We start from the raw sequence: 72,089 nt of genomic DNA, 5'->3' as shown, positions 1-72,089 counted from the left end.
GGATGATGGATGATGAATGGATGATGGATGATGAATGGATGATGGATGACGAATGGATGATGGATGAATGGATGATGGATGGATGATGGATGAATGGATGATGAATGGATGATGGATGATGGATGATAGATGATGAATGGATGATGGATGGATGATGGATGATGAATGGATAATGGATGAATGGATGATGAATGGATGATGGATGCATGATGAATGGATGATGGATGATGGATGATGAATGGATGATGGATGAATGGATGATGAATGGATGATGGATGGATGATGGATGATGAATGGATAATGGATGAATGGATAATGGATGAATGGATGATGAATGGATGATGTATGCATGATGAATGGATGATGGATGATGGATGATGAATGGATGATGGATGAATGGATGATGAATGGATGATGGATGAATGGATGATGGATGGATGATGGATGATGAATGGATGATGGATGCATGATGAATGGAAGATGGATGATGAATGGATAATGGATGAATGGATGATGAATGGATGATGGATGCATGATTAATGGATGATGGATGATGAATGGATGATGGATGAATGGATGATGAATGCATGACAGATGGATGATGGATGAATGGATGATGGATGGATGATGGAATATGAATGGATGATGGATGCATGATGAATGGATGATGGATGATGAATGGATGATGAATGGATGATGGATGATTAATGGATGATGGATGCATGATGAATGGATGATGGATGGATGATGGATGATGTATGATGAATGGATGATGGATGATGAATGGATGATGGATGACGAATGGATGATGGATGAATGGATGATGGATGGATGATGGATGAATGGATGATGGATGGTGGATGAATGGATGATGAATGGATGTTGGATGATGGATGATGAATGGATGATGGATGATGAATGGATGATGGATGACGAATGGATGATGGATGAATGGATGATGGATGGATGATGGATGAATGGATGATGAATGGATGATGGATGATGGATGATAGATGATGAATGGATGATGGATGGATGATGGATGATGAATGGATAATGGATGAATGGATGATGAATGGATGATGGATGGATGATGGATGATGAATGGATAATGGATGAATGGATAATGGATGAATGGATGATGAATGGATGATGTATGCATGATGAATGGATGATGGATGATGGATGATGAATGGATGATGGATGAATGGATGATGAATGGATGATGGATGAATGGATGATGGATGGATGATGGATGATGAATGGATGATGGATGCATGATGAATGGAAGATGGATGATGAATGGATGATGAATGGATGATGGATGATGAATGGATGATGGATGCATGATGAATGGATGATGGATGATGAATGGATGATGGATGATGAATGGATGAAGGACGGTGGATGATGAATGGATGATGGATGATGTATGGATGATGAATGGATGATGGATGATGGATGATGAATGGATGATAGATGATGAATGGATGATGGATGGATGATGGATGATGGATGATGAATGGATGATGGATGATGAATGGATGATGAATGGATGATGGATGATGGATGATGAATGGATGATGGATGACGACTGGATGGTGGATGAATGGATGATGAATGGATGATGGATGATGGATGATGAATGGATGATGGATGATGGATGATGAATGGATGATGAATGCATGATGGATGGATCGATGATGAATTGATGATGAATGGATGATGGATGAATGGATGATGAATGGATGGATGCATGATGAATGGATGATGGATGCATGATGAAAGAATGATGGATGATGAAGGGATGATGAATGGATGATTAATGATGTATGGATGGATGATGGTTGATGGATGGATGGATGGATGGATGGATGGAAGGATGATGAATGGATGGATGGATGTTGGATGGATGATGTATGCATGATGAATGGATTATGGATGATGTATAGATGACGGATGGAATGGTGGATGATGGATGAATGGATGATGGATGATTAATGGATGATGGATGGATGGTGGATGATGGATGAATGGATGATGGATGGATGATGGATGATGGATACATGATGAATGGATGATGGATGATGAATGGATGATGGATGGATGATGGATGGATGAAGGATGATGGATGATGGATGGATGAAGGATGAATGGATGATGGATGAATGATAAATGGATGATGGATGAAGGATGATGAATGGATGATGGATGATGGATGAATGGATGATGGATGAATGGATGATGAATGTATGATGGACGATGGATGGATGAATGGATGATGGATGCATGATGAATGGATGATGGCTGATGAATGGGTGATGAATGGATGATGAATGGATGATGGATGAATGGATGATGAATGCATGACGGATGGATGATGGATGAATGGATGATGGATGGATGATGGATGATGAATGGATGATGGATGCATGATGAATGGATGATGGATGATGAATGGATGATGAATGGATGATGAATGGATGATGGATGATTAATGGATGATGGATGCATAATGAATGGATGATGGATGATTAATGGATGATGGATGATGAATGGATGATGGATGATGAATGGATGATGAATGGATGATGGATGATGAATGGATGGTGGATGAATGGATGATGAATGGATGTTGGATGATGAATGGATGATGGATGATGAATGGATGATGGATGAATGGATGATGGATGGATGATGGATGAATGGATGATGAATGGATGATGGATGATGGATGATAGATGATGAATGGATGATGGATGGATGATGGATGATGAATGGATAATGGATGAATGGATGATGAATGGATGATGGATGCATGATGAATGGATGATGGATGATGGATGATGAATGGATGATGGATGAATGGATGATGAATGGATGATGGATGGATGATGGATGATGAATGGATAATGGATGAATGGATAATGGATGAATGGATAATGAATGGATGATGTATGCATGATGAATGGATGATGGATGATGGATGATGAATGGATGATGGATGAATGGATGATGAATGGATGATGGATGAATGGATGATGGATGGATGATGGATGATGAATGGATGATGGATGCATGATGAATGGAAGGTGGATGATGAATGGATGATGAATGGATATGGATGCATGATGAATGGATGATGGATGATGAATGGATGATGGATGATGAATGGATGAAGGATGGTGGATGATGAATGGATGATGGATGATGAATGGATGATGGATGATGGATGATGAATGGATGATAGATGATGAATGGATGATGGATGGATGATGGATGATGGATGATGGATGATGAATGGATGATGGATGATGAATGGATGATGAATGGATGATGGATGATGGATGATGAATGGATGATGGATGACGACTGGATGGTGGATGAATGGATGATGAATGGATGATGGATGATGGATGATGAATGGATGATGGATGATGGATGATGAATGGATGATGAATGCATGATGCATGGATCGATGATGAATTGATGATGAATGGATGATGGATGATGAATGGATGATGGATGAATGGATGATGAATGGATGATGGAGGCATGATGAATGGATGATGGATGATGAATGGATGATGGATGAATGGATGATGAATGGATGATGGATGCATGATGAAAGAATGATGGATGATGAATGCATGATGAATGGATGATTAATGATGTATGGATGGATGATGGTTGATGGATGGATGGATGGATGGATGGATGGATGGAAGGATGATGAATGGATGGTGGATGTTGGATGGATGATGTATGCATGATGAATGGATTATGGATGATGGATGATGTATAGATGACAGATCCATGGTGGATGATGGATGAATGGATGATGGATGATTAATGGATGATGGATGGATGGTGGATGATGGATGATGAATGAATGAATGATGGATGATGAATGAATGGATGATGGATGGATGATGGATGATGGATACATGATGAATGGATGATGGATGATGAATGGATGATGGATGGATGAAGGATGGATGAAGGATGATGGATGATGGATGGATGAAGGATGAATGGATGATGGATGAATGATAAATGGATGATGGATGAAGGATGATGAATGGATGATGGATGATGGATGATGGATGAATGGATGATGAATGTATGATGGATGATGGATGGATGAATGGATGATGGATGCATGATGAATGGATGATGGCTGATGAATGGGTGATGGATGCATGAAAAATGGATGATGGATGATGAATGGATGATGGATGGATGATGAATGATGGATGAATGGATGATGAATGGATGTTGGATGATGGATGATGAATGCATGATGAATGGATGATGGATGATGAATGGATGATGGATGGATGATGGATGATGGATGAATGGATGATGAATGGATGTTGGATGATGGATGATGGATGGATGAAGGATGATGAATGGATGATGAATGGATGATGGATGATGGATGATGGATGAATGGATGATTAATGGATGATGGATGAATGGATGATGAATGGATGATGGATGCATGTTGAATGGATGATGAATGGATGATGGATGATGAATGGATGATTGATGATGTATGGATGGATGATGGATGATGGATGGATGGATGGATGGATGGATGGAAGGATTATGAATGGATGGACGGATGTTGGATGGATGATGTATGCATGATGAATGGATGATGGATGATGGATGATGAATAGATGATGGATGGATGATTGATGATGGATGAATGGATGATGAATGGATGATGGGTGGATGGTGGATGATGGATGATGAATGAATGAATGAATGATGGATGATGAATGAATGGATGATGGATGGATGATGGATACATGATGAATGGATGATGGATGGATGGATGGATGGATGGATGGATGGATGGAAGGATGATGAATGGATGGATGGATGTTGGGTGGATGATGTATGCGTTATGAATGGATGATGGATGATGGATGATGAATAGAGAACGGATGGATGATGGATGAATGGATGATGGATGATGAATGGATGATGGATGGATGGAGGATGATGGATGAATGGATGATGGAAGATGGATGATGGATGATGGATGATGAATGGATGATGGATGGATGATGGATGATGAATGGATAATGAATGAATGAATGATGAATAGATGATGGATGCATGATCAGTGGATGATTGATGGATGATGAATGGATGATGGATGGATGATGGATGAATGGATGATGAATGGATGATGGATGATGAATGGATGATGGATGGATGAAGGGATGATGGATGATGGATGGATGAAGGATGATGGATGATGAATGGATGATGGATGGATGAAGGGATGATGGATGATGGATGGATGAAGGATGATGGATGATGAATGGATGATGGATGCATGATGAATGGATGATGGATGATGAATGGATGATGAATGGATGAAGGATGATGAATGGATGATTGATGATGTATGGATGGATGATGGATGACGGATGGATGGATGGATGGATGGAAGGATTATGAATGGATGGATGGATGTTGGATGGATGATTTATGCATGATGAATGGATGATGGATGATGAATAGATGACGGATGGATGATGGATGAATGGATGATGGATGATGAATGGATGATGGATGGATGGTGGATGATGGATGATGAATGAATGAATGATGGATGATTAATGAATGGATGATGGATGGATGATGGATACATGATGAATGGATGATGGATGGATGAAGGATGATGGATGATGGATGGATGAAGGATGATGGATGGATGATGGATGAATGGATGATGGATGCATGATGAATGGATGATGGATGATGAATGGATGATGGATGATGCATTAATGGATGATGAATGTATGATGGATGATGGATCGATGAATGGATGATGGATGCATGATGAATGGATGATGGATGATGAATGGATGATGGATGGATGATGGATGAATGGATGATGAATGGATGATGGGTGATGGATGATGGATGATGAATGGATGATGGATGGATGATGGATGATGAATGGATAATGGATGAATGGATGATGAATGGATGATGGATGCATGATGAGTGGATGATGGATGATGGATTATGAATGGATGATGGATGCATGATGAATGGATGATGGATGGCTGATGGATGATGGATACATGATGAATGGGTGATGGATGGATGAAGGATGATGGATGGATGATGAATGCATGACGGATGGATGATGGATGAATGGATGATGAATGGATGATGGATGCATGATGAATGGATGATGGATGATGAATGGATGATGAATTGCTGATGAATGGATGATGGATGCATGATGAATGGATGATGGATGATTAATGGATGATGGATCATGAATGGATGATGGATGGTGGATGATGAATGGATGATGGATGATGAATGGATGATGAATGGATGATGGATGATGGATGATGAATGGATGATGGATGATGAAAGGATGATGGATGGATGATGGATGATGAATGGATGATGGATGATGACTGGATGATGAATGGATGATGGACGATGGATGATGAATGGATGATGGATGGTGGATGAATGGATCATGAATGGATGTTGGATGATGGATGATGAATGGATGATGGATGACGAATGGATGATGGATGAATGGATGATGGATGGATGATAGATGAATGGATGATGAATGGATGATGGATGATGGATGATGAATGGATGATGGATGGATGATGGATGATGAATGGATAATGGATGAATGGATGATGAATGGATGATGGACGCATGATGAATGGATGATGGATGATGGATGATGAATGGATGATGGATGAATGGATGATGAATGGATGATGGATGGATGATGGATGATGAATGGATAATGGATGAATGGATAATGGATAAATGGATGATGGATGCATGATGAATGGATGATGGATGATGGATGATGAATGGATGATGGATGAATGGATGATGAATGGATGATGGATGAATGGATGATGGATGGATGATGGATGATGGATGAATGGATGATGAATGGATGTTGGATGATGGATGTTGGATGATGGATGATGGATGAAGGATGGATGATGAAAGGATGATGGATGGATGATGGATGATGAATGGATGATGGATGATGACTGGATGATGAATGGATGATGGACGATGGATGATGAATGGATGATGGATGGTGGATGAATGGATAATGAATGGATGTTGGATGATGGATGATGAATGGATGATGGATGACGAATGGATGATGGATGAATGGATGATGGATGGATGATAGATGAATGGATGATGAATGGATGATGGATGATGGATGATGAATGGATGATGGATGGATGATGGATGATGAATGGATAATGGATGAATGGATGATGAATGGATGATGGACGCATGATGAATGGATGATGGATGATGGATGATGAATGGATGATGGATGAATGGATGATGAATGGATGATGGATGGATGATGGATGATGAATGGATAATGGATGAATGGATAATGGATAAATGGATGATGGATGCATGATGAATGGATGATGGATGATGGATGATGAATGGATGATGGATGAATGGATGATGAATGGATGATGGATGAATGGATGATGGATGGATGATGGATGATGGATGAATGGATGATGAATGGATGTTGGATGATGGATGTTGGATGATGGATGATGGATGAAGGATGAAGGATGATGAATGGATGATGAATGGATGATGGATGATGGATGAATGGATGATGGATGATGAATGGATGATGGATGAATGGATGATGAATGGATGATGGATGCATGTTGAATGGATGATGAATGGATAATGGATGATGAATGGATGATTGATGATGTATGGATGGATGATGGATGATGGATGGATGGATGGATGGATGGAAGGATTATGAATGGATGGACGGATGTTGGATGGATGATGTATGCATGATGAATGGATGATGGATGATGGATGATGAATAGATGATGGATGGATGATGGATGATGGATGAATGGATGATGAATGGATGATGGGTGGATGGTGGATGATGGATGATGAATGAATGAATGAATGATGGATGATGAATGAATGGATGATGGATGGATGATGGATACATGATGAATGGATGATGGATGATGGATGGATGGATGGATGGATGGATGGATGGAAGGATGATGAATGGATGGATGGATGTTGGGTGGATGATGTATGCGTTATGAATGGATGATGGATGATGGATGATGAATAGAGAACGGATGGATGATGGATGAATGGATGATGAATGGATGATGGATGATGAATGGATGATGGATGGATGAAGGGATGATGGATGATGGATGGATGAAGGATGATTGATGATGAATGGATGATGGATGGATGAAGGGATGATGGATGATGGATGGATGAAGGATGATGGATGATGAATGGATGATGGATGCATGATGAATGGATGATGGATGATGAATGGATGATGAATGGATGAAGGATGATGAATGGATGATTGATGATGTATGGATGGATGATGGATGACGGATGGATGGATGGATGGATGGAAGGATTATGAATGGATGGATGGATGTTGGATGGATGATGTATGCATGATGAATGGATGATGGATGATGAATAGATGACGGATGGATGATGGATGAATGGATGATGGATGATGAATGGATGATGGATGGATGGTGGATGATGGATGATGAATGAATGAATGATGGATGATTAATGAATGGATGATGGATGGATGATGGATACATGATGAATGGATGATGGATGATGAATGGATGATGGATGGATGAAGGATGATGGATGATGGATGGATGAAGGATGATGGATGGATGATGGATGAATGGATGATGGATGCATGATGAATGGATGATGGATGATAAATGGATGATGGATGATGCATTAATGGATGATGAATGTATGATGGATGATGGATCGATGAATGGATGATGGATGCATGATGAATGGATGATGGATGATGAATGGATGATGGATGGATGATTGATGAATGGATGATGAATGGATGATGGATGATGGATGATGGATGATGAATGGATGATGGATGGATGATGGATGATGAATGGATAATGGATGAATGGATGATGAATGGATGATGGATGCATGATGAGTGGATGATGGATGATGGATGATGAATGGATGATGGATGCATGATGAATGGATGATGGATGGCTGATGGATGATGGATACATGATGAATGGGTGATGGATGGATGAAGGATGATGGATGGATGATGAATGCATGACGGATGGATGATGGATGAATGGATGATGAATGGATGATGGATGCATGATGAATGGATGATGGATGATGAATGGATGATGAATTGCTGATGAATGGTTGATGGATGCATGATGAATGGATGATGGATGATTAATGGATGATGGATCATGAATGGATGATGGATGGTGGATGATGAATGGATGATGGATGATGAATGGATGATGAATGGATGATGGATGATGGATGATGAATGGATGATGGATGATGAATGGATGATGGATGGATGATGGATGATGAATGGATGATGGATGATGACTGGATGATGAATGGATGATGGACGATGGATGATGAATGGATGATGGATGGTGGATGAATGGATGATGAATGGATGTTGGATGATGGATGATGAATGGATGATGGATGACGAATGGATGATGGATGAATGGATGATGGATGGATGATAGATGAATGGATGATGAATGGATGATGGATGATGGATGATGAATGGATGATGGATGGATGATGGATGATGAATGGATAATGGATGAATGGATGATGAATGGATGATGGACGCATGATGAATGGATGATGGATGATGGATGATGGATGAATGGATGATGAATGGATGATGGATGGATGATGGATGATGAATGGATAATGGATGAATGGATAATGGATAAATGGATGATGGATGCATGATGAATGGATGATGGATGATGGATGATGAATGGATGATGGATAAATGGATGATGAATGGATGATGGATGAATGGATGATGGATGGATGATGGATGATGAATGGATGATGGATGCATGATGAATAGATGATGGATGATGAATGGATGATGAATGGATGATGGATGATGAATGGATGATGGATGCATGATGAATGGATGATAGATGATGAATGGATGATGGATGATGAATGGATGATGGATGGTGGATGATGAATGGATGATGGATGATGAATGGATGATGGATGGATGATGGATGATGAATGGATGATGAATGGATGATGGATGATGGATGATGAATGGATGATGGATGGTGGATGAATGGATGATGAATGGATGTTGGATGATGGATGATGAATGGATGATGGATGACGAATGGATGATGGATGAATGGATGATGAATGGATGATGGATGCATGATGAATGGATGATGGATGATGAATGGATGATGGATGAATGGATGATGAATGGATGATGGATGCATGATGAATGGATGATGGATGATGAATGGATGATGGATGAATGGATGATGAATGGATGATGGATGCATGATGAATGGATGATGGATGATGAATGGATGATGAATGGATGATGGATGAATCGATGATGAATTGATGAATGGATGATGGATGATGAATGGATGATGGATGAATGGATGATGGATGCATGATGAATGGATGATGGATGATGAATGGATGATGGATGAATGGATGATGAATGGATGATGGATGCATGATGAATGGATGATGGATGATGAATGGATGATGAATGGATGATTGATGTATGGATGGATGATGGTTGATGGATGGATGGATGGATGGATGGAAGGATGATGAATGGATGGATGGATGTTGGAAGGATGATGTATGCATAATGAATGGATGATGGATGATGGATGATGAATAGATGACGGATGGATGGTGGATGATGGATGAATGGATGATGGATGATGAATGGATGATGGATGAATGGATGATGAATGTATGATGGATGATGGATGGATGAATGGATGAGGGATGCATGATGAATGGATGATGGCTGATGAATGGGTGATGGATTCATGATGAATGGATGATGGATGATGAATGGATGATGATGGATGATGATGATGGATGAATGGATGATGAATGGATGATGGATGAATGGATGATGAATGGATGTTGGATGATGGATGATGGATGATGGATGATGAATGGATGATGGATGGGTGATGGATGATGGATGAATTGATGATGAATGGATGTTGGATGATGAATGGCTGGATGGATCATGGATGGATGATGTATGCATGATGTATGCATGATGAATAGATGATGGATGGATGATGGATGAATGGATGATGAATGGATGATGGATGGATGGTGGATGATGGATGATGAATGAATGAATGAATGAATGAATGATGGATGATGAATGAATGGATGATGGATACATGATGAATGGATGATGGATGGATGGAAGGATGATGAATGGATGGATGGATGTTGGATGGATGATGTATGCATGATGAATGGATGATGGATGATGAATAGAGAATGGATGGATGATGGATGAATGGATGATGGATGATAAATGGATGATGGATGGATGATGGATGATGAATGTATGATGGATGGATGATGGATGATCGATGATGAATGGATGATGGATGATGAATGGATGATGGATGGATGATGGATGATGAATGGATGATGAATGGATGATGGATGTGGATGATGAATGGATGATGGATGATGAATGGATGATGAATGGATGATGGATGATGGATGATGAATGGATGATGGCTGATGAATGGATGATGGATGGTGGATGATGAATGGATGATGGATGATGGATGATGAATGGATGATGGATGATGGATAATGAATGGATGATGATGGATTGTGGATGATGAATGGATAATGGATAAATGGATGATGAATGGATGATGGATGCATGATGAATGGATGATGGATGGATGATGGATGATGAATGGATGATTGATGATGGATGATGAATGGATGATGGATGGATGATGGATAAATGGATGATGAATGGATGATGGATGGATGATGGATGATGAATGGATAATGGATGAATGGATGATGGATGCATGATGAATGGATGATGGATGAATGGATGATGAATGGATGATGGATGGATGATGGATGAATGGATGATGAATGGATGATGGATGGATGATGGATGATGAATGGATGATGGATGCATTATGAATGGATGATGAATGGATGATGGATGAATGGATGATGAATGGATGATGGATGGATGATGGATAATGGATGGATGATGGATGAATGGATGATGAATGGATTATGAATGGATGATGAACGGATGATGAATGGATGATGGATGATGAATGGATGATGGATGCATGATGAATGGATGATCGATGATGAATGGATGATGGATGATGAATGGATGATGGATGGTGGATGATTAATGGATGATGAATGGATGATGGATGATGGATGGATGATGGATGATGAATGGATGATGAATGGATGATGGATGGTGGATGATGAATGGATGATGGATGATGAATGGATGATGAATGGATGATGGATGATGAATGGATGATGGCTGATGAATGGATGATGGATGGTGGATGATGAATGGATGATGGATGATGAATGGATGATGAATGGATGATGGATGATGAATGGATGATGGATGCATGATGAATGGATGATCGATGATGAATGGATGATGGATGATGAATGGATTATGGATGGTGGATGATGAATGGATGATGGATGATGAATGGATGATGGATGATGGATGATGAATGGATGATGGATGATGAATGGATGATGGATGGATGATGGATGATGAATGGATGATGAATGGATGATGGATGGTGGATGATGAATGGATAATGGATGATGAATGGATGATGAATGGATGATGGATGATGGATGATGAATGGATGATGGATGGTGGATGATGAATGGATGATGGATGATGGATGATGAATGGATGATGGAGGATGAATGGATGATGGATGGTTGATGAATGGATGATGAATGGATGTTGGATGATGGATGATGAATGGATGATGGATGACGTATGGATGATGGATGAATGGATGATGAATGGATGATGGATGATGAATGGATGATGAATGGATGATGGATGAATCAATGATGAATGGATGCTGAATGGATGATGGATGATGAATGGATAATGGATGAATGGATGATGGATGGATGATGGATGAATGGATGATGAATGGTTGATGGATGATGGATGATGAATGGATGATGGATAGATGATGGTTGATGAATGGATAATGGCTGAATGGATGATGAATGGATGATGGATGCATGATGAATGGATGATGGATGATGAATGGATGATGGATGGATCGTGGATGATGAATGGATAATGGATGAATGGATGATGAATGGATGATGGATGCATGATGAATGGATGATGGATGCTGGATGATGAATGGATGATGGATGAATCAATGATGAATGGATGATGAATGGATGATGGATGAATGGATGATGAATGCATGATGAATGCATGATGAATGGATGATGGATGATGAATGGATGATGAATGGATAATGGATGATGAATGGATGATTGATGATGTATGGATGGATGATGGATGACGAATGGATGATGGATGATGAATAGATGACGGATGGATGATGGATGAATGGATGATCGATGATTAATAGATGATGGATGGATGGTGGATGATGGATGATGAATGAATGAATGATGGATGATGAATGAATGGATGATGGATGGATGATGGATACATGATGAATCGATGATGGATGATGAATGGATGATGGATGGATGATGGATGAAGGATGGATGAAGGATGATGGATGGATGATGGATGAAGGATGAATGGATGATGGATACATGATGAATGGATGATGGATGATTGGTGATGGATGATGGATGATGAATGGATGATGGATGATGGATGAATTGATGATGAATGTATGATGGATGATGGATGGATGAATGGATGATGGATGCATGATGAATGGATGATGGATGATGAATGGATGATGGATGGATGATGGATGATAATGGATGAATGGATGATGAATGGATGATGGATGCAAGATGAATGGATTATGGATGATGAATGGATGATGGATGGATAATGGATGATGAATGGATAATGGATGAATGGATGATGAATAGATGATGGACGGATGATGAATGGATGATTGATGATGAATGGATGAATGGATGATGGATGAATGGATGATTAATGGATGATGGATGGATGATGGATGAATGGATGATGAATGGATGATGGATGGATGATGGATGATGAATGGATGATGGATGCATGATGAATGGATGATGGATGATGAATTGATGATGGATGAATGGATGATGAATGGATGATTAATGGATGATGAATGGATGATGGAATGGATGATGAATGGATGATTGCTGATGAATGGATGATGGATGGTGGATGATGAATGGATGATGGATGATGAATGGATGATGAATGGATGATGGATGATGAATGGATGAATGGATGATGAATGGATGATGGATGATGGATGATGAATGGATGATGGATGGTGGATGATGAATGGATGATGGATGATAAATAGATGATGAATGGATGATGGATGATGGATGATGAATGGATGATGGCTGATGAATGGATGATGGATGGTGGATGATGAATGGATGATGGATGATGAATGGATGATGGATGATGAATGGATGATGAATGGATGATGGATGGATGATGGATGATGAATGGATGATGGATGGTGGATGATGAATGGATGGATGATGAATGGATTATGGATGTTGGATGATGAATGGATGATGGCTGATGAATGGATGATGGATGGTGGATGATGAATGGATGATGGATGATGGATGATGAATGGATGATGAATGGATGATGGGTGATGGATGGTGAACGGATGATGGATGGTGGATGAATGGATGATGAATGGATGTTGGATGATGGATGATGAATGGATGATGGATGACGAATGGATGATGGATGAATGGATGATGAATGGATGATGGATGCATGATGAATGGATGGATGATGAATGGATGATGAATGGATGATGGATGATGAATGGATGATTGATGATGTATGGATGGATGATGGATGACGAATGGATGATGGATGAATGGATGATGAATGGATGATGGATGCATGATGAATGGATGATGGATGATGGATGATGAATGGATGATGAATAGATGATGGATGAATGGATGATGAATGGATGATGAATGGATGATGAATGGATGATGGATGATGGATGAATGGATGATGAATGGATGATGGATGCATGATGAATGGATGATGGATGATGAATGGATGATGAATGGATGATGGATGATGGATGATGAATGGATGATGGATGGTGGATGAATGGATGATGAATGGATGATGGATGATGAATGGATGATTGATGATGTATGGATGGATGATGGATGACGAATGGATGATGGATGAATGGATGATGAATGGATGATGGATGCATGATGAATGGATGATGGATGATGTATGCATGATGAATGGATGATGGATGATGAATAGATGACGGATGGATGATGGATGAATGGATGATGGATGATGAATGGATGAATGGATGATGAATGGATGATGGATGATGAATGGATGATGGCTGATGAATGGATGATGGATGGTGGATGATGAATGGATGATGGATGATGGATGATGAATGGATGATGGATGATGAATGGATGAATGGATGATGAATGGATGATGGATGATGAATGGATGATGGATGGTGGATGATGAATGGATGATGGATGATGAATGGATGATGGATGATGAATGGATGATGGATGATGGATGGATGATGGATGATGAATGGATAATGAATGGATGATGGATGATGAATGGATGATGAATGGATGATGGATGGATGATGGCTGATGAATGGATGATGGATAATGGATGAATGGATGATGAATGGATGATGGATGCATGATGAATGGATGATGGATAATGGATGAATGGATGATGAATGGATGATTGATGCATGATGAATGGATGATGGATGAATGGATGATGAATGGATGATGGATGCATGATGAATGGATGATGGATGATGAATGGATGATGAATGGATGATGGATGATGAATGGATGATGAATGAATGATGGATGATGAATGGATGAATGGATGATGAATGGATGATGGATGGTGGATGATGAATGGATGATGGATGATGGATGATGAATGGATGATGGATGATGGATGATGAATGGATGATTGATGATGAATGGATGATGAATGGATGATGGATGATGAATGGATGAATGGATGATGAATGATGAATGTATGATGGATGATGAATGGATGATGAATGGATGATGGATGGATGATGGATGATGAATGGATGATGGATGGTGGATGATGAATGGATGATGGATGATGAATGGATGATGAATGGATGATGGATGATGAATGGATGATGGCTGATGAATGGATGATGGATAATGGATGAATGGATGATGAATGGATGATGGATCCATGATGAATGGATGATGGATAATTGATGAATGGATGATGAATGGATGATGGATGCATGATGAATGGATGATGGATGAATCGATGATGAATGGATGATGAATGGATGATGGATGATGAATGGATGATTGATGAATGGATGATGAATGGGTGATGGATGATGAATGGATGATTGATGATGTATGGATGGATGATGGATGACGAATGGATGATAGATGAATGGATGATGAATGGATGATGGATGCATGATGAATGGATGATGGATGATGTATGCATGATGAATGGATGATGGATGATGGATGATGAATGGATGATGGATGATGGATGATGAATGGATGATGGATGATGAATGGATGATGGATGGTGGATGATGAATGGATGATGGCTGATGAATGGATGATGGATGGTGGATGATGAATGGATGATGGATGATGAATGGATGATGAATGGATGATGGATGATGAATGGATGATGAATGGATGATGGATGATGAATTTATGATGGATGGTGGATGTCGTCTCACTGTGTCCTCCCTGTCCCAGTCATCGGTCCGTCTAACATCTGGTCAGCTGCTTCATGCCAACTGTAATCTAATCTAGCGGTTTCCATGACAACCAGCATGCAGGAACAGACACGCGTGTGGCGTCACAACACCGGTTTTGTTTCCAGGACCAGACTGATCTGGATCAGCTGATTCTTCAGCTGTAACCATCATGATTATCTCTTCATAAACTTTAGATGGAAACAGCTGATTTTAGTTTCTGTGTGAAAATAAATTTACATAAAAATTAAATCAGACATTCATTCATTCATTCATCATCCAAACTGTTTAGCCCCCTGAAGCGTGCGGGGAAGCTGGAGCCCATCCCAGCAGGGCGAACGGCAGGGAACACCCTGGACAGCTCGCGGCTCCATCGCACGAAGTACAATCAAGTTTCAGGAAATATGAAGTTTCTGTCCTGAAGCCATCATCATCATCATCATCATCAGTCATCATCCTCATCAGAGTCATCATCCTCATCCTCATCATCATCATCAGTCATCATCATCATCAGAGTCATCTTCGTCACGAAGTTTAGAGAGACAGGAAGTAGACCCACCTTCAGACGAAGAACGTCTCCGATGTCCTGATCGATCAATGATCCCGTCAGGGAATGCTGTCAGAGACTCATATATAGCCCCTCTTCCTCCTCCTCCTCATCCTTCTCCTCCTCATCCTCGCCCTCTTCCTCTCCTCCTCCTATTCCTCCTCCTCCTCCTCCTCCTTTTCTTCCTCCTCCCCTCATCCCTCCATCTTTTCAATCTTTCTGACTTCAGTGAGTCTGATGAGAGGAATCAGTGAGTCGCTATGGTTACCGCAAGGACAGACTGGCCATCAAGCCGTTTTTCAATTGGGCTGGTCCAGTTAACTGGTAAACTGGTTGTGTTGACTGGTGAACTGGTCCAGTTAACTGGTGAACTGGTTGTGTTGACTGGTGAACTGGTCCAGTTAACTGGTGAACTGGTTGTGTTGACTGGTGAACTGGTCCAGTTAACTGGTGAACTGGTTGTGGTAACTGGTGAACTGGTCCAGTAAACTGGTGAACTGGTTGTGTTAACTGGTGAACTGGTTGTGGTAACTGGTGAACTGGTCCAGTTAACTGGTGAACTGGTTGTGTTGACTGGTGAACTGGTCCAGTTAACTGGTGAACTGGTCCAGTTAACTGGTGAACTGGTTGTGGTAACTGGTGAACTGGTTGTGTTAACTGGTGAACTGGTCCAGTTAACTGGTGAACTGGTTGTGTTAACTGGTGAACTGGTCCAGTTAACTGGTGAACTGGTTGTGGTAACTGGTGAACTGGTCCAGTTAACTGGTGAACTGGTTGTGTTAACTGGTGAACTGGTCCAGTTAACTGGTGAACTGGTTGTGGTAACTGGTGAACTGGTCCAGTTAACTGGTAAACTGGTTGTGTTGACTGGTGAACTGGTCCAGTTAACTGGTGAACTGGTTGTGTTGACTGGTGAACTGGTCCAGTTAACTGGTGAACTGGTTGTGTTGACTGGTGAACTGGTCCAGTTAACTGGTGAACTGGTTGTGGTAACTGGTGAACTGGTCCAGTTAACTGGTGAACTGGTTGTGTTAACTGGTGAACTGGTCCAGTTAACTGGTGAACTGGTTGTGGTAACTGGTGAACTGGTCCAGTTAACTGGTGAACTGGTTGTGGTAACTGGTGAACTGGTCCAGTTAACTGGTGAACTGGTTGTGTTAACTGGTGAACTGGTCCAGTTAACTGGTGAACTGGTTGTGGTAACTGGTGAACTGGTCCAGTAAACTGGTGAACTGGTTGTGTTAACTGGTGAACTGGTTGTGGTAACTGGTGAACTGGTCCAGTTAACTGGTGAACTGGTTGTGTTAACTGGTGAACTGGTCCAGTTAACTGGTGAACTGGTTGTGTTAACTGGTGAACTGGTGAAACAGCAGATCTTCCTAAATTAAATCATTGTCCTGAAAGTGAGATGATTTCTGTGACTGGCCAACATTAACGGTGACCCAGCAGATTAGGTGGTGTAGTCTGGTTTAGGGTGAGTTCCGCACAGCTTCTGTGCAGGATTTTATGGACCATCCAGAGAAATAATCACATTGTTTACTATTTATTTTGTCGACACATGGATGCAGATGTTACACCGGAGCAGATGTTTTTGTCTTTATCCAACACCTGGACCTGAATGCATTGTTTCATTGCACATCTGCTTAAATTCTGCTTTGTAGCTCTGTGTGATAGGTCATCCAACCAGGAAACGTTTCATGAGGAAGCAGGAAGAACTTCTTTTTATTTTGTTTTGTTTATACATGACATCATTTGTTGGTTTTGTGCCAAAGTGCTTACTTTTATTTATTTTCAGACAGTTTGTAACCCTTCTTTAACGGCACAGCTCCAGCCAATAACCTGCCCCTCCCCCCCTCGCCCCCCCTCACACTGGGCGGGGTTTTAGTCATGTGACAGGAAATCAGGTCCTGCAGGTCTGAGGATTCACTACAAGCTTGAAACAAAGAAACAAACATGGGACAGGGGTTGATCTATGTTGTTCTACAGAACAATTCGAGGAATCGGCTTAATGCAGAAAACCTGCTGAGTCATCATAACTTATCACTTGGTCAGGTGACGTGGAGGTATCCATCACTCTGACTGGTCAGACATTCATGCTGTTCAGCTATAGCCCCCACAGGTGAGGCTGACGTCGCCGGCTCAGGTGTGCCAATGACATCACCACAGTCCGGGAGGACCACCGGGGTCTGGTGGCCATGCTCCTGCTGTCACTAGGAGGTGGCAGCCTGCTTGTTCCGGAAAGTTTCAAAGAATGCCATCATCCCCTTCCTCACGCCGCCACCATTGCCCTTCCTCACCCTCGTCATCAAGGAGGTGGAGCTGCCGTGCTGATGGGATGTTAGCGGAGGGAACGCAGCGGCGTCCATGGAGTTGGCTCGTTTCACTTTGGATGAATTTGCTCGCCATGATTTGGTCCTTGGAGGCGGAGTCTGAGCCACTAGACACTTCTGGTACTGGACCTAAGGACAGGAAAGACGGTTGGACATTATTACCACCCTGAGATGGTCTGGAGACAGCAAAAGTCCGTCCAAGCGGGACTGGATTTAGTTTTAATGTTTACTGATCAATAACATCACCAAAATAGTATCAGACAGGAAGAACACATTTATGTGGACCAGTCACAGAGAGGCTCTGTGGTGGGAATGCCTCACACGCTCTACAGGTTAGTAAATATTAGTAATTATCGAAAGTAGGTTACATGGTGGTCCCAGTTTAACGTCATCCAGGTCTCACGGTTTACTGGTCCCAGTCTGACATTATCCTGCTTGTGATGGATCAGTCTTGTTTTGAGTACAGGGGTGGAAACGAGCTAATGTTTACGCTGCTGTGGGTTCAGCTGATCGCTAACATGGATGCTAATATGTGGTGGAGTCTGGATCCCATGCAGTTTTATTAGCTTTTATTCGTCTCTTTATTAAGTTTTTATACTTTAACGCTGGAGCGAAGGTGTGTACAGGTGTGCTTGAGTCACCATCACACACTCCCTTTCAGGTGTTAAGTCATTACCATGCATGCGGCTTGGACTGCCTCAGAGATGATCCCCGCATCTGGTTCACACCAGAACACGTGACACTCAAACTGCTGCGTGCCGCCGTCCACAATCACAGCAAAGGTGTGGCTGTCATGGCCGACGCCCAGGAAGGTGAGGAAGCGCACCTGACACTCCCAGATGGGCTCGTCACCGTCCTCCCCCTTCCACAGAGACAGGACATTGTCGGTGACATGGATGATCGTCCTCTCCCAGTCGTCTCGGTCTGTGGCATTCATGATACTCTCTATGGCTCGGTTCAACACCTCCATACCTGAAACACACGTGCAAAGATCAGTCCTGCTTGACTACACCTGGAAACATCTGTCTACAAGATTTGTTTTCTAGAGCAATCTACATGGCGTGACAAACAGATTTTGTAGGTTATTATTATAATGATTCACTTCCCAGAGAACAGGTATGTCTCTGTCTCACCCATGGCTCTGGACACGGGAAGGCTTCCGATGTACTCCACAGCAAACTTTTGGACCTGCCGCCGGACTGTGTCCAAAACCTCCACTGAAACAGGCAAAAAAAATTAGCAATAAGGGACACATCACAGAAACAGCCAGCCAATCAGATGGTCCAGGCAGGTCACCTTGGCGGGGCAAGTCTTCAGGTGAGATGCTCTCCATGGTCAGAGATCGAGAGGGTTTTATCAGCATCTTCTCAGACATCATCTGCAGACAAAAAGGACAAGTCCAGAAGAAAATGCTGAAAGTGCTGAGAGACAAGCAGCAGTGTCCCCTGCTGTCCATGTAAGTCAGTAATGTTAGCATGCTAATGGCAGCCTCCAGAGAACGTATTTCACTTTCTTACAACTAGAGGGATTTCTAGTCCCCTCCCCCCCCAATGGTGACAAGGAGTCCCTCTAGTGGTGAATAGGAGTCCCCCCAGCTGTGTTGACTAGGAGCCCCCCTAGTGGTAACTAGACGTCACTCAAACTGTGACAATGAGTCCCCCTAGTGTTGACTAGGCGTCCCCCTAGTCGTGACTAAGAGTCCCCCTTGTGTGGACTAGGCGTCCCTCTAGCTGTGACTAGGAGTCCCCTAGTGGTGACTAGACGTCCTTCTGGCTGTGACTAGGAGTCCCCTGGTGGTGACTAGATGTCCTTCTGGCTGTGACTAGGAGTCCCCTGGTGGTGACTAGGCGTCCCTCTAGGGGTGACTAGGAGTACCTCTAGCGGTGACTAGGAGTCCCCCTAGTGGTTACTATGAGTCCCCCTAGCGGTGACTAGGCAGTCCCCCTAGTGGTGACTAGGAGTCCCTCTAGCGGTGATTAGGAGTCCCCCCAGTGGTGACTAGGCAACTCTCTAGCGGTGACTAGGAGTCCCCCTAGTGGTGACTAGGAGACCCCCTAGTGTTGACTATGCGTCCCTCTAACGGTGACTAGGAGTCCCCCTAGTGGTGACTAGGAGTCCCTCTAGCGGTGATTAGGAGTCCCCCCAGTGGTGACGAGGCAACTCTAGCGGTGACTAGGAGTCCCCCTAGTGGTGACTAGGAGTCTCCCGAGTGGTGACAAGGCATCTCCCTAGCGGTGACTAGGAGTCCCCCTAGTGGTGACTAGGAGTCTCCCGAGTGGTGACTAGGCGTCCCCCTAGTCGTGACTAAGAGTCCCCCTTGTGTGGACTAGGCGTCCCTCTAGCTGTGACTAGGAGTCCCCTAGTGGTGACTAGACGTCCTTCTGGCTGTGACTAGGAGTCCCCTGGTGGTGACTAGATGTCCTTCTGGCTGTGACTAGGAGTCCCCTGGTGGTGACTAGGCGTCCCTCTAGGGGTGACTAGGAGTACCTCTAGAGGTGACTAGGAGTCCCCCTAGTGGTTACTATGAGTCCCCCTAGCGGTGACTAGGCAGTCCCCCTAGTGGTGACTAGGAGTCCCTCTAGCGGTGATTAGGAGTCCCCCCAGTGGTGACTAGGCAACTCTCTAGCGGTGACTAGGAGTCCCCCTAGTGGTGACTAGGAGACCCCCTAGTGTTGACTATGCGTCCCTCTAACGGTGACTAGGAGTCCCCCTAGTGGTGACTAGGAGTCCCTCTAGCGGTGATTAGGAGTCCCCCCAGTGGTGACTAGGCAACTCTAGCGGTGACTAGGAGTCCCCCTAGTGGTGACTAGGAGTCTCCCGAGTGGTGACAAGGCATCTCCCTAGCGGTGACTAGGAGTCCCCCTAGTGGTGACTAGGAGTCTCCCGAGTGGTGACAAGGCATCTCCCTAGCGGTGACTAGGAGTCCCCCTAGTGGTGACTAGGCGTCCCTCTAGCGGTGACTAGGAGTCCCCCTAGTGGTGACTAGGAGTCTCCCTAGTGGTGACTAGGAGTCCTTCTAGCTGTGACTATGAGTCCCTCCAGTGGTGACTAGGCGTCCCCCTAGTGGTGACTAGGAGTCCCCCTAGCGCTGACTAGGACTCCCCCCAGTGGTGACTTGACGTCCCTCTGGCTGTGACTAGGAGTCCCCTAGTGGTGACTAGGCGTCCCTCTAGCGGTGACTAGGAGTCCCCCTAGTGGTGACTAAGCATCCCTCTAACTGTGACTAGGAGTCCCCCTAGTGTCGACTAGGAGTCAACCTAGAGGTGACTAGGCGTCCCTCTAGCTGTGACTAGGAGACCCCCTAGTGGTGACTAGGAGTCCCTCTAGCAGTGACTAGGAGCCCCCCCAGTGGTGACTAGGCATCCCTGTAATGGTGACTATGAGTCCCCCTAGTGGTGACTAGGAGTCTCCCTAGTGGTGACTAGCAGTTCCCCTAGTGTTGACTAGGAGTCCCCCTAGTGGTGACTAGATGTTCCTCTAACTGTGACTAGGAGTCGCCTTAGTGTTGACTAGGAGTCCCCCCAGCGGTAACTAGGAGTCACCCTAGTGATGACTAGGCATCGCCCTAGTGGTGACTAGGTATCTCCCTAGTGGTGACTAGGAGTCCCCCTAGTGGTGACTAAGAATCCCCCTGGTGGTGACAAGGAGTCCCTCTAGCGGTGACTAGGAGTCCCTCCAGTGGTGAGTAGGAGTCCCTCTAGTGGTGACTAGGTATCTCCCTAGTGGTAACTAGGAGTCCGTTTAGTGTTGACTAGGAGTCCCCCTAGTGGTGACTAGGAGTCACCCCAGTGATGACTAGGCATCGCCCTAGTGGTGACTAGGCATCTCCCTAGTGGTGACTAGGAGTCCCCCTAGTGGTGACTAGGAATCCCCCTAGTGGTGACTAGGAGTCCCTCTAGCGGTGACTAGGAGTCCCTCCAGTGGTGAGTAGGCGTCCCTCTGGCGGTGACAAGGAGTCTCCCTAGTGGTGACTAGGAGTCCCCCTAGCGGTGACTAGAAGTCCCCCTAGTGGTGACTAGGAGTCCCCCTAGCGGTGACTAGGAGTTCCCCTAGTGGTGACTAGGAATACCCCTCGTGGTGATTAGGCATCTCCCTAGTGGTGACTAGGAGTCCCCCTAGCGGTGACTAGGAATCCCCCTAGTGGTGAATAGGAATCCCCCTAGTGGTGACTAGGAGTCCCCCTAGTGGTGAATAGGAATCCCCCTAGTGGTGACTAGGAGTCCCTGTAGTGGTGACTAGGACTCCCCCTAGTGGTGACTAGGCATCTCCCTAGTGGTGATTAGGAGTCCGCCTAGTGGTGACTAGGCATCTCCCTAGTGGTGACTAGGCATCTTCCTAGTGGTGACTAGGCATCTCCCTAGTGGTAACTAGGAGTCCATTTAGTGGTGACTAGGAGTCTCCCCCAGCGGTAACTAGGAGTCCCCCTAGTGATGACTAGGCATCGCCCTAGTGGTGACTAGGCATCTCCCTAGTGGTGACTAGGTATCTCTCTAGTGGTGACTAGGTATCTCTCTAGTGGTGACTAGGAGTCCCCCTAGTGGTGACTAGTCATCTCCCTAGCGGTAACTAGGAGTACTTCTAGCGGTGACTAGGAGTCCATTTAGTGGTGACTAGGAGTCCCACTAGCGGTGATTAGGAGTCCCCCCAGTGGTGACTAGGTAACTCTATAGCGGTGACTAGGAGTCCCCCTAGTGGTGACTAGGAGTCCCCCTAGTGTTGACTATGCGTCCCTCTAGCGGTGACTAGGAGTCCCCCTAGTGGTGACTAGGCGTCCCTCTAGCGGTGATTAGGAGTCCCCCAAGTGGTGACTAGGCAACTCTAGCGGTGACTAGGAGTCTCCCGAGTGGTGACAAGGCATCTCCCTAGCGGTGACTAGGAGTCCCCCTAGTGGTGACTAGGAGTTCCCCTAGTGTTGACTAGGAGTCCACCGAGTGGTGACTAGGCATCCCTGTAGTGGTGACTATGAGTCCCCCTAGTGGTGACTAGGAGTCTCCCTAGTGGTGACTAGGAGCTCCCCTAGTGTTGACTAGGAGTCCACCGAGTGGTGACTAGATGTTCCTCTAACTGTGACTAGGAGTCGCCTTAGTGTTGACAAGGAGTCCCCCTAGTGGTGACTAGGCATCTCCCTAGTGGTGACTAGGCGTCCCCCCAGTGGTGACTAGGAGTCCCTCTAGTGGTGACTAGGAGTCCCCCTAGTGGTGACTAGGCGTCCCTCTAGCGGTGACTAGGAGTCCCCCTAGTGGTGACTAGGAGTCTCCCTAGTGGTGACTAGGAGTCCTTCTAGCTGTGACTATGAGTCCCTCCAGTGGTGACTAGGCGTCCCCCTAGTGGTGACTAGGAGTCCCCCTAGCGCTGACTAGGACTCCCCCCAGTGGTGACTTGACGTCCCTCTGGCTGTGACTAGGAGTCCCCTAGTGGTGACTAGGCGTCCCTCTAGCGGTGACTAGGAGTCCCCCTAGTGGTGACTAAGCATCCCTCTAACTGTGACTAGGAGTCCCCCTAGTGTCGACTAGGAGTCAACCTAGAGGTGACTAGGCGTCCCTCTAGCTGTGACTAGGAGACCCCCTAGTGGTGACTAGGAGTCCCTCTAGCAGTGACTAGGAGCCCCCCCAGTGGTGACTAGGCATCCCTGTAATGGTGACTATGAGTCCCCCTAGTGGTGACTAGGAGTCTCCCTAGTGGTGACTAGCAGTTCCCCTAGTGTTGACTAGGAGTCCCCCTAGTGGTGACTAGATGTTCCTCTAACTGTGACTAGGAGTCGCCTTAGTGTTGACTAGGAGTCCCCCCAGCGGTAACTAGGAGTCACCCTAGTGATGACTAGGCATCGCCCTAGTGGTGACTAGGTATCTCCCTAGTGGTGACTAGGAGTCCCCCTAGTGGTGACTAAGAATCCCCCTGGTGGTGACAAGGAGTCCCTCTAGCGGTGACTAGGAGTCCCTCCAGTGGTGAGTAGGAGTCCCTCTAGTGGTGACTAGGTATCTCCCTAGTGGTAACTAGGAGTCCGTTTAGTGTTGACTAGGAGTCCCCCTAGTGGTGACTAGGAGTCACCCCAGTGATGACTAGGCATCGCCCTAGTGGTGACTAGGCATCTCCCTAGTGGTGACTAGGAGTCCCCCTAGTGGTGACTAGGAATCCCCCTAGTGGTGACTAGGAGTCCCTCTAGCGGTGACTAGGAGTCCCTCCAGTGGTGAGTAGGCGTCCCTCTGGCGGTGACAAGGAGTCTCCCTAGTGGTGACTAGGAGTCCCCCTAGCGGTGACTAGAAGTCCCCCTAGTGGTGACTAGGAGTCCCCCTAGCGGTGACTAGGAGTTCCCCTAGTGGTGACTAGGAATACCCCTCGTGGTGATTAGGCATCTCCCTAGTGGTGACTAGGAGTCCCCCTAGCGGTGACTAGGAATCCCCCTAGTGGTGAATAGGAATCCCCCTAGTGGTGACTAGGAGTCCCCCTAGTGGTGAATAGGAATCCCCCTAGTGGTGACTAGGAGTCCCTGTAGTGGTGACTAGGACTCCCCCTAGTGGTGACTAGGCATCTCCCTAGTGGTGATTAGGAGTCCGCCTAGTGGTGACTAGGCATCTCCCTAGTGGTGACTAGGCATCTTCCTAGTGGTGACTAGGCATCTCCCTAGTGGTAACTAGGAGTCCATTTAGTGGTGACTAGGAGTCTCCCCCAGCGGTAACTAGGAGTCCCCCTAGTGATGACTAGGCATCGCCCTAGTGGTGACTAGGCATCTCCCTAGTGGTGACTAGGTATCTCTCTAGTGGTGACTAGGTATCTCTCTAGTGGTGACTAGGAGTCCCCCTAGTGGTGACTAGTCATCTCCCTAGCGGTAACTAGGAGTACTTCTAGCGGTGACTAGGAGTCCATTTAGTGGTGACTAGGAGTCCCACTAGCGGTGATTAGGAGTCCCCCCAGTGGTGACTAGGTAACTCTATAGCGGTGACTAGGAGTCCCCCTAGTGGTGACTAGGAGTCCCCCTAGTGTTGACTATGCGTCCCTCTAGCGGTGACTAGGAGTCCCCCTAGTGGTGACTAGGCGTCCCTCTAGCGGTGATTAGGAGTCCCCCAAGTGGTGACTAGGCAACTCTAGCGGTGACTAGGAGTCTCCCGAGTGGTGACAAGGCATCTCCCTAGCGGTGACTAGGAGTCCCCCTAGTGGTGACTAGGAGTTCCCCTAGTGTTGACTAGGAGTCCACCGAGTGGTGACTAGGCATCCCTGTAGTGGTGACTATGAGTCCCCCTAGTGGTGACTAGGAGTCTCCCTAGTGGTGACTAGGAGCTCCCCTAGTGTTGACTAGGAGTCCACCGAGTGGTGACTAGATGTTCCTCTAACTGTGACTAGGAGTCGCCTTAGTGTTGACAAGGAGTCCCCCTAGTGGTGACTAGGCATCTCCCTAGTGGTGACTAGGCGTCCCCCCAGTGGTGACTAGGAGTCCCTCTAGTGGTGACTAGGAATCTCCCTAGTGGTAACTAGGAGTCCCTTTAGTGGTGACTAGGAGTCCCCACAGCGGTAACTAGGAGTCACCCTAGTGATGACTAGGTATCTCCCTAGTGGTGACTAGGAGTCCCCCTAGTGGTGACTAGGAATCCCCCTAGTGGTGACAAGGAGTCCCTCTAGCTGTGACTAGGAGTCCCTCCAGTGGTGAGTAGGCGTCCCTCTAGCGGTGACAAGGAGTCTCCCTAGTGGTGACTAGGAGTCCCCCTAGCTGTGACTAGGAGTCCCCCTAGCGGTGACTAGGAGTCCCCCTAGCGGTGACTAGAAGTCCCCCTAGTGGTGACAACCATCTCTCTAGTGGTGACTAGGAGTCCCCCTAGTGGTGACTAGTCATCTCCCTAGCGGTAACTAGGAGTACCTCTAGCGGTGACTAGGAGTCCATTTAGTGGTGACTAGGAGTCCCCCTAGCGGTGACTAGCAGTCCCCCTAGTGGTGACTAGGAGTCCCTCTAGCGGTGATTAGGAGTCCCCCCAGTGGTGACTAGGAAACTCTATAGCGGTAACTAGGAGTCCCTCTAGTGTTGACTATGCGTCCCTCTAGCGGTGACTAGGAGTCCCCTAGTGGTGACTAGACGTCCTTCTGGCTGTGACTAGGAGTCCCCTGGTGGTGACTAGACGTCCTTCTGGCTGTGACTAGGAGTCCCCTGGTGGTGACTAGGCGTCCCTCTAGCGGTGACTAGGAGTCCCCCTAGTGGTGACTAGGCATCTCCCTAGCGGTAACTAGGAGTACCTCTAGCGGTGACTAGGAGTCCCCCTAGTGGTTACTATGAGTCCCCCTAGCGGTGACTAGCAGTCCCTCTAGTGGTGACTAGGAGTCCCTCTAGCGGTGATTAGGAGTCCCCCCAGTGGTGACTAGGCAACTCTCTAGCGGTGACTAGGAGTCCCCCTAGTGGTGACTAGGAGTCTCCTTGTGGTGACTAGGAGTTCCAAAGTGGTGACTAGGAGCACCCTTGTAGTGAGTAGAAGTTCCCTTGTGGTGACTAGGAGTCCCCTTGTGGTTACTAAGCGTTCCAAAGTTGTGACTAGGAGTCCCCTTGTGGTGACTAGGAGTTCCAAATTGGTGACTAGTAGTCCCCTTGTGGTGACTAGGAGTTCCAAAGTGGTGACTAGGAGTCCCCTTGTGGTTACTAGGAGTCCCCTTGTGGTGACTAGGAGTCTCCTTGTGGTGACTAGGAGTTCCAAAGTGGTGACTAGGAGTTCCCTTGTGGTGACTAGGAGTTCCAAAGTGGTGACCAGGAGTTCCCTTGTGGTGACTAGGAGTCTCCTTGTGGTGACTAGGTGTTCCAAAGTGGTGACTAGGAGTCCCCTTGTGGTGACTAGATGTTCCCTTGTGGTGACTAGGAGTTCTCTTGTGGTGACTAGGAGTCTCCTTGTGGTGACTAGGAGTCCCCTTGTGGTGACTAGGAGTCTCCTTGTGGTGACTAGAAGTCCCCTTGTGGTTGCTAGGAGTTCCAAAGTGGTGACTAGGAGTCTCCTTGTGGTGACTAGGAGTCCCCTTGTGGTTACTAGGAGTTCCAAAGTGGTGACTAGGAGTCCCCTTGTGGTGACTAGGAGTCTCCTTGTGGTGACTAGGAGTTCCAAAGTAGTGACTAGGAGTCCCCTTGTGGTGACTAGGAGTTCCAAAGTCATGACTAGGAGTCCCCTTGTGGTGACTAGGAGTCTCCTTGTGGTGACTAGGGGTTCCAAAGTGGTGACTAGGAGTCTCCTTGTGGTGACTAGGAGTTCCAAAGTGGTGACTAGGAGCACCCTTGTAGTGAGTAGAAGTTCCCTTGTGGTGACTAGGAGTCCCCTTGTGGTTACTAAGAGTTCCAAAGTTGTGACTAGGAGTCCCCTTGTGGTGATTAGGAGTTCCAAGTGTTGACTAGGAGTTCCAAATTGGTGACTAGTAGTCCCTTTGTGGTGACTAGGAGTTCCAAAGTGGTGACTAGGAGTCCCCTTGTGGTTACTAGGAGTCCCCTTGTGGTGACTAGGAGTCTCCTTGTGGTGACTAGGAGTTCCAAAGTGGTGACTAGGAGTTCCCTTGTGGTGACAAGGAGTTCCAAAGTGGTGACTAGGAGTCCCCTTGTGGTGATTAGGAGTTCCAAGTGTTGACTAGGAGTTCCAAATTGGTGACTAGTAGTCCCTTTGTGGTGACTAGGAGTTCCAAAGTGGTGACTAGGAGTCCCCTTGTGGTTACTAGGAGTCTCCTTGTGGTGACTAGGAGTTCCCTTGTGGTGACAAGGAGTTCCAAAGTGGTGACTAGGAGTCCCCTTGTGGTGATTAGGAGTTCCAAGTGTTGACTAGGAGTTCCAAATTGGTGACTAGTAGTCCCTTTGTGGTGACTAGGAGTTCCAAAGTGGTGACTAGGAGTCCCCTTGTGGTTACTAGGAGTCCCCTTGTGGTGACTAGGAGTCTCCTTGTGGTGACTAGGAGTTCCAAAGTGGTGACTAGGAGTCCCCTTGTGGTGACTAGGAGTCTCCTTGTGGTGACTAGGAGTTCCAAAGTGGTGACTAGGAGTTCCCTTGTGGTGACAAGGAGTTCCAAAGTGGTGACTAGGAGTCCCCTTGTGGTGACTAGGAGTCTCCTTGTGGTGACTAGGAGTTCCAAAGTGGTGACTAGGAGTCTCCTTGTGGTGACTAGGAGTTCCAAAGTGGTGACTAGGAGTTCCCTTGTGGTGACTAGGAGTCTCCTTGTGGTGACTAGGAGTCTCCTTGTGGTGACTAGGAGTTCCAAAGTGGTGACTAGGAGTCCCCTTGTGGTGACTAGGAGTCTCCTTGTGGTGACTAGGAGTTCCAAAGTGGTGACTAGGAGTCTCCTTGTGGTGACTAGGAGTTCCAAAGTGGTGACTAGGAGTTCCCTTGTGGTGACAAGGAGTTCCAAAGTGGTGACTAGGAGTCCGCTTGTGTTTTAGAAGTCGACTTAAATTTGTCTATGAATTTGTTCCATCTATCTGTAAAAAGTTTCTTAAGATTTTAGAGAATTGTGGCAGGAGTGAGACAAGTTAATAATTTTTTAAAATGATGTTTGTCCCCAGCTTTACACAGTGGTATAACTTTAGCTATTTTCATCTTATTTGGAAATTTACCAGTTTGAAATAATAATGCAGATGTACATTAATGGTTTTGAAATGCCGTGTAAAACTTTTTTCACAGGGGATGGCAGGCTTCAATCCCTTCCCAGTCCAGCAGTATCCCTTTGGACTGCAAGAAGGTCACCACCTGCTGCTCCGTAGAGTTCTCGTTGTTTTCTCCGGGTCTGTCAGTTCTGCCTGCAGTCACTGCCAGAGCAGAAGATTGTGGTTCTATCTGAAGCCCGGTAGGGCTGATCGATTATGACAAAAATTAAAATCACAATCATTTTGACTGAAATTCAGATTTCGTTTATTTTACACAATTATCCAATATTTTTAAACAACGCTGCGTGTCTCGACGCCGTGTCGTGCATTATAACTGTCTAACGGACGGTTCCGAGTTGTTTAATCCGCTTTTACCGCTTATATAGGAACTATTTTACGTTGGCCTCGATGTACGTTTTATACCAAACAACTGCTGTCAGGCTGCAGCGTGTTTCTCTCATCCACCTGTTATAAGACGGCTTATCTGAACCAGCTGGTTAACGCGTTGCTATGGTAACGCCCCGTAAGGTATGTCAGCAGCAGTCTCTTACCTTGGAGCACATCTCGTGCAGCGCTGTGGCGACGGTTTTGGCCGGAGCATCGCAACGAAACACGTGACACTTTAGAACACAGCTGTCCTTATCACCCGCTACAAAGGCAAAGTCCCTGAACACACCACACACACACAAACACACACTCAGGTCAGTTGAAAGACATGATAGTGAATAAATAAATGACCCTGAGGTTGAGACTGTGAGATGTCTCTGTGAGTGTCTAGGTTTACCTGTCCCTGCCCAGGTGAGGGGGCATGGCAAAGAAACAGAGAGTGACAGTGTTAGATCTCAGCATGCAGGAACTACCAGGTAGGAGTGACCGTTGCCTAGCTTAGCACAAGCACTGTTAGCCTAGCTCCTCCCACAGACTCTGGTCCCACCTCCATGCAGTCACAGGTGGTGCAGGTGGATCTTTCTGGGCATGTGCAAAAAAAGCAGCAGTGTGTGAGAATTCTAGTCATTCATCTCGTAATGCTCTAACTGAATGCATACGTCGAGTCGCGCTCTCTGCCGCATCGCTGTTTTAGCACGTTTTTACCACTATGGAAGCTGCACAGAGTCACAAATGTGAAAATGTCAACATCTTGCACAAGTGTCCTGTCAGGTGATGAGGTGCAGAACGAGATGTAATTCTTTTATTGATTCCAATAATTAATAAGCTGGCTTCCATGTATTTGGTACCAAACTGCTGCAAACAGCCAATGTCATGGTGTGACTAGAAGGAGGGAAAACCCTGAAAATGTGTGTGAAAGCAGCGCACAATGTCCTGCAGGTAAGACTTCTGTGAAGAGTAACGGCAACTGCTGCAATGGAGCTTTCACACTGTAGGCTAACTAACAAATTAGCATCTCTGTGTTTTATACAACAGTAACAGTAAATGATGTGACTCAGACGGAGGATAAAGTAGCTGCTGGACTACCTGCCCTGTTTGCATTTGTATTTGTATTTATTTTGATCTCCATTAGCTGTTGCAATACAGCTATTCTTCCTGGAGTCAATACAACATTCCTCTCATAATACAATGATTACACCAGTTTTCTACACAACCTTGACAGTGTTTCTAACATAACGCCAAAATAACCTTCCCTGTTAGACTGGATGAACTTACCTGTCCAGCAGGAAGGTGCAACCTCCACCTGAAGTCCCTCATTAACCATCTCCATCTGCTAAACACTACAACCATGTACACTCTCCTTTTCTCCACATTATTTCTTTTTCCTCTCTTGGATGTTTTGCCTCCCTCTCTCTGGGTAAAGAGTCTGGATGCTCCTCCATTTCAATAGGAAATGTCAGGCTGATGATCCACGGTGGTCTTTCTCCCCTTTCAACTACCGCAGCCTTCTGCTGGGTGTGCTGTCACCAATGCATTTATACATAACTCATTATCAAATCAAATCAAATCAAATTTTATTCATAAAGCGCTTTACAACAACCTTAGTTGACCAAAGTGCTGAACAAAGATAAAAACAAGTAAAAAATATAAAAATTATAAGCTATAAGCTATGAGACTTTCATTTGGATGTGATTATGATTAGACTTTGGTCAAATATATATTTATGAAAACTATACTTGATTTTTGCTGATAAAACCCAAAGAAATGTTTGAAATGTTTCAAACTTTCAAACACCATGATCCTCATCTGCTGTTGCCTGGGAAACTACCAATTAGGCTACATCAGACGTAAAAAAAAAAAAGAAGGAAAAACCTATATTTAGCCCAGAAATGATCTGCTGCTTTGTGATTGGTCAACAGAATGAACGAGAGTCCAGCCAGCTACTATTTGATTGGCTAACCTGCCATTGTTGCAGCCCACCCCCCAGACACGGATGTTGATGATTGGCTGACAGTGGAGGAGGGTGTGGTCTAAAGGGTCCAACAGGGTCACGGTTTCTTTCTTCAGAACCAGCATCATCTCCCGACCCTGTAGATGGACACGAGGACGGAAACATGTTTTCAGTGTGAACAGATTGCTGTTGTTTTGATGACCAGTCTGTGTATTAGACCCTTTTTCTATAAGCCCAGTCCAGAAAAGGAGAGCTCAGTTTGGGAGAGTCCATTATGGGACTGTCCAGGATGGGATAGTGTGGGACGGTACGGAACAGCTCGCTAGGGTACAGTAGGGCATTGGGTCACAATGGTACAGAATGGTCTGGAGGCTTTGTTGGGAAGGTTTCAGAGTATCTGAATAGCTGTTGTAGTTTTGTGGGACTAGGGGAGTCTTCCTGATCAGTGCTCTGATTTGTGGAAATCGGGGGCAGTGCCGCTGGATTGGCAGACTGGGGTGGTGGTCCCCCTTTTTAAGAAGGGGGACCGGAGGGTGTGTTCCAATTACAGGGGAATCACACTCCTCAGCCTCCCTGGTAAGGTCTATTCAGGGGTCCTGGAGAGGAGGGTCCGCCGGATAGTCGAATCCCGGATTGAGGAGGAGCAGTGTGGTTTTCATCCTGGTCGCGGAACAGTGGACCAGCTCTATACCCTCTTTGGGGTCCTGGAGGGGGCATGGGAGTTTGCCCAACCAGTCTACATGTGCTTTGTGGACCTGGAGAAGGCATTCGACCGTGTCCCCCGGGGGCTCCTGTGGGGGGTACTCCGGGAGTATGGGGTACCGGACCCCCTTGTATGAGCTGTCCGGTCCCTGTACGAAAAGTGTCAGAGCTTGGTCCACATTGCCGGTAGTAAGTCGGATTCGTTTCCGGTGAGGGTTGGACTCCGCCAAGGCTGCCCTTTATCACCGATTCTGTCCATAACTTATATGGACAGAATTTCTAGGCGCAGCCGAGGGGTTGAGGGGATCCGACTTGGTGGCCTCAGGATTGGGTCCCTGCTTTTTGCAGATGAAGTGGTCCTGTTGGCTTCATCTGGTCGTGATCTGCAGTAATGCGGACTCTGCGCCGGTCTGTCGTGGTGAAGAAGGAGCTGAGCCAGAAGGCGAAGCTCTCCATTTACCAGTCGATCTACGTTCCTACCCTCACCTATGGTCATGAGCTGTGGGTCGTGACCGAAAGAAGGAGATCTCGTATACAGGCGGCTGAAATGAGTTTCCTCCGCAGGGTGGCCGGGCTCTCCCTTAGAGATAGGGTGAGGAGCTCGGTCATCCGGGAGGAGATTAGAGTAGAGCCGCTGCTCCTCCGCATCGAGAGGAACCAGTTGAGGTGGCTCGGGCATCTGGTCAGGATGCCTCCTGGACCTCCCTGGTGAGGTGTTCCAGGCACGTCCCTCTGGGAGGAGACCCCGGGGAAGACCGAGGACACGCTGGAGGGATTATATCTCTCGGCTGGCCTGGGAACGCCTTGGGATCCCCCCCGCAGAGTTGGTAAATGTGGCTGGGGAGAGGGAAGTCTGGGCTTCCCTGCTTAGGCTGCTGCCCCCGCGACCCAACCCCGGATAAGCGGCAGAAGATGGATGGATGGATGGATGGATCATGACAAACTCCTGTATGTCTGAACATAGAGCTGAACGTCCTGCAAAATTTGATGTGTTGGATTCTTGTAAATGAAAAATAAATTTGTTGCAGAAAATGATAACAGGAGATTTCTATGATTGCTATATTTCTTTAAACACGGCAGCAGCCAGATTTACCATCATCCCCGTGTTCATCCTGAACACATTATGGCTGTGTCTCAGTTCAGGTTCTGCACACTTCCAAGTGCGGGATTCGTCGGCTGCATACATCATATTGGCACCCAATGCTGTCCTCCCAGTCCTCCCTCCCAGTCCTCCCAGTCCGCCCCTTCGTCTGGCTCCAGATCAGCTTAAAACGAAGGCGACCAGAGATTCATCCTAAGCGCCCTCTCCTATCCCAGAATTCATTGCTCTCCTGATAGAACAGAATGAGCAGCAGAGCGCCGGTGTAGGTACCACACCAGCCAGACCGTTTATTTATTTATTATTATGTATAAACACACATATTTGTCCCAGCAGACAAGCTGGGAGGACATTGTGTCCAATAACCACAATGGATTTCATTCCAGTCGTCCTCAGATGTCTTCGTCCCCTTTCATGAATGTGGAACTACTCTGTGCATTTCAGGCTAATTTATGTTTATTTCTGAGCCCAGAAGGGCTGGGATTGATGGAGTTATTGTCACAAATGGCTTTATTTACTTCAGACCGACCCTCTCCGTAGGCTGTCAGATCAGCCTGTGGGCAAAACCATAGACATCATATATACGTAGACGCCGCATTGTATCACGCCGCCGATACGAGCTGACGTCTCATCACGCCGCCATCTTGGATGGGTCTCCCATGCGCCTCCAATGCATTTATTTGTAAGGTGTAGGTCCAACCACAACAATAACTTAACTGATTTTTACCTGTTTTTCCTCACAGTTTGGTTTGTTACAAAGGGTAGAGATATTATGATACAGATCACTGTAAAACATTAAAAAACAACGTGCTTTTAAGTTAAAATATTTTGATAAGTCCTATAGTTAGGGATCATTAGCTATCTAACTATCCCTTAGTTATGCTGCGATAGGTTTAGACTGCTGAGGGACATTTCCTGGTACACAAGGGCTGCTAACTTTCCAAAAACCTTGGAGTAAGATTTAAATAAGACAATCCAAATTTTGCTGTGTACTGAACAGCAAGACATTAGAGCCAGGATGTTTCATTTTATGTAGGTTTAATAATAAAATATAGCACTCATAAGTAATATTACATTATACACACACTACTCACAAAAAGTTAGGGATATTTGGCTTTCAGGTGAAATGTATGGAAAATAGGGTTAACCCCAATATGTTCATGCTACAGTGATATAATATCACAAAAGTAAGACATTTAAGTAGAAGGATGCACTACTGATTTCCTCATCTCAAAAAATTCATTCAACACAAAAGGTAACAACAATGGTAGTTACACCACAACAAAAAATGTGAACATCTCAATATCTGGTCATGTGTCCTTGAGCATCAATTACAGCTTGACAACGACGTCTCATGCTGTTCACAAGGCAACTTATTGCCTGCTGAGGCATGGCATCCCACTCTTCTTGAAGGGCAGCCCTCAGGTCATTGAGGTTCTGGGGTGCAGGGTCTCGAGCCTCTACACGACGGCTCAGCTGATCCCACAGGTTTTCAATGGGATTCAGGTCTGGAGAGAGTGCAGGCTGAGAACGTCCTGTTTGAAGCATGGCAATGGCAAGGGACTGTTGTTCCATTGTTAGGTGTCGTCTTGGTCTCATGATGTCAAAATGTGAACAGCATGATGAGGACAACTGTTTAAACACCAGCTCTAATTGAACCAGGACATTTATTGGTCAATTCAAGGATCACACACCTGCCGTGATTTTTGCCGTTAAGCTCCTTGTTAGAGAACAGCAACTTGTGCAAAATTTATTGAAACATTTAACAGTTGGACATGTGCATTTAAAAGCTTAGAGAAGATCACATTAAGTTCACCTGTACAGGTTTGAATGCATTTTAGGCTTGTTGTGAAATTTCACCCAAAAGCTGAATATCCCTAACTTTTTGTGAATAGTGTATGTATATACACATATATATACAGATACACACACACACACACACATATATATATATATATATATATAGATAGATAGATATAGATATAGATATATATAATGAAATGAAATGAAGAGTACTTTATTAATTCCCAAAGGGAAATTCAATATTGTAGTATATAATAATAATAACTAGAGGAGGTCTTGTTCCGGAGGCTGATGGCTGCTGGCAGGAATGATCTTCTGTATCTTTCAGTCTTACATGGGACCTGAAGAAGCCTCTCACTGAACACACTTTGTTGTTTCATCACTGTGTTGTGGAGAGGGTGTGAAGAATCCTCCATCATCTTCATCAGCTTGTGCAGCATTCTTCTTTGGACAATCAGCTCCAGCGGCTCCAGAGTTACTCCAAGCACAGAAGCAGCTTTCTGGATCAGTTTGTTGATTCTCTTCAAGTCTCTGGTTCTGATGCTACTACCCCAGCAGATGCTGCAAAGCTGACTGCACTCTCCACAACAGACTTCTAGAAGATATGCAACATCTTGGTGCAGACGTTAAACCATCTCAGCTTCCTTAAGAAGTACAGTCTGCTCTGACCTTTCTTGTAGATGTAGTCAGTGTTGCATTTCCAGTCCAGTTTGTTGTCCAGCTGAACTCCAAGATACTTGTATTCCTCCACCACCTCCACCTCCTCTCCCAGGATGGAAACAGTGCTTTGTTTATTCTTCTTCCTCCTGAAGTCAACAATCATCTCTTTTGTTTTGCTGCTATTTAATATGAGATGATTGTCACCGCACCATTTAACAAACTGACTGACCAGTTCTCTGTACTCTGCTTCTTGTCCATCCCTGATACACCCCACAACTGCAGAGTCATCAGAGTATTTCTGCAGATGACAGGACTCAGAGTTGTACTGGAAGTCTGAGGTGTACAGAGTGAAGAGGAATGGCCAGAGTACAGTTCCTTGTGGTGCACCAGTGCTGCTGACCTCCATCTCAGACACACAACCTTTCAGTCTCACAAACTGGGGTCTGTTTGTGAGGTAGTCATAGATCCAGGTGGTTGTGGAGGTATCCACCTGGAATTTATGGAGCTTCTCACATAACAAAGCAGGCTGAATGGTATTAAAAGCACTGAGAAATGAAAGAACATGACCCTCAGAGTGCTGCCTGAATGGTCCAGATGAGAGTGTGCTCTCTGGAGCAGGTATATGATGGCATCTTCAACCCCAAATCCATTACGATATGCAAACTGGAATGGGTCCTGAAAGGTGTTTACTTGCACAGCACTGGGACTCTTTGTCTCAGACTGGTGTTGAAAAGTATAAATATATACATATATATATATATATATATATATATATATATATATATATATATATATATATATATATATTTATTTATATTTATATATATATATATATATATATATATATATATTTATATATATATATATATATATATATATTTATATATATATATATATATATATGTGTGTGTGTGTGTGTGTGTGTGTATTAGTGTTAATTTAGGTTTATTTTATTCTTCATTCATTCTTTGTTAAATGTAATGTCTTCTCCCCACTTGTTGTCTCATGATTGTCCTTTGTGCAGTACATTAAATCCTCCAGCGCTCTGCTTCGTTACTCATATATGAAGCTACGCTTTTTTTCTACTTCTACTTTTTAATCCTGTGTTGCCTCTACTGGGTTCTTGGTGTGTAGGAATAATTCTAATAATAATATCATAATAATTCTAACAATTCACTTGCATTCAGGAGATTATTCACTGTGTTAATATTATTTATCAACCAATTATGTAGAAAAGTGTTTTTTTTAGTGTCTAATATATGCGTGGTTCCACAAAAAAGTTTTGTGGGGAAACTACGTTGACGCTGCAGCAAAACTCGACAGCGGAGACCCATCCAATATGGCGGCGACGCTGGTTCACTCTCCAGCGCTCAATGAGGCGTCTCAGTGTATATGATGTCTGTGGGCAAAACGAGTGGATTGAGACTCTTCCGCATTAAGCCCCGCCTCCCACCACTGCACTACATCGGGAGCGCGCACCGCACCTGCTTTCACCGTCATTGTAACGTCTCATAAACAGAAGGATTAGGCTCATATGAACTCAATAAAAAACCCAAACTACAATGTCAACACATAGCATCCAGCCCTACATGTTGGAACCTGAATCAGAGCCTGAAAACGAAGTGGAAAACAGCAACCCACAGCAACGAATGCAGCAGGATGTCTCTCTTTGGTAAACTCACCAGCCATTGTTGGAAATAACTTTATCCCACGTTTTCCACCCGCCTGATGTATTTGTACATGCCCTTGTTAACCAGTAGAAGGTAACCAATCACCCAACCTTATCCCCCAGGACGTCACAAGGATTTCCACGTAGAAAAAACTCTCTAAAACCACGCATTTTTCGTTGCCATGGAAACCGAACGGAAAGAGTGCTGGAACTCAAACTCAAACATGTGTTTAGGTGATAAAAAACAGTGTCGTTCACATGTCTGATGAGGATTCAACACTGTAACACTGTAGAAAGCTCAGAAAACTCCAAATACCGTTGTAGGAACCCTTTAAAGAAAAGACTGAATTTATTCCAGTCACTCAGATAACTGGAGACTGGAATAAGGAACAATAATTAAACATGTTAAATTATAATCCAGTCATATAAGACACTGTCATTTAATGAGTTAAAGAAACAAACAAACAAACGTGTCCTGGACAAATCAGAGCATTTTACTGATGAACAGGGGGACAAAATACCTGTCAACAGGTGCAGAAGTCTGACTGGGAGGAACAGAAAACACCTGACTGGACTGGAAACATCACAGGATTCTTCTACTAAATATTAGTTTATGACTGATGGAACATTTATTATCATGTTTGTTTGCTTTGTAAAAAATCTTTCTGTTGAACCAGAATTAGAAAATAATGTCATGATTTTCATCAAACTTTTATTTATTCTGACTTTAGTCAGTTTCATCTTATTTCCCAGGCAGCAGTTTCCTCCTTCTTTAATGGGAGGGTATGAATACATATGAGGACGACTGTAAATGTGTCTAACAAGGATTATTTTCCACTGAAGTTAACGTCAGCTTGACAGGATGAGCTGTCAGCCAGAGGAGAGCTCGTCTAAACCGCCTCATGTTGCTCATTTACACTCAAAGGAAAAGAAATTCCTTTGTGTGTGTATATATATGCTCCCTTTAGGCAAAATTATTAGACAGCATGGAATAAACTTTCATTGTTATGCAGATGATACTCAGATATACTTATCCTTTAAACCAGATGAAACAAATCAGCCCGATAGGTTACAAAATTGTCTCATAGACATAAAGACTTGGATGTCTAGAAATTTTCTCCTCTTAAACTCAGATAAGACTGAAGTAATTCTCGTTGGATCTGAAAAACTCAGAGCTAAATTTTCCGGTTTTGTAATGAACCTGGATGGCATTACTTTAGCTTCCAGTGCTACAGTGAGAAACCTTGGAGTAATATTTGACCCTGACCTGTCCTTTGGCCCACATATTAAGCAGGTTACTAAAACAGCCTTCTTTCATTTACGTAATATAGCCAAAATTAGGGACATTCTGTCTCAGAGTGATGCAGAAAAACTGGTTCACGCTTTTGTTACTTCGAGACTAGATTACTGTAACTCTCTATTACTGGGCTGTCCTAAATATGCCCTGAAAAGCCTTCAGCTGATCCAGAATTCTGCAGCCAGAGTCCTGACCAGAACCAGCAGGAGAGATCATATTTCTCCAGTTTTAGCCTCTCTTCATTGGCTGCCTGTTGAATCTAGAATAGAATTTAAAATCCTTCTCCTTACATATAAAGCCCTCCACAACCAGGCACCACTATATATCAAAGACCTCATTGTTCCTTATATACCAAGCAGAGTACTTCGTTCGCAGACTGCAGGCTTACTTGTGGTTCCTAGAGTCTCAAAGAGCCGAGCAGGAGGCAGAGCCTTTGGTTATCAGGCCCCTCTCTTATGGAATAAGCTCCCAGTTAGTGTTAGGGAAGCAGACACCCTCCCCACCTTTAAGACTAGGCTGAAGACTTATCTTTTTGATAAGTCCTATAGCTAGGGATGGTTAGCATCCCTTAGTTATGCTGCTATAGGTTTAGACTGCTGAGGGACATTTCCTGATACACTGAGCTTCTTTCTTTTTCTCTTTATCTCTCTCTTTTACCCCCCCCCCCATAACAGTGCTGCATCATTAACATGTATGTCTCCTGTCTCAGCAGGTCTCCCTGGCCGGGAGTAGCAGTTCCTGTTGTCTGTTGTCTTTCTGTCCTCTTCCCCCCACACAGCAGAGGCAGATGGCTGCCTGTCCTGAGCCGGGTTCTGCCGGAGGTTTCCTTCCTGTTAAAAGGGAGTTTTTTCCTTCCCACTGTCGCCAGTGTGCTTGCTCAGGATGGGAGATTGAGTTGGACTCAACTCAATCTGTTGGTTTCCTTATATAGGCTGTTATGAATTGGCCTTCATTATGTTTTCCCCTCTGTCTGTAAAGCGTCTTGAGATGGCATTGCCGTGATTTGACGCTATATAAATAAAGTTGAATTGAATTTGATTGAATTGAATAGAAATCTCATTTAAACTACTGCTACCATTTTCTGTCATGTTAAACATATTTCATGTTTTTGTGGAAGAATGGGATCAGTAATGAGATAAACTTGACATATCTAGTTGCTAGGCAACGGAGAACTGGAGCGCTATGGGTAATTCTCATCCACAAGATAAGCCGTCTCATTTTACTGGCAGGAAGTTCATCTGTATGCAGACGATGTAGAACACTTCTTTGCCTACGCAGTCTGCAGACTTGGAGGTGTGCAGAACCTGAACTGAGAAACAGCCTATACATCTGAGCGCATGCAGTTACAGAGTTCTGCCTCTCAGAGCAGCACAGCAGTCTCACCTCCCCCCAGGCTCCCTGCCGGTCTGTCTGCTCGGGGCTGCTGCAGTGAGACAGCTGCTGGATGACGTTGCTGACGGCAAGACTGCTGCGACCAGGAGACAGGTCCTCCTCCTCAACCTGCAGCCAGCCCAGAGAGCGCACGGCAAAACACTGCACACAGACAGGTGGCCAGAGACAGGTGGAGTTGGATAGACAGGTGGGTGGAGGAGTCAGTGGGTTGTTGGGTGAAAACACAAATCAGGTCAGAGAGATTAAATCAGATTAATGCAGATTAATTCTCCATAAAAATGTGGTAGAGAGAGCTTTACTCAGACAGAAAGAGAGATTAGAGCTGATTACATTTTTCTTCAATTTCATATGACAACATCAACCATTGGCCTCCAGAATAAAATTATGTTATGTAAAAATGATGCTGATCCATCTTCCATTAGCGGGGCTCTGTTTCACCAGTTACCTAAACTATTTCCAAGAGTTAACTATTGGTTTTACCAGTTCACTCACCACCCTCGCCCTGTTTCCACCACCTAACTCGAACTGTTGCCAGCAGTTAACTCACCAGTAACACGTTTCCAACACTTAACTTACCAGTAACACATTCCTACCAGTTAACTCACCAGTAACACGTTTCCAACACTTAACTTACCAGTAACACATTCCTACCAGTTAACTCACCAGTAACACGTTTCCAACACTTAACTTACCAGTAACACATTCCTACCAGTTAACTCACCAGTAACACGTTTTCACCACTTAACTCACCAGTAACACGTTCCTACCAGTTAACTCACCAGTAACACGTTTCCACCACTTAACTTACCAGTAACACGTTCCTACCAGTTAACTCACCAGTAACACGTTTCTACCATGTAACTCACCAGTAACACGTTTTCACCACTTAACTCACCAGTAACACGTTTCCAACACTTAACTTACCAGTAACACGTTCCTACCAGTTAACTCACCAGTAACACGTTTCTACCATGTAACTCACCAGTAACACGTTTTCACCACTTAACTCACCAGTAACGCGTTGCCACCAGTTAACTGACCAGTAAGACATTTCCACCAGTGAGCACACCAGTAACTCAGTTTCACCAGTTAACTCACCAGTCACACGTTGCCACCAGTTACCTCACCAGTAACACGTTTTCACCACCTAACTCACCAGTATCACTTTTCCACCAGTTAACTCACCAGTAACACGTTGCCACTGGTTACCTCACCAGTAACACATTCCCACCAGTTAACTCACCAGTCACACGTTGCCACCAGTTACCTCACCAGTAACACGTTTTCACCACCTAACTCACCAGTATCACTTTTCCACCAGTTAACTCACCAGTAACACGTTGCCACTGGTTACCTCACCAGTAACACATTCCCACCAGTTAACTCACCAGTAACACGTTCCCAACAGTTAACTCACCAGTAACACGTTCCTACCAGTTAACTCACCAGTAACACGTTCCCACCAGTTAGCTTACCAGTAACACGTTTCCACCAGTTAACTCACCAGTAACATATTCCAACCAGTTAACTCACCAGTAACACGTTCCCACCAGTTAACTCACCAGTAACACGTTCCTACCAGTTAACTCACCAGTAACATATTCCAACCAGTGAACTCACCAGTAACACGTTCCCACCAGTTAACTCACCAGTAACACGTTCCTACCAGTTAGCTCACCGGTAACACATTCCAACCAGTTAGCTCACCAGTAACACATTCCAACCAGTTAACTCACCAGTAACACGTTCCCAACAGTTAACTCACCAGTAACACGTTCCTACCAGTTAACTCACCAGTAACACGTTCCCACCAGTTAGCTTACCAGTAACACGTTTCCACCAGTTAACTCACCAGTAACATATTCCAACCAGTTAACTCACCATTAACACGTTCCTACCAGTTAACTCACCAGTAACACGTTCCCACCAGTTAGCTCACCAGTAACACGTTCCTACCAGTTAACTCACCAGTAACACGTTGCCACTGGTTACCTCACCAGTAACACATTCCCACCAGTTAACTCACCAGTAACACGTTCCCAACAGTTAACTCACCAGTAACACGTTCCTACCAGTTAACTCACCAGTAACACGTTCCCACCAGTTAGCTTACCAGTAACACGTTTCCACCAGTTAACTCACCAGTAACATATTCCAACCAGTTAACTCACCAGTAACACGTTCCCACCAGTTAACTCACCAGTAACACGTTCCTACCAGTTAGCTCACCGGTAACACATTCCAACCAGTTAACTCACCGGTAACACATTCCAACCAGTTAACTCACCAGTAACATATTCCAACCAGTGAACTCACCAGTAGCACGTTCCCACCAGTTAACTCACCAGTAACACGTTCCTACCAGTTAACTCACCAGTAACACATTTTCACCAGTTAGCTCACCAGTAGCACGGTTTCGCCAGTTAACTCACCAGTAACACGTTGCCACCGGTTACCTCACCAGTAACACGTTCCCACCAGTTAGCTCACCAGTAAAACGTTCCCACCAGTTAACTCACCAGTAACACGTTTCCACCAGTTAACTCACCAGTAACATATTCCAACCAGTTAACTCACCATTAACACGTTCCCACCAGTTAGCTCACCAGTAACACATTCCAACCAGTTAACTCACCAGTAACTCGTTTCCACCAGTTAACTCACCAGTAACATATTCCAACCAGTTAACTCACCATTAACACGTTCCATCCAGTTAACTCACCAGTAACACGTTTCCACCAGTTAACTCACCATTAACACGTTCCATCCAGTTAACTCACCAGTAACACGTACCCACCAGTTAACTCACCAGTAACACGTTCCTACCAGTTAACTCACCAGTAACACATTTTCACCAGTTAACTCGCCAGTAACACGTTCCCACCAGTTAACTCACCAGTAACACGTTCCTACCAGTTAACTCACCAGTAACACGTACCCACCAGTTAACTCACCAGTAATACGTTGCCACCGGTTACCTCACCAGTAACACGTTCCCACCAGTTAACTCACAAGTAACAGGTTTCCACCAGTTCACTCTCCAGTAACTCGGTTTCACCAGTTAACTCACCAGTAACACGTTGCCACCAGTTACCTCACCATTAACACGTTCCCACCAGTTAACTCACCAGTAACACGTTCCCACCAGTTAGCTCACCAGTAACACGTTCCCACCAGTTAACTCACCAGTAACACATTCCTACCAGTTAACTCACCAGTAACACATTCCAACCAGTTAACTCACCAGTAACTCGTTTCCACCAGTTAACTCACCAGTAACACGTACCCACCAGTTAACTCACCAGTAACACGTTCCTACCAGTTAACTCACCAGTAACACATTTTCACCAGTTAACTCGCCAGTAACACGTTCCCACCAGTTAACTCACCAGTAACACGTTCCTACCAGTTAACTCACCAGTAACACGTACCCACCAGTTAACTCACCAGTAATACGTTGCCACCGGTTACCTCACCAGTAACACGTTCACACCAGTTAACTCACAAGTAACAGGTTTCCACCAGTTCACTCTCCAGTAACTCGGTTTCACCAGTTAACTCACCAGTAACACGTTGCCACCAGTTACCTCACCATTAACACGTTCCCACCAGTTAACTCACCAGTAACACGTTCCCACCAGTTAACTCACCAGTAACACGTTCCCACCAGTTAGCTCACCAGTAACACGTTCCCACCAGTTAACTCACCAGTAACACGTTCCCACCAGTTAACTCACCAGTAACACGTTCCTACCAGTTAACTCACCAGTAACACGTTCCCACCAGTTAGCTCACCAGTAACACGTTCCCACCAGTTAACTCACCAGTAACACGTTCCTACCAGTTAACTCACCAGTAACACGGTTGAACCAGTTAGCTCACCAGTAACATGTTTTCACCACCTAACTCACCAGTAACACGGTTTCACCAGTTAACACATTGCCACCAGTTAACTCACCAGTAACACATTTTCACCAGTTAACTCGCCAGTAACACGTTCCCACCAGTTAACTCACCAGTAACACGTTCCTACCAGTTAACTCACCAGTAACACGTTTCCACCAGTTAACTCACCAGTAACACGTTGCCACCGGTTACCTCACCAGTAACACGTTGCCATCGGTTACCTCACCAGTAACACGTTCCTACCAGTTAACTCACCAGTAACACGTACCCACCAGTTAGCTCACGAGTGACACGTTGCCACCGGTTACCTCACCAGTAACACGTTCCCACCAGTTAACTCACAAGTAACAGGTTTCCACCAGTTCGCTCTCCAGTAACTCGGTTTCACCAGTTAACTCTCCAGTAACTCGGTTTCACCAGTTAACTCACCAGTAACACATTTTCACCAGTTAGCTCACCAGTAACACATTCCAACCAGTTAACTCACCGGTAACTCGTTTCCACCAGTTAACTCACCAGTAACATATTCCAACCAGTTAACTCACCATTAACACATTCCAACCAGTTAACTCACCAGTAACACGTTCCCACCAGTTAACTCACCAGTAACACGTTCCCACCAGTTAATTCACCAGTAACACGTTCCCACCAGTTAACTCACCAGTAACTCGTTTCCACCAGTTAGCTCACCAGTAACACATTCCTACCAGTTAACTCACCAGTAACACATTCCTACCAGTTAGCTCACCAGTAACACATTCCAACCAGTTAACTCACCGGTAACTCGTTTCCACCAGTTAACTCACCAGTAACATATTCCAACCAGTTAACTCACCATTAACACATTCCAACCAGTTAACTCACCAGTAACACGTTCCCACCAGTTAACTCACCAGTAACACGTTCCCACCAGTTAATTCACCAGTAACACGTTCCCACCAGTTAACTCACCAGTAACTCGTTTCCACCAGTTAGCTCACCAGTAACACATTCCAACCAGTTAACTCACCGGTAACTCGTTTCCACCAGTTAACTCACCAGTAACATATTCCAACCAGTTAACTCACCATTAACACATTCCAACCAGTTAACTCACCAGTAACACGTTCCCACCAGTTAACTCACCAGTAACACGTTCCCACCAGTTAATTCACCAGTAACACGTTCCCACCAGTTAACTCACCAGTAACTCGTTTCCACCAGTTAACTCACCAGTAACACATTTTCACCAGTTAGCTCACCAGTAGCATGGTTTCGCCAGTTAACTCACCAGTAACACGTTGCCACCGGTTACCTCACCAGTAACACGTTCCCACCAGTTAGCTCACCAGTAACACGTTCCCACCAGTTAACTCACCAGTAACATATTCCAACCAGTTAACTCACCATTAACACGTTCCCACCAGTTAGCTCACCAGTAACACATTCCAACCAGTTAACTCACCATTAACACGTTCCCACCAGTTAACTCACCAGTAACACATTCCAACCAGTTAACTCACCAGTAACTCGTTTCCACCAGTTAACTCACCAGTAACATATTCCAACCAGTTAACTCACCATTAACACGTTCCCACCAGTTAACTCACCAGTAACACATTCCAACCAGTTAACTCACCAGTAACTCGTTTCCACCAGTTAACTCACCAGTAACATATTCCAACCAGTTAACTCACCAGTAACACGTTCCTACCAGTTAACTCACCAGTAACACATTTTCACCAGTTAACTCGCCAGTAACACGTTCCCACCAGTTAACTCACCAGTAACACATTTTCACCAGTTAACTCACCAGTAACATATTCCAACCAGTTAACTCACCAGTAACACGTTCCTACCAGTTAACTCACCAGTAACACATTTTCACCAGTTAACCCGCCAGTAACACGTTCCCACCAGTTAACTCACCAATAACACGGTTTCAAAATTTAACTCACCAGTAACTCGTTTGTACCAGTTAACTCACCAGTAACATATTCCAACCAGTTAACTCACCAGTAACACGTTCCTACCAGTTAACTCACCAGTAACACATTTTCACCAGTTAACTCGCCAGTAACACGTTCCCACCAGTTAACTCACCAGTAACACATTTTCACCAGTTAACTCACCAGTAACATATTCCAACCAGTTAACTCACCAGTAACACGTTCCTACCAGTTAACTCACCAGTAACACAGTTTCACCAGTTAACTCACCAGTAACACGTTTCCACCAGTTAACTCACCAGTAATACGTTGCCACCGGTTACCTCACCAGTAACACGTTGCCACCGGTTACCTCACCAGTAACACGTTCACACCAGTTAACTCACAAGTAACAGGTTTCCACCAGTTCACTCTCCAGTAACTCTGTTTCACCAGTTAACTCACCAGTAACACGTTGCCACCAGTTACCTCACCATTAACACGTTCCCACCAGTTAACTCACCAGTAACACGTTCCTACCAGTTAACTCACCAGTAACACGTTCCCACGAGTTAATTCACCAGTAACACGTTCCCACCAGTTAACTCACCAGTAACACGTTCCCACCAGTTAGCTCACCAGTAACACGTTCCCACCAGTTAACTCACCAGTAACACGTTCCTACCAGTTAACTCACCAATAACACGTTCCCACCAGTTAGCTCACCAGTAACACGTTCCTACCAGTTAACTCACCAGTAACACGTTCCCACCAGTTAATTCACCAGTAACACGTTCCCACCAGTTAACTCACCAGTAGCACATTTTCACCAATTAGCTCACCGGTAACACGTTCCCACCAGTTAACTCACCAGTAGCACATTTTCACCAATTAGCTCACCAGTAACACATTCCAACCAGTTAACTCACCAGTAACTCGTTCCCACCAGTTAACTCACCAGTAGCACATTTTCACCAATTAGCTCACCAGTAACACGTTCCCACCAGTTAGCTCACCAGTAACACGTTCCTACCAGTTAACTCACCAGTAACACATTTTCACCAATTAGCTCACCGGTAACACGTTCCCACCAGTTAGCTCACCAGTGACACGTTGCCACCGGTTACCTCACCAGTAACACGTTCCCACCAGTTAACTCACAAGTAACAGGTTTCCACCAGTTCGCTCTCCAGTAACTCGGTTTCACCAGTTAACTCACCAGTAACACGTTGCCACCAGTTACCTCACCATTAACACATTCCAACCAGTTAACTCACCAGTAACACGTTCCTACCAGTTAACTCACCAGTAACACGTTCCCACCAGTTAATTCACCAGTAACACGTTCCCACCAGTTAGCTCACCAGTAACACATTCCAACCAGTTAACTCACCAGTAACTCGTTTCCACCAGTTAACTCACCAGTAACATATTCCAACCAGTTAACTCACCATTAACACGTTCCATCCAGTTAACTCACCAGTAACACGTTCCCACCAGTTAACTCACCAGTAACACATTCCTACCAGTTAACTCACCAGTAACACATTTTCACCAGTTAGCTCACCAGTAACACATTCCAACCAGTTAACTCACCAGTAACTCGTTTCCACCAGTTAACTCACCAGTAACATATTCCAACCAGTTAACTCACCATTAACACATTCCAACCAGTTAACTCACCAGTAACACGTTCCCACCAGTTAACTCACCAGTAACACGTTCCCACCGGTTAATTCACCAGTAACACGTTCCCACCAGTTAACTCACCAGTAACTCGTTTCCACCAGTTAGCTCACCAGTAACACATTCCTACCAGTTAACTCACCAGTAACACATTCCTACCAGTTAGCTCACCAGTAACACATTCCAACCAGTTAACTCACCAGTAACTCGTTTCCACCAGTTAGCTCACCAGTAACACATTCCTACCAGTTAACTCACCAGTAACACATTTTCACCAGTTAGCTCACCAGTAGCACGGTTTCGCCAGTTAACTCACCAGTAACACGTTGCCACCGGTTACCTCACCAGTAACACGTTCCCACCAGTTAGCTCACCAGTAACACGTTCCCACCAGTTAACTCACCAGTAACACGTTTCCACCAGTTAACTCACCAGTAACATATTCCAACCAGTTAACTCACCATTAACACGTTCCCACCAGTTAGCTCACCAGTAACACGTTCCCACCAGTTAACTCACCAGTAACACGTTTCCACCAGTTAACTCACCAGTAACACATTCCAACCAGTTAACTCACCATTAACACGTTCCCACCAGTTAACTCACCAGTAACACATTCCAACCAGTTAACTCACCAGTAACTCGTTTCCACCAGTTAACTCACCAGTAACATATTCCAACCAGTTAACTCACCATTAACACATTCCATCCAGTTACCTCACCAGTAACACGTTCCCACCAGTTAGCTCACCAGTAACACGTTCCCACCAGTTAACTCACCAGTAACACGTTTCCACCAGTTAACTCACCAGTAACACATTCCTACCAGTTAACTCACCATTAACACGTTCCCACCAGTTAACTCACCAGTAACACATTCTAACCAGTTAACTCACCAGTAACTCGTTTCCACCAGTTAACTCACCAGTAACATATTCCAACCAGTTAACTCACCATTAACACGTTCCATCCAGTTAACTCACCAGTAACACGTTTCCACCAGTTAACTCACCAGTAACACGTTCCTACCAGTTAACTCACCAGTAACACATTTTCACCAGTTAACTCGCCAGTAACACGTTCCCACCAGTTAACTCACCAGTAACACGTTCCTACCAGTTAACTCACCAATAACACGGTTTCAAAATTTAACTCACCAGTAACACGTTTGTACCAGTTAACTCACCAGTAACACGGTTTCACCAGTTAACTCACCAGTAACACGTTTCCACCAGTTAACTCACCAGTAATACGTTGCCACCGGTTACCTCACCAGTAACACGTTGCCACCGGTTACCTCACCAGTAACACGTTCACACCAGTTAACTCACAAGTAACACGTTCCCACCAGTTAGCTCACCAGTAACACATTCCAACCAGTTAACTCACCAGTAACTCGTTTCCACCAGTTAACTCACCATTAACACGTTCCCACCAGTTAACTCACCAGTAACACGTTCCTACCAGTTAACTCACCAGTAACACATTTTCACCAGTTAGCTCACCGGTAACACGGTTTCACCATTTAACTCACCATTAACACATTCCAACCAGTTAACTCACCAGTAATACATTGCCACCAGTTACCTCACCAGTAACATGTTTTCACCAGTTAACTTACCAGTAACATGTTTTCACCAGTTAACTCACCAGTGACACGTTTCCACCAGTTAACTCACCAGTAACACATTCCAACCAGTTAACTCAGCAGTAACATATTCCAACCAGTTAATTCACCAGTAACTGGTTACCAGCAGCTAACTAACCACCAGGAATAAATTGTAATTAATGTTGAATGAAGTAAAATTTTTGTGCTACTCACCTTTGAGTCCGGGTCGTGGTTGGTTAGGTGGTCTTCACGCCACGACGTCCTGAGAGACAAAGACTCGTATAAAACTAGCAGCTCTTAAACAGAAGGCTGAGATGTGGGTTCTCTTAACTGGAGCGGTCCTCAGCAAACTGACCATTTATAGCTATCTGAGTTTTGTTGTGGTTAATGAGGACCAGTTTAATTTCATAATGGTTATACTGGAGCCATCTCTGCTTTATGAGAAGCAGGAAGCCTGGATGGAGCTGCAGCACCCCCTACGGACATGAGACTGTAACTGCACTACATTAAGTCATCAGGTTGAAGAATTTATTGAGCATAAGACCAAGTCTGAGCTTTAAAAGGCTAATTTTGTAGTCTGGCTCTTCTATTCTTCTATACTCTGTTTCAGTGATTCTCAGTCATGGATCAACAGCAGTGTTTGGGCCTCAGGCGCCACCTAGAGTGATGTCAAATGTTCAGTTGACTGTGAGAACCACTGGAACATGTAGCTTGTCAATTTAAGACACATAAGTTATTAGTTATCCATAAGAAGCTCCGATGTTTTGCAGTTTCACACCACCTGGCGGCGGTAGTGTCATTTTGTTCTTCAAAAAACTCTAGAAGCAGAAAACTTTCAGATACCTGTTGGCAAAAGGAATGAAAAATCATTTCGAAAACAGGTAAGGAGGCATTTGTCCGCCCGTTGTGTTGGCTGATGCTAGCCATCACCTAAGCTCGGAAGTCTCCAGCAGTGAGCCAGCATTTGGAATCCTAACAGCTTTGTGGGAACGATGCTGGAACTTTTAATAAATGAATAAAATTAGCTACAGATAAGGACAACATCTCATGTGACTCTGACACAAAATTCTTACCAAAGTTTATTTCAAACATTAAAAAGTTGAATGAAATGGTTTGTATTTAAATATCCAAGTTTATGTATTTCATCGCTGCATAACTTTATTGATTAAAAAGTCATTTTTTGACTCTTTTTGTGCAGTAAAATGTAGTAGCATGGGGTTTACTTCAGAAGCAGGTTTGGTTGTGGAGGTGCAGGGGGACATGACCTGTGTGTGGTACCTGTCCTCTGGTAGGCCGTCTGTCTTTTTATTGGGGCTCTGTACTTCTACTTCCTCCTGCTAAAACACCACAGAAGAAGAGGAGGCTGAGCTAACTCCACCATGCTAACTAGTTGATCTGGACTAACTAGGTGAGATTAACCAGTTTCATGTGTTCCCACCTGTGTTTGGAGAGGCTTCCCAGTCAGGCATGGGTGCTGCCACTGGGTGGCGCCAGTGGGAACATGCCAGTAGTACGTCCCTATGGAGTCTTTGATGGTTCTCCAGCCAGAGGGAAGATCTGGGTCCAGGAGGAGGTTCTGGTCGGTCCAGATGTTGTCTGCAAGCATACAAACACTGTCAAACAGAACTTCTATCGCTGTTAGCACCCCTACAGGCTGCAGTCGGTACTACAGCCACAACACGATAAAGTGATTTTTCTTTTCACGTCTTCCGCTGGTTGAAAGTAGAAAATCCTCCAGACATAAATATAAACAGAACTGCAAGCAGAACGTTTATAGAGTGTTTCTCCATTTTTAGAGAATGATGTAGAAAGCAAAATATTACAAGATGCATCTGAAGCTTCTTCCTTGTTCTTGTCCCCTGGTTGTAGATCATCTACACAACTCAACGCTGCTTCCTGGTGATTTCTGGTTTATATCATCCATCAACAGGAAAACCTTATTTACAGCTGTTATCAGACAGAAACGGTTCAGTGATTAGGGCTGTGGGCATCAGTCAGCTGCCAGTCTGAGACAAACTGTCCTTCTGCTGATCGGCAGCTCATATATTGATCAGAATGTAACTGAATAACAGGTCAGTGGTCACTTGGAGTAAAGAGATCAATACTCCTCTCCATTTCCTATCCTTTTACTCTGCAGTTTCTTCCTGCAGGAAAGGTGACTTTCATCCTTTGATTTGTTGATGCTGACACATGAAACGCGTCCGTCCATCATTAATCTGTAGACTCGCTGTTCAGTTCAACACTCTCAATTAATTATTTAAATGAAAACAAATAAACAAATAACTTATTTTTACTGAGTTTGTACAAATCACATCAGCAGGAATCCCATTTCTTAAACAGAAACTCCGTAAATACCGATTAGAGGACAAAGCTTAATGTATGCTAACACCATGCTAACACCTGACAGCAGAATGTATGCTAACACCATGCTAACACCTGACAGCAGAATGTATGCTAACACCTGACAGCAGAATGTATGCTAACACCATGCTAACACCTGACAGCAGAATGTATGCTAACACCGTGCTCACACCTGACAGCAGAATGTATGCTAACACCATGCTAACACCTGACAGCAGAATGTATGCTAACACCATGTTAACACCTGACAGCAGAATGTATGCTAACACCATGCTAACACCTGACAGCAGAATGTATGCTAACACCATGCTAACACCTGACAGCAGAATGTATGCTAACACCATGCTAACACCTGATAGCAGAATGTATGCTAACACCATGCTCACACCTGACAGCAGAATGTATGCTAACACCATGCTCACACCTGACAGCAGAATGTATGCTAACACCATGCTAACACCTGACAGCAGAATGTATGCTAACACCATGCTAACACCTGACAGCAGAATGTATGCTAACACCATGCTAACACCTGACAGCAGAATGTATGCTAACACCATGCTAACACCTGACAGCAGAATGTATGCTAACACCATGCTCACACCTGACAGCAGAATGTATGCTAACACCATGCTCACACCTGACAGCAGAATGTATGCTAACACCATGCTCACACCTGACAGCAGAATGTATGCTAACACCATGCTAACACCTGACAGCAGAATGTATGCTAACACCATGCTAACACCTGACAGCAGAATGTATGCTAACACCATGCTAACACCTGACAGCAGAATGTATGCTAACACCATGCTAACACCTGACAGCAGAATGTATGCTAACACCATGCTCACACCTGACAGCAGAATGTATGCTAACACCATGCTCACACCTGACAGCAGAATGTATGCTAACACCATGCTCACACCTGACAGCAGAATGTATGCTAACACCATGCTAACACCTGACAGCAGAATGTATGCTAACACCATGCTCACACCTGACAGCAGAATGTATGCTAACACCATGCTAACACCTGACAGCAGAATGTATGCTAACACCATGCTAACACCTGACAGCAGAATGTATGCTAACACCATGCTAACACCTGACAGCAGAATGTATGCTAACACCATGCTCACACCTGACAGCAGAATGTATGCTAACACCATGCTCACACCTGACAGCAGAATGTATGCTAACAGCATGCTCACACCTGACAGCAGAATGTATGCTAACACCATGCTAACACCTGACAGCAGAATGTATGCTAACACCATGCTCACACCTGACAGCAGAATGTATGCTAACACCATGCTAACACCTGACAGCAGAATGTATGCTAACACCATGCTAACACCTGACAGCAGAATGTATGCTAACACCATGCTCACACCTGACAGCAGAATGTATGCTAACACCATGCTCACACCTGACAGCAGAATGTATGCTAACACCATGCTAACACCTGACAGCAGAATGTATGCTAACACCATGCTAACACCTGACAGCAGAATGTATGCTAACACCATGCTAACACCTGACAGCAGAATGTATGCTAACACCATGCTAACACCTGACAGCAGAATGTATGCTAACACCATGCTCACACCTGACAGCAGAATGTATGCTAACACCATGCTCACACCTGACAGCAGAATGTATGCTAACACCATGCTAACACCTGACAGCAGAATGTATGCTAACACCATGCTCACACCTGACAGCAGAATGTATGCTAACACCATGCTCACACCTGACAGCAGAATGTATGCTAACACCATGCTAACACCTGACAGCAGAATGTATGCTAACACCATGCTAACACCTGACAGCAGAATGTATGCGAACACCTAACAAATTATTCCATGCTAATGCAAGCTGCGCCGCGTTTGAGACGTACATTTAATCTAACATCAGGTTTGTGTTTCTTGGATGTAGCTTGAGGGAAGCTGCTGGACAGGAAGAGAATAAACTGAGAAGGGTCTGAATAATTGATGAACCCTCTGACACACAAATGGCTGAATCAACTGATAAAAGGAAAACGTTACGAGCAGAATGAGCAGGGAAAACCACCCATAACTAGTTACCAGGCAGGTAATGAATGCAAATCTTCAAGTTTAACATAAACAGATTTTGCATGTTGTTTCTCATATTAACAAGAAACCAGAAAATCTATGAATGAATTTTCAGTATAAAGGATGCCTGCTTTCAGAGGACTCTGAAACCTGTAATGTGAGCCTGAAGACATGAAACGATCCTCTGGAGGTTTCCAGACCTGCCAGACTCCATCTGAAGGACATGAACATGCTGAGCATCCTCTGCACAGGCTGGAGGAAAGTGGAAAGACCCTGTGGAGGACATAGTCCACCTGAAGGACATGAACACGTCCATTTTCCTGTTCAAACATTTGATTCTAAATTTACTTAGACTAGTTTTAACTCCAAGGCCTCAAAGGCCTGTTAGTATCAAATGTCTAGTCGGTCCTCCTGCTGAGAGACATGTTCCTCTGGGTGAAGTGGTTCCACGTCCTGATAGTAGTCTATACATTCTGTAATCATGACCAATAAGAAATATAGTTAGACCCCTCAGTTTACTGTAAATCTGTAAAAACTCTGACCAATCCAAACGTTCCGACCCAAACGGAGTTGTTCATTTCTTATATTCCGTAGCTTCTTCTCCCGGCTCCCCTCCTCCCCCTCCAGCAGCACATACCTGATAGCCACACCCTGCATATAAACAGCGTGTTAGGATGGAAAAACAAAGTAGTGAAGAAGAACCTTGGAAGGCAAACATGGCTGAGAAAATGCAGGAAATATTTCCCAACCCGGCTCAGTTTATTTGCCTCCTCCTGCTAAACAGCTGAGAAAGAGAAAATCGTTGGTGGAAAAAGCTAAAAAACCTCGGATCACGCAAGGAGCAGAACCAGAGGGGGAGGAGCCAATACAGAGGGAGGGGCCATGATAGGAGGAGGAGCCAATACAGGGGGAGGGGGCAATAAATGAGGAGGAGCCAACACAGGGCCCCTCCCCCTGTGGGGCAGTGTAGGGACCACACTACACTGCCCCCTCGGATCTAAAACAGGAAGAGGGGCTCAGACTAGGGGAGGAGCCAGGACAGGAGGAGGGACCAAGACAGGGGGAGGGGGCAAGACAGGGGGAGGAGCTAAGACAGGATGCCAGTTTAATATCTTGCAAACTCCCCAACAGGTTTAAATTTTGTTTCTTTTTCTGGTTATTTAAGATCTGTAGAGGGCAGTGTAGGGACCAGTTAGACTTGTAGTGCCTACACTGCCCTCTTGGGGTCTAACTGGTCCCTACACTGCCCTCTTGGGGTCTAACTGGTCCCTACACTGCCCCCTATGGGTCTAACTGGTCCCTACACTGCCCCCTACGGGTCTAACTGGTCCCTACACTGCCCCCTACAGGTCTAACTGGTCCCTACACTGCCCCCTACAGGTCTAACTGGTCCCTACACTGCCGTCTTCGGGTCTAACTAGTCCCTACACTGCCCCCTACAGGTCTAACTGGTCCCTACACTGCCCCCTATGGGTCTAACTGGTCCCTACACTGCCCCCTACGGGTCTAACTGGTCCCTACACTGCCCCCTACAGGTCTAACTGGTCCCTACACTGCCCTCTTCGGGTCTAACTAGTCCCTACACTGCCCCCTACAGGTCTAACTGGTCCCTACACTGCCCCCTACGGGTCTAACTGGTCCCTACACTGCCCCCTACAGGTCTAACTGGTCCCTACACTGCCCTCTTCGGGTCTAACTAGTCCCTACACTGCCCCCTACAGGTCTAACTGGTCCCTGGTCTAACTGGTAACTACACTGCCCTCTTCGGGTCTAACTGGTCCCTACACTGCCCCCTACGGGTCTAACTGGTCCCTACACTGCCCCCTACGGGTCTAACTGGTCCCTACACTGCCCCCTACGGGTCTAACTAGTCCCTACACTGCCCCCTACGGGTCTAACTGGTCCCTACACTGCCCCCTACGGGTCTAACTGGTCCCTACACTGCCCTCTACAGGTCTAACTGGTCCCTACACTACCCCCTACGGGTCTAACTGGTCCCTACACTGCCCTCTACGGGTCTAACTGGTCCCTACACTGCCCTCTTCGGGTCTAACTGGTCCCTACACTACCCCCTACAGGTCTAACTGGTCCCTACACTGCCCCCTATGGGTCTAACTGGTCCCTACACTGCCCCCTACGGGTCTAACTGGTCCCTACACTGCCCCCTACAGGTCTAACTGGTCCCTACACTGCCCTCTTCGGGTCTAACTAGTCCCTACACTGCCCCCTACAGGTCTAACTGGTCCCTACACTGCCCCCTACGGGTCTAACTGGTCCCTACACTGCCCCCTACAGGTCTAACTGGTCCCTACACTGCCCTCTTCGGGTCTAACTAGTCCCTACACTGCCCCCTACAGGTCTAACTGGTCCCTGGTCTAACTGGTAACTACACTGCCCTCTTCGGGTCTAACTGGTCCCTACACTGCCCCCTACGGGTCTAACTGGTCCCTACACTGCCCCCTACGGGTCTAACTGGTCCCTACACTGCCCCCTACGGGTCTAACTAGTCCCTACACTGCCCCCTACGGGTCTAACTGGTCCCTACACTGCCCCCTACGGGTCTAACTGGTCCCTACACTGCCCTCTACAGGTCTAACTGGTCCCTACACTACCCCCTACGGGTCTAACTGGTCCCTACACTGCCCTCTACGGGTCTAACTGGTCCCTACACTGCCCTCTTCGGGTCTAACTGGTCCCTACACTACCCCCTACGGGTCTAACTGGTCCCTACACTGCCCCCTACGGGTCTAACTGGTCCCTACACTGCCCTCTACAGGTCTAACTGGTCCCTACACTGCCCTCTTCGGGTCTAACTGGTCCCTACACTGCCCCCTACGGGTCTAACTGGTCCCTACACTGCCCCATACGGGTCTAACTGGTCCCTACACTGCCCCCTACGGGTCTAACTGGTCCCTACACTGCCCTCTTCGGGTCTAACTGGTCCCTACACTGCCCCCTACGGGTCTAACTGGTCCCTACACTGCCCCCTACGGGTCTAACTGGTCCCTACACTGCCCCCTACGGGTCTAACTGGTCCCTACACTGCCCCCTACGGGTCTAACTGGTCCCTACACTGCCCCCTACGGGTCTAACTGGTCCCTACACTGCCCCCTACGGGTCTAACTGGTCCCTACACTGCCCCCTACGGGTCTAACTGGTCCCTACACTGCCCCCTACGGGTCTAACTGGTCCCTACACTGCCCCCTACGGGTCTAACTGGTCCCTACACTGCCCCCTACGGGTCTAACTGGTCCCTACACTGCCCCCTACGGGTCTAACTGGTCCCTACACTGCCCCCTACGGGTCTAACTGGTCCCTACACTACCCCCTACGGGTCTAACTGGTCCCTACACTGCCCCCTACGGGTCTAACTGGTCCCTACACTGCCCTCTTCGGCTCTAACTGGTCCCTACACTGCCCCCTACGGGTCTAACTGGTCCCTACACTGCCCCCTACGGGTCTAACTGGTCCCTACACTGCCCCCTACGGGTCTAACTGGTCCCTACACTGCCCCCTACGGGTCTAACTGGTCCCTACACTGCCCCCTACGGGTCTAACTGGTCCCTACACTGCCCCCTACGGGTCTAACTGGTCCCTACACTGCCCCCTACGGGTCTAACTGGTCCCTACACTACCCCCTACGGGTCTAACTGGTCCCTACACTGCCCCCTACGGGTCTAACTGGTCCCTACACTGCCCTCTTCGGATCTAACTGGTCCCTACACTGCCCCCTACGGGTCTAACTGGTCCCTACACTGCCCTCTTCGGGTCTAAGTGGTCCCTACACTGCCCCCTACGGGTCTAACTGGTCCCTACACTGCCCCCTACGGGTCTAACTGGTCCCTACACTGCCCCCTACGGGTCTAACTGGTCCCTACACTGCCCCCTACGGGTCTAACTGGTCCCTACACTGCCCTCTACGGGTCTAACTGGTCCCTACACTGCCCCCTACGGGTCTAATTGGTCCCTACACTGCCCCCTACGGGTCTAACTGGTCCCTACACTGCCCCCTACGGGTCTAACTGGTCCCTACACTGCCCCCTACGGGTCTAACTGGTCCCTACACTGCCCCCTACGGGTCTAACTGGTCCCTACACTGCCCCCTACAGGTCTAACTGGTCCCTACACTGCCCCCTACAGGTCTAACTGGTCCCTACACTGGGATGTCGAAGTCAGCACGCTGTAGCAGTGATGTCACAGAGGACAGATGAGTCCTTCCTGTGAACAGCTGACGTTCCACGCTGTAGGACGTGTCCCGTGTTGGTGTGTCATCGTGTGTGTGTGTGTCTTACCGTCATAGTTGACAATGATGATGGCTAACATGTAGTCTTTTCCCATCATGGCTCCACCCTCTACTTCCAACCAGCTGATCAGAGGACACGCGCCACAGCCTCCTCCTGCCTCGCTCTCCGCCTGTCTGTGTCTCTCGTCCCTCCTCCTGCCTCGCTCTCCGCCTGTCTGTGTCTCCCGTCCCTCCTCCTGCCTCGCTCTCCGCCTGTCTGTGTCTCTCGTCCCTCCTCCTGCCTCGCTCTCCGCCTGTCTGTGTCTCTCGTCCCTCCTCCTGCCTCGCTCTCCGCCTGTCTGTGTCTCCCGTCCCTCCTCCTGCCTCGCTCTCCGCCTGTCTGTGTCTCTCGTCCCTCCTCCTGCCTCGCTCTCCGCCTGTCTGTGTCTCTCGTCCCTCCTCCTGCCTCGCTCTCCGCCTGTCTGTGTCTCCCGTCCCTCCTCCTGCCTCGCTCTCCGCCTGTCTGTGTCTCTCGTCCCTCCTCCTGCCTCGCTCTCCGCCTGTCTGTGTCTCTCGTCCCTCCTCCTGCCTCGCTCTCCGCCTGTCTGTCAGACACCATCAGTCAGTTTGTCCTCCATGGTTTAGTTTCCTCCTCTTCCTCTCCTCTGATGAAGGATGCTGTTTCCCTCCTCTCCAGCTGATGTCATCACGCTCCTCCCTCATCCACACACACTGTCTGGGCAGTCCAGACCAGATCACTCGAGTCCAGATCAGACCAGACCAGACTAGACCAGTCCAGTCCAGTCCAGTCCAGACCATACCAGACCAGATCACTCGAGTCCAGACCAGACCAGACCAGTCCAGATCAATCCAGTCCAGACCAGCTCAGTCCAGACCAGACCAGACTAGATCATTCCAGTCCAGACCAGACCAGACCAGACTTGATCAGTCCAGTCCAGACCAGACCAGACCAGATCAGTCCAGATCCAGACCAGGTCACTCGAGTCAAGACCAGACCAGACCAGTCCAGACCAGACTAAACCAGTCCAGTCCAGTCCAGAACAGACCAGACCAGACTAGATCATTCCAGTCCAGACCAGTCCAGACCAGACCAGACCAGTCCAGACCAGACGAGACCAGACCAGATCAGTCCAGACCAGACCAGTACAGTCCAGACCAGACTAGACCAGATCAGTCCAGTCCAGTCCAGTCCAGACCAGACTAGACCAGTTCAGTCCAGACCAGACCAGACCAGATCACTCCAGACCAGACCAGTCCAGTCCAGTCCAGTCCAGACCAGTCCAGACCAGACCAGACCAGTCCAGATCAGACTAGACCAGTTCAGTCCAGTCCAGACCAGACTAGACCAGTTCAGTCCAGACCAGACCAGACCAGATCACTCCAGACCAGACCAGTCCAGTCCAGTCCAGTCCAGACCAGTCCAGACCAGACCAGACCAGTCCAGACCAGACTAGACCAGTTCAGTCCAGTCCTGTCCAGTCCAGATCACTCGAGTCCAGACCAGACTAGACCAGTTCAGTCCAGACCAGACCAGACCAGATCACTCCAGACCAGACCAGTCCAGTCCAGTCCAGTCCAGTCAAGTCCAGACCAGACTAGACCAGTTCAGTCCAGTCCAGACCAGTCCAGACCAGACCAGACCAGTCCAGATCAGACTAGACCAGTTCAGTCCAGTCCAGACCAGTCCAGACCAGACCAGACCAGTCCAGATCGATCCAGTCCAGTCCAGTCCAGTCCAGACCAGCTCAGTCCAGACCAGACCAGACTAGATCATTCCAGTCCAGACCAGACTAGACCAGATCAGTCATGTCCAGTCCAGACCAGACTAGACCAGATCAGTCATGTCCAGTCCAGACCAGACTAGTCCAGTCCAGTCCAGTCCAGACCAGACTAGACCAGATAAGTCCAGACCAGATCACTCGAGTCCAGACCAGACCAGACCAGTCCAGACCAGACTAGACAAGTCCAGTCCAGTCCAGTCCAGTCCAGTCCAGTCCAGACCAGACTAGACCAGTTCAGTCCAGTCCTGTCCAGTCCAGATCACTCAAGTCCAGACCAGACTAGACCAGATCAGTCCAGACCAGACCAGATCACTCTATTCCAGACCAGACCAGACCAGATCAGATCAATCCAGTCCAGTCCAGACCAGACCAGACCAGACCAGAAAAGATCAGTCCAGACCAGATCACTCGAGTCCAGACCAGACTAGACCAGTCCAGACCAGACTAGACAAGTCCAGTCCAGTCCAGTCCAGTCCAGTCCAGTCCAGACCAGACTAGACCAGATCAGTCCAGACCAGACAAGACCAGTCCAGACCAGACCAGACCTGACCAGACTAGATCTTTCCAGTCCAGTCCAGTCCAGACCAGACCACACCAGACCAGATCACTCAAGTCCAGACCAGACCAGACCAGTCCAGACGAGACTAGACCAGTCCAGTCCAGTCCAGTCCAGTCCAGTCCAGACCAGACGAGACGAGATCAGTCCAGACAAAACCAGACCAGACTAGACCAGATCAGTCCAGTCCAGTCCAGACTAAACCAGACCAGACCAGATAAATCCAGTCCAGTCCAGACAAGACTAGACCAGTTCAGTCCAGTCCAGTCCAGACCAAATCAGTCAACTCCAGTCCAGACCAGACCAGTCCAGTCCAGTCCAGTCCAGAACAGATCACTCGAGTCCAGACCAGACCATACAAGTCCAGACCAGACCAGATCAGTGCAGTCCAGACCAGATCAGTCCAGTCCAGACCAGACCAGACCAGACTAGATCATTCCAGTCCAGACCAGACCAGACCAGTCCAGACCAGACGAGACCAGACCAGTCCAGTCCTGTCCAGTCCAGACCAGACTAGACCAGTTCAGTCCAGACCAGACCAGACCAGATCACTCTAGACCAAACCAGACCAGACCATACCAGACATGACAAGACTAGACCAGATCAGTCCAGACCAGACCAGATCAGATCAATCCAGTCCAAACCAGACCAGACCAGATCAGTCCAGTCCAGACCAGACTAGACCAAACCAGATCAGTCCAGTCCAGACGAGACAAGACGAGTCCAGGCCAGACCAGACCAGGCCAGGCTACACCAGATCAGTCCAGACCAGAGTAAACCAGGTTACTCAAGCCCAGACCAGACCAGTCCAGTCCAGTCCAGACCACACCAGACCAGACCAGTCCAGACCAGATCATTACAGTCCAGACCAGACCAGACCAGACCAGATCACTCGAGTCCAGACTAGACCAGACCAGTCCAGACCAGACAAGACCAGTCAAGACCAGACAAGACCTGACCAGACTAGATCTTTCCAGTCCAGTCCAGTCCAGACCAGACCACACCAGACCAGACCAGAACAGTCCATTCCAGACCAGACTAGACCAGTTCAGTCCAGTCCAGACCAGTCCAGACCAGATCAGATCAGTCCAGGCCAGACCAGACCAGACCAGATAACTTGAGTCCAGACCAGTCCAGACCAGAGCAGACCAGACCAGATCAGACCAGACCAGTCCAGATCAATCCAGTCCAGTCCAGTCCAGACCAGCTCAGTCCAGACCAGACCAGACTTGACCAGACTTGATCAGTCCAGTCCAGACCAGACCAGATCAGTCCAGATCCAGACCAGGTCACTCGAGTCCAGACCAGACCAGACCAGTCCAGACCAGACTAAACCAGTCCAGTCCAGTCCAGAACAGACCAGACCCGACTAGATCATTCCAGTCCAGACCAGACCAGACCAGTCCAGACCAGACGAGACTAGACCAGATCAGTCCAGACCAGACCAGTACAGTCCAGACCAGACTAGACCAGATCAGTCCAGTCCAGTCCAGTCCAGTCCAGTCCAGACCAGACTAGACCAGTTAAGTCCAGACCAGACCAGACCAGATCACTCCAGACCAGACCAGTCCAGTCCAGTCCAGTCCAGTCCAGTCCAGACCAGACCAGACCAGATAACTCGAGTCCAGACCAGACCAGACCAGTCCAGACCAGACTAAACCAGTCCAGTCCAGTCCAGAACAGACCAGACCAGACTAGATCATTCCAGTCCAGACCAGACCAGACCAGACCAGTCCAGACGAGACTAGACCAGTCCAGTCCAGTCCAGTCCAGTCCAGACCAGACGAGACAAGATCAGTCCAGACAAAACCAGACCAGACTAGATAAATCCAGTCCAGTCCAGACGAGACTAGACCAGTTCAGTGCAGTCCAGTCCAGACCAAATCAGTCAACTCCAGTCCAGACCAGAAGAGTCCAGTCCAGTCCAGTACAGAACAGATCACTCGAGTCCAGACCAGACCATACAAGTCCAGACCAGACCAGATCAGTGCAGTCCAGACCAGATCAGTCCAGTCCAGACCAGACCAGACTACACCAGACCAGTCCAGACCAGACCAGACCAGACAAGATTATTTGAGTCCAGATCAGACCAGTCCAGTCCAGACCACACCAGACCAGATCATTCCAGTCCAGACCAGACCAGATCAGTCCAGTCCAGACCAAACCAGACCAGACCAGACCAGACCAGACTAGATCATTCCAGTCCAGACCAGACCAGACCAGACTAAATCAGTCCAGTCCAGTCCAGTCCAGACCAGACCAGATCAGTCCAGACTTGATAAGTCCAGTCCAGTCCAGACCAGACCAGACTAGACCAGTTCAGTCCAGACCAGACCAGACCAGATCACTCCAGACCAGACCAGTCCAGTCCAGTCCAGTCCAGTCAAGTCCTGACCAGACCAGATAACTTGAGTCCAGACCAGACCAGTCCAGTCCAGACCAGACTAGACCAGTTCAGTCCAGTCCAGACCAGTCCAGACCAGACCAGTCCAGATCAATCCAGTCCAGTCCAGTCCAGTCCAGACCAGCTCAGTCCAGACCAGACCAGACTAGATCATTCCAGTACAGACCAGACCAGACCAGACTTGATCAGTCCAGTCCAGACCAGACTAGACCAGATCAGTCATGTCCAGTCCAGACCAGACTAGACCAGATCAGTCATGTACAGTCCAGACCAGACTAGTCCAGTCCAGTCCAGTCCAGTCCAGACCAGACTAGACCAGATAAGTCCAGTCCAGACCAGACCAGATCAGTTCAGTCCAGACCAGACCAGACCAGACCAGACCAGACCAGTCCAGTCCAGTCCAGACCAGACCAGACCAGACTAGACCAGATCAGTCCAGTCCAGTCCAGACCAGACCAGACCAGAAAACTCGAGTCCAGACCAGTCCAGACCAGACCAGATCAGACCAGACCACATCAGTCCAGTCCAGTCCCAACCAGACGAGACCAGACTAGACCAGTCCAGTCCAGTCCAGTCCAGACCATATCAGTCCAGATCCAGAATAGATCACTCGAGTCCAGACCAGACCAGACCCGTCCAGACCAGACTACACCAGTCCAGTCCAGTCCAGACCAGACCAGATCAGTCCAGTCCAGACCAAATCAGTCCAGACCAGACCAGACCAGACCAGTCCAGTCCAGACCAGACAAAACCAGTCCAGACCAGACTAGATCATTCCAGTCCAGACCAGACCAGACTTGATCAGTCCAGTCCAGTCCAGATCAGATCGGATCAGTCCAGTCCAGTCCAGACCAGACCAGACCAGACCAGATCACTCGAGTCCAGACCAGATAAGAGCAGTCCAGACCAGTCCAGTCCAGTCCAGACCAGACTAGACCAGATCAGTCCAGACCAGACCAGATCACTCGAGTCCAGACCAGACCAGTCCAGACCAGACTCGACTAGTCCAGTCCAGTCCAGTCCAGTCCAGTCCAGATCAGACTAGACCAGATCAGTCCAGACCAGACCAGATCACTCGAGTCCAGACCAGACCAGACCAGACCAGTCCAGACCAGACTAGACCAGTTAAGTCCAGTCCAGACCAGACCAGATCAGTCCAGAACAGACCAGACTAGACCAGATCAGTCCGGTCCATTCCCAACCAGACCAGACCAGACTAGACCAGTCCAGTCCAGTCCAGTCCAGACCAGACTAGACCAGATCAGTCCAGACCAGATCACTCGAGTCCAGACCAGGCCAGTCCAGACCAGACTAGACCAGTCCAGTCCAGTCCAGTCCAGTCCAGTCCAGTCCAGACCAGACTAGACCAGTCCAGTCCAGACCAGACTAGACCAGTTCAGTCCAGTCCAGACGAGTCCAGACCAGACCAGATCAGTCCAGGCCAGACCAGACCAGACCAGACCAGATAACTTGAGTCCAGACCAGACCACACCAGACTAGACCAGTCCAGTCATGTCCAGTCCAGACCAGACTAGACCAGTCCAGTCCAGTCCAGAACAGACTAGACCAGATCAGTCCAGACCAGATCACTCGAGTCCAGACCAGACCAGACCAGTCCAGACCAGACTAGACAAGTCCAGTCCAGTCCTGTCCAGTCCAGATCACTCGAGTCCAGACCAGACTAGACCAGACTAGACCAGACCAGACCAGACCAGACCAGACCAGATCAGATCAATCCAGTCCAAACCAGACCAGACCAGACTAGACCAAACCAGATCAGTCCACTCCAGACGAGACAAGACGAGTCCAGTCCAGACCAGACCCGGCCAGGCTACACCAGACCAGTCCAGTCCAGACCAGACAAGACCAGTCCAGACCAGACCACACCTGAGCAGACCAGTCCAGTCCAGACCAGACTAGACCAGTTCAGTCCAGTCCAGACCAGTCCAGACCAGACCAGACCAGACCAGAGCAGACCAGACCAGACCAGACCAGATCAGACCAGACCAGTCCAGATCAATCCAGTCCAGTCCAGTCCAGACCAGCTCAGTCCAGACCAGACCAGACTAGATCATTCCAGTCCAGACCAGACGAGACCAGACTTGATCAGTCCAGTCCAGACCAGACCAGACCAGACCACTCGAGTCCAGACCAGATCAGATCAGTCCAGACCAGACCAGACCAAACCAGATCAGTCCAGATCCAGACCAGATCACTCGAGTCCAGACCAGACCAGACCAGTCCAGACCAGACTAGACCAGTCCAGTCCAGTCCAGACCAGACCAGACCAGACCAGACTAGATCATTCCAGTCCAGACCAGACCAGACCAGTCCAGACCAGACGAGACCAGACCAGATCAGTCCAGACCAGACCAGTACAGTCCAGACCAGACTAGACCAGATCAGTCCAGTCCTGTCCAGTCCAGTCCAGACCAGACTAGACCAGTTCAGTCCAGACCAGACCAGACCAGACCAGATCACTCCAGACCAGACCAGTCCAGTCCAGTCCAATCCAGACCAGACCAGACCAGACCAGACCAGATAACTTGAGTCCAGACCAGACCAGTTCAGTCCAGTCCAGACCAGTCCAGACCAGACCAGACCAGACCAGACCAGACCAGTCCAGATCAATCCAGTCCAGTCCAGTCCAGTCCAGACCAGCTCAGTCCAGAACAGACCAGACTGGATCATTCCAGTCCAGACCAGACCAGACCAGACTTGATCAGTCCAGTCCAGTCCAGACCAGACCAGACCACTCGAGTCCAGACCAGATCAGATCAGTTCAGTCCAGACCAGACTAGACCAGTCCAGTCCAGTCCAGACCAGACTAGACCAGTCCAGTCCAGTCCAGTCCAGTCCAGACCAGACTAGACCAGATCAGTCCAGACCAGACTAGACCAGATCAGACTAGACCAGTTCAGTCCAGTTCTGTCCAGTCCAGATCACTCGAGTCCAGACCAGACCAGACCAGTCCAGACCAGACTAGACAAGTCCAGTCCAGTCCAGTCCAGTCCAGACCAGACTAGACCAGTTCAGTCCAGTTCTGTCCAGTCCAGATCACTCGAGTCCAGACCAGACTAGACCAGACTAGACCAGATCAGTCCAGACCGGACCAGATCACTCGATTCCAGACCAGACCATACCAGACCAGACAAGAACAGACCAGACCAGACCAGACCAGATCAGATCAGATCAATCCAGTCCAGTCCAGACCAGACCAGACCAGAAAAGATCAGTCCAGTCCAATCCAGACCAGACCAGTCCAGTCCAGTCCAGAACAGATCACTCGAGTCCAGACCAGACCATACAAGTCCAGACCAGACCAGATCAGTCCAGTCCAGACCATATCAGTCCAGTCCAGACCAGACCAGTCCAGTCCAGTCCATTCCAGTCCAGTCCAGTCCAGTCCAGAACAGATCACTCGAGTCCAGACCAGACCATACAAGTCCAGACCAGACCAGATCAGTCCAGTCCAGACCATATCAGTCCAGTCAAGACCAGACCAGTCCAGTCCAGTCCAGTCCAGTCCAGTCCAGTCCAGTCCAGTCCAGAACAGATCACTCGAGTCCAGACCAGACCATACAAGTCCAGACCAGACCAGATCAGTCCAGTCCAGACCAGATCTGTCCAGTCCAGACCAGACCAGACTAGACCAGATCAGTCCAGACCAGACCAGACAAGATCACTCGAGTCCAGATCAGACCAGTCCAGTCCAGACCAGACGAGACAAGATCTGTCCAGACCAGACCAGTCCAGTCCAGTCCAGTCCAGACCAGACCAGACCAGATCAGTCCAGTCCAGACCAAACCAGTCCAGACCAGACTAGACCAGATCAGTCCAGACCAGACCAGACAAGATCACTCGAGTCCAGATCAGACCAGTCCAGTCCAGACCAGACGAGACAAGATCTGTCCAGACCAGACCAGTCCAGTCCAGTCCAGTCCAGACCAGACCAGACCAGACCAGATCAGTCAAGTCCTGACCAGACCAGTCCAGTGCAGTCCAGACCAGACCAGACCAGACCAGGTAACTCGAGTCCAGACCAGACCAGACCAGTCAAAACCAGACTAAATCAGTCCAGTCCTTTCCAGACCAGATCATTCCAGTCCAGACCAGACCAGACCAGATCAGTCCAGTCCAGACCAGACCAGACCAGACCAGACCAGACTAGATCATTCCAGTCCAGACCCGACCAGACCAGACTAAATCAGTCCAGTCCAGTTCAGACCAGACTGACCAGATCAGTCCAGTCCAGACAAGACCAAATCAGTCCAGACCAGACCAGACCAGATCAGACCAGATCAGTTCAGTCCAGACCAGACCAGACCAGTCCAGTCCAGTCCAGTCCAGACCAGACCAGACCAGACTAGACCAGATCAGTCCAGTCCAGTCCAAGCCAGACCATAAAACTCGAGTCCAGACCAGTCCAGACCAGACCAGATCAGACCAGACCACATCAGTCCAGTCCAGTCCCAACCAGACGAGACCAGACTAGACCAGTCCAGTCCAGTCCAGTCCAGTCCAGACCAGATCAGTCCAGATCAAGAATAGATCACTCGAGTCCAGACCAGACCAGACCAGTCCAGACCAGACTACACCAGTCCAGTCCAGTCCAGACCAGACCAGATCAGTCCAGTCCAGACCAAACCAGTCCAGACCAGACCAGACCAGACCAGTCCAGACCAGAATAGATCATTCCAGTCCAGACCAGACCAGACTTGATCAGTCCAGTCCAGTCCAGATCAGATCAGATCAGATCAGTCCAGACCAGTCCAGTCCAGTCCAGACCAGACTAGACCAGATCAGTCCAGACCAGACCAGATCACTCGAGTCCAGACCAGACTAGACCAGTCCAGTCCAGACCAGACCAGACCAGACCAGACCAGATCAGTCCAGACCAGACCAGACCAGACCAGATCACTCGAGTCCAGACCAGACCATACCAGACATGACAAGACTAGACCAGATCAGTCCAGAACAGACCAGATCAGATCAATCCAGTCCAAACCAGACCAGACCAGACCAGACCAGATCAGTCCAGTCCAGACCAGACCAGACCAGACCAGACCAGATCACTCGAGTCAAGATCAGACCAGACCAGTCCAGTCCAGTCCAGACCAGTCCAGACCAGACCAGATCAGACCAGACCACATCAGTCCAGTCCAGTCCCAACCAGACGAGACCAGACTAGACCAGTCCAGTCCAGTCCAGTCCAGTCCAGTCCAGACCAGATCAGTCCAGATCCAGAATAGATCACTCGAGTCCAGACCAGACCAGATCAGTCCAGACCAGACTACACCAGTCCAGTCCAGTCCAGACCAGACCAGATCACTCGAGTCCAGACCAGACTAGACCAGTCCAGTCCAGACCAGACCAGACCAGACCAGACCAGACCAGATCAGTCCAGACCAGACCAGACCAGACCAGATCACTCGAGTCCAGACCAGACCATACCAGACATGACAAGACTAGACCAGATCAGTCCAGAACAGACCAGATCAGATCAATCCAGTCCAAACCAGACCAGACCAGACCAGACCAGATCAGTCCAGTCCAGACCAGACCAGACCAGATCACTCGAGTCAAGATCAGACCAGACCAGTCCAGTCCAGTCCAGACCAGTCCAGACCAGACCAGATCAGACCAGACCACATCAGTCCAGTCCAGTCCCAACCAGACGAGACCAGACTAGACCAGTCCAGTCCAGTCCAGTCCAGTCCAGTCCAGACCAGATCAGTCCAGATCCAGAATAGATCACTCGAGTCCAGACCAGACCAGATCAGTCCAGACCAGACTACACCAGTCCAGTCCAGTCCAGACCAGACCAGATCAGTCCAGTCCAGACCAAACCAGTCCAGACCAGACAAGACCAGACCAGTCCAGACCAGAATTGATCATTCCAGTCCAGACCAGACCAGACTTGATCAGTCCAGTCCAGTCCAGATCAGATCAGATCAGTCCAGACCAGTCCAGTCCAGTCCAGACCAGACTAGACCAGATCAGTCCAGACCAGACCAGATCACTCGAGTCCAGAACAGACTAGACCAGTCCAGTCCAGACCAGACCAGACCAGACCAGACCAGATCAGTCCAGACCAGACCAGACCAGATCACTCGAGTCCAGACCAGACCATACCAGACATGACAAGACTAGACCAGATCAGTCCAGAACAGACCAGATCAGATCAATCCAGTCCAAACCAGACCAGACCAGACCAGACCAGATCAGTCCAGTCCAGACCAGACCAGACCAGACCAGACCAGATCACTCGAGTCAAGATCAGACCAGACCAGTCCAGTCCAGTCCAGACCAGTCCAGACCAGTCCAGACCAGACCAGATCAGACCAGACCACATCAGTCCAGTCCAGTCATGTACAGACCAGACCAGATCACTCGAGTCCAGACCAGACTAGACCAGTCCAGTCCAGTCCAGTCGAGTCCAGACCAGACAAGATCATTCCAGTCCAGACCAGACTAGACCAGTCCAGTCGAGTCCAGAGCAGACCAGACCACATCAGTCCAGTCCAGTCCCAACCAGACCAGACCAGACTAGACCAGTCCAGTCCAGACCAGACTAGACCAGATCAGTCCAGACCAGACCAGATCACTCGAGTCCAGAGCAGACTAGACCAGTAAAGTCCAGACCAGACCAGACCAGACCAGATCACTCGAGTCCAGACCAGACCAGACCAGACCAGACCAAATGAGTCAAGTCCAGACCAGATCAGTCCAGTACAGTCCAGACCAGACCAGACCAGTCCAGACCAGACCAGATCAGTCCAGACCAGACCAGACCAGTACCGTCCAGACCAGTTCAGTCCAGTCCAGACATAACCAGATCAGTCCAGACCAGACCAGACCAGACCAGATAACTTGAGTCCAGACCAGGCCATTCCAGACCAGACTAGACCAGATCAGTGCAGTCCAGTCAAGACCAAACCAGACCAGACCAGACCAGTTCAGTCCAGACCAGAACAGACCAGACCAGATCAGACTAGACCAGACCAGACTAGATCATTCCAGTCCAGACCAGACCAGACTTGATCAGTCCAGTCCAGTCCAGATCAGATCAGACCAGACTAGAGCATTCCAGTCCAGACCAGACCAGACTTGATCAGTCCACTCCAGTCCAGATCAGTCCAAACCAGTCCAGTCCAGACCAGACTAGACCAGATCAGTCCAGACCAGAACAGATCACTCGAGTCCAGACCAGACTAGACCAGTCCAGTCCAGTCCAGACCAGTCCAGTCAAGACCAAACCAGATCAGACCAGACCAGTCCAGTCCAGACCAGACTAGACCAGTTCAGTCCAGTCCAGACCAGTCCAGACCAGACCAGATCAGTCCAGGCCAGACCAGACCAGACCAGACCAGTTCAGTCCAGTCCAGACCAGTCCAGACCAGAGCAGACCAGACCAGATCAGACCAGACCAGTCCAGATCAATCCAGTAAAGTCCAGGCCAGTCCAGACCAGCTCAGTCCAGACCAGACCAGACTAGATCATTCCAGTCCAGTCCAGACCAGACCAGACCAGTCCAGTCCAGTCCAGACCAGACCAGACTAGACTAGATCATTCCAGTCCAGAACAGACCAGACTTGATCAGTCCAGTGCAGTCCAGATCAGATCAGATCAGTCCAGACCAGTCCAGTCCAGACCAGACCAGACTAGATCATTCCAGTCCAGTCCAGACCAGACCAGACCAGACCAGTCCAGTCCAGTCCAGACCAGACCAGACCAGACCAGACTAAATCATTCCAGACCAGACAAGACCAGACCAGATCAGTCCAGACCAGACCAGTACAGTCCAGACTAGACCAGATCAGTCCAGACCAGTCCAGACCAGACCAGACCAGACCAGTCCAGACCAGACGAGACCAGACCAGATCACTCGAGTCCAGACTAGACCAGTCCAGTCCAGTCCAGACCAGACCAGACCAGACCAGTCCAGACCAGATCACTCGAGTCCAGACCAGACTAGACCAGTCCAGTCCAGACCAGACCAGACCAGATCAGTCCAGACCAGACCAGACCAGATCACTCGAGTCCAGACCAGACCAGACCAAATCAGTCCAGTCCAGATCCAGATCAGTCCAGTCCAGACCAGACCAGACCAGACCAGTCCAGACCAGACGAGACCAGACCAGTCCAGTCAAGTCCAGAAAAGAACAGGCCA

The 72,089-nt window shown here is 47.1% G+C and overlaps 1 protein-coding gene across 3 annotated transcripts; it reads right to left on the bottom strand.

Moving 5' to 3' along the window:
* Positions 1-19,280: 19,280 nt before the first annotated feature.
* Positions 19,281-59,395, bottom strand: apbb3 (amyloid beta (A4) precursor protein-binding, family B, member 3). 3 transcript variants are annotated; one of them, XM_079248156.1, is made up of 11 exons: positions 59,225-59,395; positions 51,932-52,089; positions 51,772-51,830; positions 50,707-50,755; positions 41,377-41,526; positions 32,773-32,900; positions 30,977-31,091; positions 21,138-21,219; positions 20,975-21,058; positions 20,518-20,813; positions 19,281-19,970 (listed from the first exon to the last, which is right to left on the bottom strand). In XM_079248156.1, exons 1-11 carry the CDS (start codon positions 59,271-59,273, stop codon positions 19,722-19,724), a joined length of 1,419 nt encoding a protein of 472 aa, XP_079104282.1. In that variant the 5' UTR covers positions 59,274-59,395; the 3' UTR covers positions 19,281-19,721. The 3 variants fall into 3 exon arrangements, with proteins under 3 accessions (XP_079104282.1, XP_079104284.1, XP_079104283.1); XM_079248158.1 differs by having other exon boundaries at positions 20,668-20,813; XM_079248157.1 differs by having other exon boundaries at positions 51,772-51,827.
* Positions 59,396-72,089: the final 12,694 nt, after the last annotated feature.

Source organism: Telmatherina bonti, assembly GCF_933228915.1.
Source record: "Telmatherina bonti genome assembly, chromosome: 10".
NCBI lineage: Eukaryota > Metazoa > Chordata > Actinopteri > Atheriniformes > Telmatherinidae > Telmatherina > Telmatherina bonti.
Note: the sequence above shows the minus strand (reverse complement) of the source record. Positions and strands in the feature narration are given on the sequence as shown.

Coding starts and splice junctions, on each gene's coding strand:
- apbb3 (XM_079248156.1), bottom strand. CDS start 59,273: ATGATGGGAAAAGACTACATGTTAGCCATCATCATTGTCAACTATGAC. Junction 52,090..59,224: donor CATCATTGTCAACTATGACG/GTAAGACACACA, acceptor GTATGCTTGCAG/ACAACATCTGGACCGACCAG. Junction 32,901..41,376: donor GGCAGGGAGCCTGGGGGGAG/GTGAGACTGCTG, acceptor GTCCATCTACAG/GGTCGGGAGATGATGCTGGT.